The 71286-nt window shown below is 43.2% G+C and overlaps 3 protein-coding genes across 7 annotated transcripts; all 3 read left to right on the forward strand.

Moving 5' to 3' along the window:
* The first annotated feature begins 2845 nt into the window (after positions 1–2845).
* On the forward strand, positions 2846–25876 carry LOC132891480 (phospholipid scramblase 1-like). Of its 3 annotated transcripts, none has more exons than XM_060929099.1 (10): positions 2846–3008; positions 9884–9919; positions 10269–10343; positions 13791–13876; positions 14098–14140; positions 14357–14577; positions 20572–20733; positions 21595–21756; positions 21890–21951; positions 24934–25876. In XM_060929099.1, the coding sequence occupies exons 2-9, from the start codon at positions 9907–9909 to the stop codon at positions 21926–21928; spliced, it is 801 nt and encodes a 266-aa protein (XP_060785082.1). In that variant the 5' UTR covers positions 2846–3008; positions 9884–9906; the 3' UTR covers positions 21929–21951; positions 24934–25876. The 3 variants fall into 3 exon arrangements, with proteins under 3 accessions (XP_060785082.1, XP_060785091.1, XP_060785072.1); XM_060929108.1 differs by lacking the exon at positions 2846–3008 and adding an exon at positions 9481–9737; XM_060929089.1 differs by lacking the exons at positions 2846–3008; positions 9884–9919; positions 10269–10343; ... (1 more) ...; positions 14098–14140; positions 14357–14577 and adding an exon at positions 16737–18751.
* A 102-nt stretch (positions 25877–25978) lies between these two features.
* LOC132891491 (phospholipid scramblase 2-like) lies at positions 25979–36596 on the forward strand. 2 transcript variants are annotated; one of them, XM_060929128.1, is made up of 9 exons: positions 25979–26271; positions 26369–26391; positions 26468–26538; positions 26663–26705; positions 27596–27816; positions 28275–28436; positions 35350–35511; positions 35597–35664; positions 35743–36596. In XM_060929128.1, the coding sequence occupies exons 2-8, from the start codon at positions 26379–26381 to the stop codon at positions 35624–35626; spliced, it is 702 nt and encodes a 233-aa protein (XP_060785111.1). In that variant the 5' UTR covers positions 25979–26271; positions 26369–26378; the 3' UTR covers positions 35627–35664; positions 35743–36596. The 2 variants fall into 2 exon arrangements, with proteins under 2 accessions (XP_060785111.1, XP_060785103.1); XM_060929120.1 differs by having other exon boundaries at positions 25979–26391.
* A 13831-nt stretch (positions 36597–50427) lies between these two features.
* Positions 50428–60406, forward strand: LOC132891500 (phospholipid scramblase 1-like). Of its 2 annotated transcripts, XM_060929151.1 has the most exons (9): positions 50428–50628; positions 50726–50748; positions 50825–50895; positions 51016–51058; positions 51438–51658; positions 52175–52336; positions 59913–60074; positions 60160–60227; positions 60304–60406. In XM_060929151.1, exons 2-8 carry the CDS (start codon positions 50736–50738, stop codon positions 60187–60189), a joined length of 702 nt encoding a protein of 233 aa, XP_060785134.1. In that variant the 5' UTR covers positions 50428–50628; positions 50726–50735; the 3' UTR covers positions 60190–60227; positions 60304–60406. The 2 variants fall into 2 exon arrangements, with proteins under 2 accessions (XP_060785134.1, XP_060785124.1); XM_060929141.1 differs by lacking the exon at positions 50428–50628 and having other exon boundaries at positions 50646–50748.
* Positions 60407–71286: the final 10880 nt, after the last annotated feature.

A 71286-nucleotide genomic window follows, 5' to 3' on the forward strand; every position in this document is an offset into this window, starting at 1 on the left:
GACCCCTAATCGGGAGCAGCCAAAAGAAGAAGAAAAGTAGTAGTGTATGGTCAGAGAAACTAATTTGTTTTTTGCTTTAAAAAAAAAAAGAAAACAAAAAACGGGATTTCATGTTTTTTGAGCGTTCGCCAAAACAAGACTGACATCATTAATGTTAATAAATGTCATGGATCATTATTTATTTCAATCTCAGTGTGGTTGTTGGGTTGTTGTTTTTTTGCCAGCAGCAGCAGTCATTGACACAAAGCAGCATTATAGAAACTGAGTCCAGGCCCCCGACTCAACGGAGCCAAAAGTGACGGTTAATAAATAGTTTAAGAAAAAAAAAATCCCAAAACCAGAAAGGAACATTGGGAGGAACTATAACATGGAATGCAGAACCCATGCCCCTTTGGGTAAATGCCAAAGAGTATGAGTACACAAACTATTAAAAAAAAAATAAAGCATGCTGTCAAACCCATTCATCATTTCATATATTTTGTAATCTGGTAAGCGTGAAAGGGGCCATAGTGTACAATTTGCACCATTTTTTTCCCCCTATTCAGTCAATTCCTGGAAGAAGCCACGCCCATCAAGAACAATAACAGTCAGCCATTATTCAGTGTGGTGTTGCTTTGCACTACTTCTCTCCCAAATCCATCCACATAAACGAAGCAGTCCAGAAGCACAGAGCGGATATGTGGGTGGTGGGTCATTTCGTGTTGGTTTGTGTGTGTTGCGCATACGAGTGTACCATTTGTTTAATGGACGTCCTCTATGACTTCATAGCCACTGATCACATTATACGTCCATTTGGCTGTAATCGTGCTTGAATTACGTTATCTTGTTCCTGTTTGATGCTCCATATTCTCTCTGCCGGACCTTACTATGACATTTCCTCTTGGAGAAGTGAATTTGGCTGTGTGTAATTGAAGGTGCTCTGCGTTACAGGGTGATTCCTGTATGATTAGAAATCGGACTTTATAACACAGCGCAGTACAAGAGCCATTGTGCTTATGGATTAAGAACTCTGTGTGTAGTAACAAAATGATTTGACTTGCAGTGGATACGCAATATAGAAGAATGAATGAAGGACACCTATTACAGCACTTTTATTATGTTTCCTTGTACATGGGAACCTTCGTTAGACCGTCGTTATACGTTACGCCTTTCATGGGGCACCCAAGAGGGCTTTTTTTGCCAAATGCCAGGGATTATGGATTATACACATGTACTGTTATAGTGCACCATATCCTCAAATACTCTAACAAAAGCACCTATGACTTGCTACCTTCCACGCTCCATTCATCTATTATCCGTAACCGCTGATTCTGCGCAGGGCAAGCTGGAGCCTATCCCAGCTGACTATGGGCGAGAGGCAGGGTACACCCCGGACAAGTCACCAGATCATCACAGTGCTATCAGACAGAGACAAACAACCATTCACACCTACGGTCAGTTTAGAGCCACCAATTATAACCTAATTGGCTTCACGGATACAAGAAGCCGAAATGTTTCCTTCGCAGGGTGGCTGGGCGCTCCCTTAGAGATGGGGTGAGAAGCACAGTCATTCGGGAGGAGCTCGGAGTAGAGCCGCTGCTCCTCCACATCAAGAGGAAGCAGCTGAGGTGGCTCGGGCATCTCTTTCGGATGCCTCCTGGACGCCTCCCTGGGGAGGTGTTCCAGGCATGTCCCCCAGGGAGGAGGCCCTGGGGAAGACCCAGGACACACTGGAGGGACTATGTCTCTCGGCTGGCCTGGGAACGCCTCGGTGTTCTTCCCAAGGAGCTGGCCGAGGTGTCTGGGGAAAGGGAAGTTTGGGCTTCCATGCTCAGACTGCTGCCTCCGCGACCTGGCCCCAGATAAGCGGAAGATGCTGAGACGAGACAATTAACCTAATCTGCATGACTGTGGAGGAAACCGGAGCACCCGGAGGAAACCCACGCAGACACGGGGAGAACATGCAAACGCCACACAGAAAGGCCCCTGTCGGCCACTGGGCTCGAAGCCAGAACCTTCTTGCTGTGAGGCGACAGCGCTAACCACTATACCACCGTGCAACCCCAAATTTTACTCTCTCAACTCAAAACGGAGCAAGATTTTTGAGGAAAATACTTTTGACTCTGGAAAAATTGCCCAGTCTGAGTAATAAATTACAGATTATAAATAATATACTGTATATACCTGTGGCCAATTCGGGATCACTTCTTCTCGGTTTGATGAATCTGGAATGGCAGAAAATCGAATGACTCGCCACTTGATCAAGCTCTTAAACGTTCTAACCAATGTGTCAAGGTTAAAGTCCCGGGCTCCGTACGTACTTTTGTAGCTACACACTTTTTAGTTTTGTTTCGTTCATAGTAGAGTGAGTAACTGGGTAATAATTTAACACTTGGCTACACGCGCACTTCGACTATTTCTCCGAGGACCACATCTCCTTAGATTTCCCTCTCCATTGCTAAGGGTCCTAACCCTATCTGCGTCATCACGTGTCATATGATCTCAAACCACTTAATCTCTCTCTCTCACGCATGCTCACCCAGCACGTCTTTCTGAAAAAGAAAAAAAAAAAAAACTAATGTAAGGCATATATGTCCAGAGATTCTGTAGTAATTTATAGTCTATAAATTAGTCTAGCTTGGGAAGCCATGGCCTAAAGGTTAAAGAAGCAGCTTTGAGACCAAAAGGTCACCGGTTCAATTCCCTGGATCAACAGGAATGGCTGAAGTGCCCTTGAACAAGACACCTAACCCTCAACTGCACCTCGGGCTGTGGGTATTTCAGGGTTCTGTTGTGTGTCGCTCTGGATACGAGTGTCTGCTAAATGCCTGGAACACAATGTCTGTCTAAATTTAACATCTCCACCCCTTCCTTGTGGGAGTTGCCCTCCAGTGCCTCAAGTATCAAGATAAATGTCTCTGGAGCAGCTTTTCGGATCACTATAACGACAGAAGAGAGAGAAGCAATGTCGTGAGCATATGGTCGGAATCTACCAGTTTCTACTTCGTTCTCCAAACTGAATCTTAAAGGTGCGTAAATTTTTTACTATAGCTAGTCAAGTGTACATGTAGTGTTTAGGATGGTTTTTATTTAAGACATGGCAAAAATTTGGTGGAAAGCATGAATGATGTTTGTTTATATGGTTTCAGGAATTAAAAATCCAAGCCATGAGTGCATAAGTGTAGTTAAGCTTAGGATATGCATGAGTATCTCTGACTCATTTGGTGCTTTACATAAACCCTTGAGCTCTACTGATTTGTAATCACTTAAAAACTGAGTAAATGTTCTTACCGAAGGCATTAACTATTTATCTTTTAAAGATTTTGTTTGTAATAATATACAGTGTTTTGTTTTTTTTGCCATAAAAATGTTGGTAAAGCTTGGCATAAACAATCTACATCAGTATCTTACTCTCATAATACTACATTGTTCTTAATCCAAACAGTAACACCCAGGATTATGCTGTACTTTAATATTCATGCACTGTAACTCCGGCATTGTAACAGTAACTCATCACCTTCGTCACTGATTGTTTTCCTATAACGGAACATGCCCAAGTTCCCACATTTACCCCTTTAATGTGTGATATCCAGGTCCATGAGTGTAAATCTCTTAGAAATAACATGATTGGTTAAAGTTAGATCACGGGGGCGTGATAACTTCATTATCAGAGTTCTTAGGATTCCTGAAGATCAACAGAACTTTGCCCAGCAGGCCGAGCTGAGGTGACCTTGTCCCGAGGAAAAAAGAAAAAAACAACAACAAACAACACGCACGTACATGCAAACATCAGAACAGTCCTAAAACAATCTCGGGAGTTTGGTTACATCAGGGCTAACCTTGGTTCCCAGGCTTATCTCATCACTCGCCCATTTTTTTTTTTTTTTTGATGGATAAATGGAGGCCGAGTTCACTCGTCAAGGTTAATTTTAATTTATCTGCCATCAAAAACGAACACAGTACAATAAAAACAATTTCACTGAACTAAAAACCTCCCATCTCCTCTCGGCACATTTTAAGAGTTGATGCATCGTTAAAGATGGTGGATTTCGACAGGGCCACCCTGACGGCATCAGAGCCCTAGATTGGGAGATTTTAGTATTGTATATACGCTGCATGAACAAGTTACTGTAGCTAGTTGCTAGCTAGCTAACTGGCAGAACATAGGCTATACTAGTGCATCTCAAACAATTAGAATATCATGAAAAAGTTCTTTTTTTGGTAACGTAATACAAAAAAAGTAAACTTTCATATGTTCTATATTCATTACATGTAAAGGAAAATATATCAGGCTTTTTTGTGTTAATTTTGATGATTATGGCTTAGGGGAGAGCGGGGTAAGATGAGCCAGGGGGTAAGATGAGCCATCCCCTGTTTCTAAGAAACAGTAAACAAATGTGACCATGTGACCACATTCAAAGGGGGGCGGGACCATTTACTTACACTTGTGGAGAGGAGCACCACATGTCAAACTAGGTGAGGGACATATTTATAAAAATGTGTTTTTGTGCTTTCTAAGTCAATTCCATGTTTGTCCACAGTGAAGATGATTTAGAGAAGACAAAAGTAGAATAATATTTAGACACATTAGGGTTAAGTTAGTGGCTTTCTAAGCTATGATATGAATGCTAATAAAAATAATTTTGATTAGCCTAATCCCCTTTATTAGCATTTTTCTACAAAATGGTGGCCATGGGGTAAGATGAGCCATTAGATGTGGGGCAAGTTGAGCCACTGGCTCAACTTACCCCATTGGTGGCTGAGCTTACCCAATATGGATGACACTTAAGTTTTCACATTTACTGGTCATATATGACAACAACACATATATATGACATCAGATGAGGAAGACCAGTTGTTAGATGTGGGGGATTATGTTGTGGCAAAATACACGGGGAAGAAGAAAGTGCATTTCTTCATTGGCCAGATAATCAAATTGGATGTCTTCGAAATAGAGGCAAGATTTCTCAAAAGAAGCCGGTCATGCCATGGCTCTGCAAGAAAGCCAACCTTTGTCTTCAAAGAGAAAGATGAGGCTGTCCTGTCAAGACAGGATATTGTGAAAAAATTGCCCCGCCCCTTTACTGTTGGGGGGACAGCACGGAGGGAGAGGCAAATGGTGTTCCCTTGCCATTTGAATGCTTGGAACATTGAATAATAATGAAATGATTGAATGATTGATGGAATGATTGCTGCATGTTTTAGCAATGTTTTAACCTACTGAAAGAAATAAGATTTTTTTGGCACTGTTCTACTGTTTTAGTAATTTCTATAATATAGTATATCTCTCATTCCCTCTCTAACCATCCCTCTTTCTATCTATCTACGCATCTCTCTCTCTCTATCCATCTATCTATCCCTCCCTATCTATCCCTATCTATCCTTCGTTCTATCACCTCTCTCTTCATCTCCCCTTCTCTATGCAACAGCCCTATCCCCCACTTGATTGACTTGACTTGATTCATTGATTGCATTTCTAATAATAAAAGTTGTTTACTTTGTTAACCTAACATGTTTTGTGTTGGCTCAATTTACCCCACACAGTGGCTCATCTTACCCCGTGCATGGGGTAAGTTGAGCCACTTGACATTTTTTTTTCAAGAGGTAATATCACTCTAACCATAAGAGCTTATCAATTATGTTTTGCTCAGATAGTAACAGTACACTTTGAAATTTGGTATGGTGTGTAGACTGGAAGCAAAAATGGCTTTAACATGTAGTTATGATGAAAAATGTAAAAAGTGGCTCATCTTACCCCACTCTCCCCTATAACTCCTTGAAAATCAGAAATCTAGTATCTCAAATTATTATTGTGTTTTCTGGAAATGTCCAACTTCTGAAAAGTATGTTCATTTATACACTCAATTCTTGGTTCGGGCTTCTTTACCACAAACTACATCAATGGGGCGTGGCATGGAGGCGATCAGCTTGTGTTACTGAAGCCCAGGTTACTTTGATGACGGCCTTCAGTTCGTCTGTATTTTTGGGTTGAGTGTTTCTCATCTTCCTCTTGACGATATTTCGTAGATTCTCTATGAGGTTCAGGTCAGGCAAGTTGACTGGCCAATCGAGCACAGTAATATGGTCAGCAAACAATTTGGTCATAGTTTTGGCACTGTGAACAGGTGCCAAGTCCTGCTGGAAAAGGAATTCAGCATCTCCATAAAGCTTGTCAGCAGATGGAAGTATGAAGTGCTCTAAAATCTCCTGGTATATGCTGTATTGACTCTGGACTTGATAAGACACGGTGGGCCAACACCAGTAGATGACATGGCACCGTAAATCATCACAGACTGCGGAAACTTCACCCTGAACTTCAAACACCTTTTGATTCTGTACCTCTTCACTCTTTAGACTCTAGAACCTTCATTTCCAAATCCATCCATTATCTGTAACTGCTTATCCTGTGCAGGGTTGCAGGCAAGCTGGAGCCTATCCCAGCTGACTATGGGCAAGAGGTGGGGTACACCCTGGACAAGTCACCAGATCATCGCAGGACTGACACATAGAGACAAACAACCATTCACACTCATGTTCACACCTACGGTCAATTTAGAGCCACCAATTAGCCTAACCTGCATGTCTTTGGACTGTGGGGGAAACTGGAGCACCCAGAGGAAACCCACGCAGACACAGGGAGAACATGCAAACTCCACACAGAAAGGCCCCCGTTGGCCACTGGGCTCAAACCCAGAACCACCTTGCTGTGAGGTGACAGTGCTAACCACTACACCACTGTGCTGCCTCTTGATTTCCAAATGACATGCAAAATGTACTTTCATCTGAAAGAGGACTTTGGACCACTGGACAACAGCCCAGTTCTTTCTCTCCTTAGCCCAGGTAAGACTCTTCTGATGATGTCTCTTGTTCAGGAGTGGCTTGGTATTAGGAATGCGACAGTTGTAGCCCCTTTCCTGAAGACGTCTATGCGTGGTGGCTCTTGATGCACTGACATCAGCCTCAGTCCATTCCTTGTGAAGCTCTCCCAAGTTCTTGAATCGACTTTTCTTGAAAATCCTCTCAAGGCTGCGCTTATGCCTGTTGCCTGTGCACCTTTTCCAGCCAGTCTTTTCAGCAGTGACCTCTTGTGGCTTACCCTCCTTGTGGAGGGTGTCGATGATTGTCTTCTGGACAACTGTCCAGTCAGCAGTCTTCCCCATGATTGTGGTTACGTATACTGAACTAGACCGAGAGATGCACAGTATTTGTACTGTTTTTTTACTTAAACTCGAAATGAAATATTCTAATATTTAGATTTTTTTTTTTGCTGTACGCCATACTTATCAAAATTAAAATAGAAAAATGCTTGAAACATTTTAGTTTACGTGTAATGAGTCTAGAATATGACATTTTCGCTTTCTTAAATAACTGATGGAAAATACGAAATGTTCATGATATGAATCATATGATTTTCATGAATTTTTGGATTTACAGTTGTGGTCAGAAGTTTACATACAGTGACATGAATGTCATCTTGGATATGAATGTCATGGCAATATTTGGGCTTTCAGTCATTTCTTTGAACTGTTCTTTTTCTGTGGCAGAATGATTGTACAGCGTACAGCTTTAATTAAAAAAAAACCCACTAGAATTTGGTGCACGAGTTTTAATTTTCTTTGGGTTTTCTGAAATCAACACAGGGTCAAAAATATACATACAGCACACCTAATATTTGGGTAAAATGTCTCTTTGTAAGATTCACCTTGACCAAACATTTTTGTTTCCCATGAACAAGCTTCTGGCAGAATTCTGGTTGGATATAGAATTGGTAGAGTTCAATAATTTTTTTTTCTCTTGGCATGGACTCCACTTATAAGCACGGTCCATATATTTTCAACAGGGTTGAAGTCAGGACTTGTTTTAAACTTAATGTTAGCCTGCTTTATCCTCCACAACCAGCTCTGATGCGTGTTTGGGTTCACTGTCCTGTTGTAACTCCCAAGTCGTGTTCGAGTTTGATGGTTTATGCTGAAGAATTCTGAGGTAGTCCTCCTTCATTATTCCATCCACTTTGTGCAATGAACCAGTTCCACTGGCAGCAAAACAGCCCCAGAGCACGATGATCCTACCACCACCACCAGCTGGTACAGTGGAGGTACATGGCGGTCATTGTGGCCAAACAACTCAATCTCATGTGACCATACAGCTTTCCTCCAGAAGGCTTTTTCTTTGTCCGTGTGATCAGCTTCAAACTTTAAGCTTGAAGGTGTTGATTTTGGAGCAGGGGCTTATTTCCTGGATAGCAGCCTCTTAGTCCATGGTGATGTAAAACTCACTGAAGTGTAGACCATGATCCATCAGCTTCCAGTTCATGGCAGGGCTGTTCCATGGTGGTTCCCAAGTTGTTCCTGACCATCCAAACCAATTTCCTTTCAGCTGAGGGTGACAGTTTGGGTTTTCTTGAAGCAAAGTGGCTTGGCAAAGTGACGACACCTCAGAATAACTTGCATACAATTGTTTGAACTGATCTTGGAATTTGCAGTTGTTTAGAAATGGCTCTAAGAGACATTCCGGAGTTGTGTATATTTGCGATCCTCTTTCTCATATCTGCACTGAGCTCCTTGGACTTTCCCATTTTATTGTGTGTTGGTCAATCCAATGAATGCTGTAAACGAACCCTTTTTATGAAGGCACAGAGAAGCTACCAGCTGTAGTCAATCATGATCAGTAATAGGAAGTTAAGAGACCTCGGCCTTGGCGAGATAAGAGACATTTTGGAAGTTTCAGCACCTCGGAATTAATAATCTAAGTGAGCGTATGTACATTTTTGACCCTGGGTTGATTTCAGAAAACCCAAAGAAAATTAAAACTTGTGCACCCAGTTCAAAGAAATCACTGAAAGCTTAAATATTGCCATGCCATTCAGATCCAAGATGACATTCATGCCAATGTATGTAAACTTCTTCTGACCACAACTGTGTATAGTATTTACTGTACATGTACTGTACATACTGTACTCCTGAGAACCAACCCATAGACTTGTGTCCTCTGTAGCTGACATGTTTTACGTGCACACCCTCTTACTCTTTCAAGCTATTCACTTGAATCCTGGTGTCTTGTAAAGGGTACATCCTGAGCTTTCCAATGATGTATCATGTGACTAAGAGGGTTGCTGGGAAATTCCTAGTAAGGAAATCACAACAAAAGAGAAATTGAGAGAGACGTTTTTTCTTGGTTCCCAGCTAGCTCAGGGTATAGCATCGAACAAGTTTTAATCATGTTCGGATGATTTTCATCGAAGCAAAATTGTTTTTTCTTAATAAAGTCATGCTGAAAAACCCTGCTGTTGAGCCATGCATGAGTTTTTCTCACCCCGACGATCTTAATTAAGGACATTTGATGTGTTGTGAGCTCATTTGTCATGACAAAGTCTTCTGTGCATCATGACATTAACGTTCCCTCCATCGCCCAGCGAAAATGCCAAATCGCTTCAAAGCAGGGTCCCTTCAGGTCTTGGTGCTCATCTACACACCCAACCACATTTTATATTTTTATTTCTGTATATCTTGTTACATTAAGGATGGACTCCCAGGACATCATTTTCAGGTGTGTGTCTTTTTCTCACACGCACACGTTCCACGCCCAGCTTTTCTTTTTTTTTTCTTTCCTCCCCTCAGTTTCCTGGAAAGTCTCGCACTGAAAGACCCCCTTTTGAGCCTCCTTGTTCCTCCTCCTCCCTTCTCAGCACGAAAACATCTGCTTTCTGTGCTCCAAGTTCACATATAAACAGGCTGCGACAAGTCTCACTGGTTGTCAGGGTATGCATCCCTTAACGCTTTGTGTATTTTTGCACTCGGAATTTTTTATAGCGCCACATAATGTAATTTGCTCTCCCTGCTTTCCATCAGCCGTCGGGGTGCAGGAAATGGTGGAGTGACTTGAATTTATGGTTTTGTTTCTACAGGCAGAAACCTGCTGCTGTAAGTCATGGATCCAGGAGGTGAGTAGGACTTCAGTTTCGTGGTGTTTTTATCTATTTTAGATTATATACAGTATAAACATGTGACGTCCCTCCCACCAACCAAAAAAAAAAAGGCAGCGTCATGCAATGGTTCCCCCTCCCAATTTTCAATCATGGATTTAATGTTTAATGCTCTGCATGATGTTCAAAGTTTGGGATTTATTTATTATTATTTTTTTAATAACCACGCCCTGATTTCTCTTTGCCCAGAATATTGTCTCAGACTTGTCTTGCTTGCTTGTTAATCTTCATATTGCTGTTTGTTCTTGAATACACTGGGTTCTCCAATGTTGTTTACATGTGATCCATCAATCATTTCAACCCACAGCCAACTGCATTGATCTCCAACCAGGAAAACCCTTTTCCAATCCCAATTATGGACAAGTGCCTCCTGTCCCACCAGGTATGAGGTAAAACGCCTGAGTCCGCTACCAAGAACCCTTTTACTTCCATCAGTTATGAGGAACTAGTGCAATTTTTTTTTTTCATGGACTGTCATTTTAGGAATCTGAAAATGCATTTATACAGTACCAGCCAAAATTTCGGACACGCCTAATTCAGTGCTTTTTATTTATTTACATGTTATATAGAAACAAGTGTTTTACTGGGTGTCATCCCTGTGATAACCTGGTGACTTGTCCAGGGTGTACCCCGCCCGTCGCCCATAGTCAGCTGGGATAGGCTCCAGCTTGCGTGCGACCCTGTAGAACAGGATAAGTGGCTAGAGATAATGGATGGATGAATGTTTTTCTGGGAAATATGTCACTCGTATTTTTCATCCGAGCTCCATCCGGGACACATAGAACCAAAACCACGACGCACATCTCTGTCACTTGTGAGGAAATCGATGAATTGTTTTGATAAATTTGGGCACTTTTTGTTTGTGTCTACAGTGGTGACACATAAAGCAAGTTTATGCAAGTCCAGTTGCTCTCTTCTACCAACTACAGATATACTTAGTCATTTACTTATTGAAGAAGTATGTGAACCTCTAGGATTAGCAGTTAATTTGAAGGTGAAATTAGAGTCAGGTGTGAGTGGGCACCCTGTTTTATTTAAAGAACAGGGATCTATCGAAGTCTGATCTTCACAACACATGTTTGTGGAAGTGCATCATGGCACTAACAAAGGAGATTTCTGAGGACCTCAGAAAAAGTGTTGTTGATGCTTATCAGCCTGGAAAAAGTTACAAAACCTAAAGAGTTTGGACTCCACCAATCCACAGTCAGACAGATTGTGTACAAATGGAAGAAATTCAAGACCATTGTTACCCTCCCCAGGAGTGGCCGACCAACAACGATCACTCCAAGAGCAAGGCGTGTAATAGTCGGCGAGGTCACAAAGGACCCCAGGGTAACTTCTAAGCAACTGAAGGCCTCTCTCACATTGGCTAATGTTAATGTTCACGAGTCCACCATCAGGAGAACACTGAACGACAATGGTGTGCATGGCAGGGTTGCAAGGAGAAAGCCACTGCTCTCCAAAAAGAACATTGCTGCTCATCTGCAGTTTGCTAAAGATCATGTGGACAAGTCAGAAGGCTACTGGAAAAATGTTTCGTGGACAGATGAGACCAAAATAGAACTTTTTGGTTTAAATGAGAAGCGTTATGTTTGGAGAAAGGAAAACACTGCATTCCAGCACAAGAACCTTATCCCACCTGTGAAACATGGTGGTGGTAGTATCATGGCTTGCGCCTGTTTTGCTGCATCTGGGCCAGGACGGCTTGCCATCATTGATGGAACAATGAATTCTAAATTATACCAGTGAATTCTAAAGGAAAATGTCCGGACATCGGTCCATGAACGGAATCTCAAGAGAAGGTGGGTCATGGAGCAAGACAACGACCCTAAGCACACAAGTCGTTCTACCAAAGAATGGTTAAAGAAGAATAAAGTTAATGTTTTGGAATGGCCAAGTCAAAGTCCTGACCTTAATCCAATGGAAATGTTGTGGAAGGACCTGAAGCGAGCAGTTCATGTGAGGAAACCCACCGACATCCCAGAGTTGAAGCTGTTCTGTACGGAGGAACGGGCTAAAATTCCTCCAAGCCGGTGTGCAGGACTGATCAACAGTTATTGCTGCACAAGGGGGTCACACCAGATACTGAAAGAAAGGTTCACATAATTTTGCCACTCACAGATATGCAATATTGGATCATTTTCCTCAATAAATAAACGACCAAGTATAATATTTTTTGTCTCATTTGTTTAACTGGGTTCTCTTTATCTACTTTTAGGACTTGCGTGAAAATCTGATGATGTTTTAGGTCATATTTATGCAGAAATATAGAAAATTCTAAAGGGTTCACAAACTTTCAAGCACCACTGTATTTCATATAATAAAAAGAAAATCACACATTGGCTCGAAGATATGAAGTTTATCTTCTCGTGTTGAAAAACTTGCATATTTCATATGAAACGCATCGCGGACCTGAGTGATGTATTTAAATAATATTGGCTGGTGTTGAGTGGTATATCCGATATATTCCATTCAGCTAGCATGATACTGAACGAGTCGAAGACAAGTAGCTGAATGGGATATAACTGATATACCACTCAATGCCAGCCATTATTATTATTATTATTATGCATACACATTCCTTTCAGGTGTTCAACGCGTCTTTCTCTTTCAAAATTCTCTCAAAATCTTTGTATTTAACGAAGCAGACCTGGCGGCCATGTTTGTTTGTAAATTGTCAGTCGCTCACTCACTTGCGCGGAAGTTTTACGTCCCCGATGTGTCCATATAATATAAAGAACGTTACACAGTGCCGTGAAGATACGATATGAAGTTTATCTTCTCATGTAGAAAATATTTTCACTCATTCACATCGGTCACTCGTGATGTATACATTCACTACTCAAAGATAAACTTCATATCTTTATGCCACTGTGTAATATCCTCTGTCTTAACCTCTTAATGTAGAAGCGCCCTCTTGTGGGAATTATTATTATTATTATTATTGTTGTTTTTTCTTATGAACCAACAATTAATTATTTGCCGAAGGTGAAGTGAATATTGGTGAATAATAACCGGTTATTATTCACTGAGCCTGAGGCGGATAATTCTTTTCGTATAAATACACAGATGTTTATTTAAAAAATCGTATTAAAAAATTTATTTCAATCTTCAAAAGTGGCATGCAAATGTAATGCACGCCGACTTGCTGCTTATCTATGCCGAGTCACATAAAATACTTTTGTTTTGAAATCGATAAAATAAATCACAATTCCATCTTGCCTTCGAATAGTTTTAGACCAAACTTCGTAGCATCTTTAGTGCTTTTAGGAACAGCATTTTCTTTCATAATCTGTAATTCTGCGATTGGCCGCCGTTTTGCCGAGTTACTCCAGGTGATTATTGAGAAATAATCTGAATTTTTTTCGACCAATCAGCACACACGATCTCCTATAATCACTTGTGTATTTATACTAATAATTATTCACATATTTATGATTTAATTAACAAATAATTTACATTCACAACGATAGTTATATGTGTAATATTAATAATTATATATAATTAATAGTATTATTTTTATTAGTAGTCGGATTAGCAATTGTAGTAATAGTAGACGTTACTAATTGTCATTTCAATATTCTTGTTTTGATATCGGGTATTGGCAAAAGTATCATTCAGAGTGCTAGTTCTCTGAGAAGTGAATACGTAAGGAAAAAAAACACTTGGGGATGTGCTGTTATTAATGAACGACGCATTCTTTTTATACATTTATTGTTTAAAGTTCTTGGTAGTGGATTCAGATGTTTTGACCCTCTGATATATGCAATGTTATTTTTATATGTCTCCTGTAATTTGGATTTTCTAAATAAATGCACCATATTTGCAGGCTACGTGCCTCCTCAGGCTCCGGCGATGATGCCGGCTCCTCAGAGACCAGCCGGGTGTCCACCAGGGCTGGAGTACTTAACACAGGTGAGGTTCTGCGCTATTAACGTTGCCAACACACATCATGGTTGCGATGGAAAATGAGAACCGATTGTATCGGTGATGACTAAGCAGAGCGTCCGCACCAGTTGTAAATCTCACCCAAAACTATTCATGTGTGCAAGCTTCTGGTGTACTTCTGATGTGAATGCTGTGTCACATGACACCATTAAAAAAAACTTGTGTGTGTGTGATTGCTGTCTGACCAGATCGACCAGCTTCTCGTTCACCAGAAAGTAGAGTTGGCTGAAGGTGAGTCATTTTTTTTTATCTGCTTGGAAAACACTTAGTGGCCTAATGTCTTCCAATGAAATCATTAGTGCTCAAGAACATCATCTCTATTACCCCATTTAAAATGCTGTCCTCCATATAAATCACTACAATCTTATCCCTTTCATTTTAATATCACCGATTGCCAAAAAGGCCAGTGTAGCTAATGAAAACACACTTCCTTGCTCCGTAATGCAGTTTTTTTAGGATGGGAGTTCAACAACAAGTATCTGGTGAAGAACACACTCGGGCAGCAGGTCTTCTTCGTGGCCGAGGACAACGACTGCTGTAACCGGAACTTCTGTGGAGCACTTCGCTCCTTCGTCCTCCACATCCAGGATAACATGGGGCAGGAGGTGATCACGCTCACGCGACCGCTACGCTGCGGCAGCTGCTGCTGCCCCTGCTGCCTGCAGGAGGTACTGCACATTCTGAATATTGCTCACCTTCTTAATTAAGGCCCCGGTCACACCGCTCGAACTTTGCTGGAGCGTTCTTGGAGCGGTGAAAAAAATTCATCACCGCTCGTAACCGTTCACCACCATTTAACAAAAGTTGGCCCCCATTAAAGCAACGCCGTATACGCTCGGCCACCGCTGATGTTTCTCGAGGGGCCCTCCTACCGCTCCGAAAGTTTTGAGCTGCACAAAATATTGCGAGCGGTGAGGAGGGGGCAAATTTCTGCCCCGGCAAAGTTCACCCCCGCTCCACCAACGCCCAGTCAAAGTTTGGCACCGCTAGACGCAAGTTCATGGACGCTTGGGTCCGCTAGGCCAACGCAGAAATCTTGAACGGTGGACCACCGCTGCTTCGCCGGCGTTGCCCGGGCGGTGATTAAACGTTGCACAAACTTCGGTGGAGCGGTTGTAAGCGTTTTACGAGCGGACACGGGGTTGCTGGAACGGTGTCGGGCGTTGAAGCAGCTATCCATGGTGGTGATGAACTTTGGTTTGGCGTTGGTATAGAGGTGTCGGAGCGGGACCAGAATTTGGCTATAAATACGGGGAGAAATGGACCAGGAGCTCATTTGGAATCGAGCTGCTGTTGAGTTTAGACCTCATCTATATCGAATTTGCTCAAAGTTACAGTAAAACTGTATCACCATGGATGCTGAGAGACTTGCTATGATTGGTGCTAAACCAACTTTATACCCCCGCCGAGCCAAAGCCCGCATGCGCAGAACGCCGCTATACCAACGCTCGCGTCACCGCTAAACCAACGCTCGCTACCGCTAAACCAACGCTAAAGCAACGCCGGCTTCAGCGGTGCACCGCTAAGCCAACGCCAGTGTTTTCGATTTTTTTCCCATTTTGTGCGCGGTGACGAGCATTGTCGAAATTCGGCCCCCCCTCCCTACCGTTCAAGGAACGCTCCAGCAAAGTTCGGGTGGTGTGACCGGGGCCTAAAGGGTCCCAGGAAGCAAGTCAACATCACGGAGGACTTCTGCTGAGTTTAAATGTGAACAGCATCATTAAAGTTATAAAATACTGGTGAGAGAGCTGAGGTTTTTAGCTGCTATAACGTTAGTGATAAGTTAAACAGCATTAAGTGTAATTACTAACCCCATTTCCAGAAAAATTGGGAATATTTTCAAAAAAAGACAAAAATGTGCTATTTGTTAATTTTCATGAACCTTTATTTAACTGAGAAAAGTACAAAGAAACACTTTTCAATAGTTCTGTCAGGACCACTTTTGTCAAAGAAACTTTATTTACATTTGCAATATTTGCAACAAGTTGTATTTGGCGGGTGGCTCCGTTCTGGGACCTCCCTGCCCTTCCATGTGCATACGTGGAAAGGCTAATAAATCGGGGAGATCAGCAGCGAAACCCCCCAAAACCACCACACCAGGCAGGCCTCCGTGGCCTTCCATGTGCTTTTGTGGAAGAGCCAGCAGGAGGAGCTTGCTGAACTATCAAGTAGGAAGCAAGTTAAACTAAGGTGGGGTTTACATTAGACCGTATCAGCGGATCATCAGATTAACGTTTTTAAAACGATTAGCGTGCACACAGCAATGCCAATACACGATTCGCGTGCACACAGCAACGCCAATACACGGATACGCTCGGCTCCGCAGGCATCCTGCGCTCCAAATCACTCTGCCCTGAACAGCGAGTGCCCTCTGGAGGGTGTGCACTCCGGCCCTGCGCAGCTCACAGAGCGCGCGAGTGAAGTGCACGAGCAGTGATTCGGGACTGAGCCGCTGTGTGTGTGACCCCAGTGCATATCGGGCATGCGCGTCACTTACCACTTGCAAGTGGAAGGATGGCAAGCCTAAAGACAATCATAACTACACAATGGGCAGTATTTGCAGTATTTTCATACTTTTATACTCTTTAATGAAAGGTGATACAAGGCGGAAGTCCGCGCCGTTTTTCAGCAGTCACGTCACATGACCAATGCCAGCGAATCAGGAAGGTGGATGTCACAGTGACGTTGTCCAATGACGATGCCAGCTAGAGCTCAGCACAGCGTATCCACGTATTCTCAGTGTTTACACAGCACCGGACCAGACACGATCTGGATTGAATACGTGGACCCTGGCGGATTCCCGTTTCCCAGCGTTTCCAGGCGTTTTAATGTAAACGGACAGTGCATCCGCGAAGAAAAAGAGACAGATACGGTCTAATGTAAACTTGGCCTAAGATGAAGTACGGTGAGGAGAGTTGAAGCTTCACAGATTGCTAATTGAGGTAACATAGCTAGTACGTTTATACAGAGAGCCTGAGCAGCTATGCAGTAACATTTATAGTTTAATCTAGCGCATTTTGAAATAAACGGGGGCAGGTCAGGCTGGATGGTGCTGCCTCCAGGCACAGATGACGAAATTTCTGAAATTCTAAGCAGGGCAAAGAATCAGCCATTTGTTGTCCAAGCCTGGACTATGGACTATTCAAACGATCAAATTACCCCACGCAGAGGACCTGTGAGGCACATCTTACTTACTTAGACTTGGTTCCTCCTGCTCCCAGTGGTGCATTGGGCAGCAGCAAAAGTCCTCCATTTATCTCGGTTGCTTGCCAGGATCTTTACCTCTGCCCAGCTGATTCCCATCCCCTCCAGGTCCCTCAGTAAAGGCGCATGATGTGAGGCGCATCATGACTCTATTAATAAACAGAACTGAGGAGTGCGCCCTGTTAATGATGTTTACAGCTGCCTTTCTTGACCAGTGTTTACCCCACAAAAGTCAAGCTACATGATTGGGTAGATTCCATTAGAGCAGTGGAAGAAGTGTTAGCTGGCAAGAATGACCATTCTTTTGGCCATGCATCGGCAAACCGCGGATTATTCAAAACCCCCCAACCAATGGAAGGGGCTGCGTCTGTGAACAGCTTCATTGCTAATAGAGATTCCAGATTTTCATTATAAAAGAATGAGATACTGTTCCATTTACCCAACAGAAGGAGACCAGAGCTGGAGTTCAGATTTGCAGCTTGTGTCCAAGCTCACCTTATCATGGAGTTCTCTACAGAGGTCGAGAAGCCTGGATATCGTCCCTGAGGAATAACATGCATTGCATATTTAAGATGCCCAAACAGAGAAACAATTCCCTTTTTGACATTGCCTCCTGCACTTCTCATGACCTCTCTGACGCGATTTGATTTTTCCAAGAGGCGGTGAAGCTTGCATTAGGTTGCTGTCTAAGGTGATGCCTTGAAATTCTATACTCTGGAGAGGGCCTGATTTGTTTTCTCTTCAGATAGAGAAATACCCACTTGTAAATATATGTTGAGCTCTGAGATGCATTAGTCTGGCTTTGAATTGTGTAGTCCACCAGCAAAAGTCATCAAAGAGGTGAAGTACAAAAGCAGTTTACGGTTGTTGAGGAGGGTCCAGCAAAGAGCCTCTGATGAGGTGTCAAATATTTTTGGGCTGCTGCAACAACCGAAGGTGAGCCTGTCTGAGAAATGCATCCTATCTCTCTGTTTAGCCAAATAAATGCCAATGCGAAAGGTACCGTATAAAGGCATGACTTGAGTGAGACTGCTGAGCTGTACCTTCAGGGTTAATGTGAGTCATCAGATTGAGTAGTTGGGTGGTGATGTCATCGTTCTGTGATGCAGGAGCTGACCCTGTGGCTACATGGAGGATGTAAACAAACCCGTTGTTGCTGGTAAATGCGAACTTGTAGAGGAAACCCAACTGGACTCCAGGGCTTGGCTTCCGGAGTTCATGGTGGCAAGTGACGCTGGATGCTGGACAAGTCTGACAAGAAGGAGTTATTCTAATCCGCAGGTGGTAGTTATTCTAATCCGCTGCTGGGCTGAAACTCTTGCTCTCTTGGGCGGCCGGAGCTGGGACTGCGCTGAGGTGCGGGCAGTGTTTTCATTTTCGGCAACTTCCCCCAGAGCAGAGGAGCTGAAAAGATCTGCAGCTGGGGGCTTGATGTGGATGCTCCCCACGACAACACACAGTTCCTTGAGGGAAGCTCCGACTGGAGCCACGATGCTATTTATTAACAAGGTTTCCAGGAGCCTGGGCACAGGTCCTTCATTAATCCTAGGAGCAAAAGACTTTTACTTGCCAAACGAGAGCTCTGGCGAATGGAAATGGTGCTCTCTTGCAAAATGGCTTCCTGAGGAAGTGGCAAAGGTAGGCAAGTTAAAGCAGCTTAAATAAGGCGCCCGATGAGAGATATGCTAATGGAATGCGTAGAAGGGAATCTGCTGAGCTGACAGCTGATGTGGGCTGGCTTGAGATCAGCTGCAGTCAGCTGAAGTACCTGGGACTGAGGGCTGAGCTTGACTTTGTGGCCTGCCAGAACTATGCTATGCTCGATTTTTACTGACCAACTTAATTGTATTTTTTGTAAATATAAATGAAGTTAGAATTTGATGCCTGCAACACAGTCAAAAAAAAAAGTTGGTACAGAGGCCAAATAAGACTGAAAAGTTTATAGGATATTCAAGTAAGACAATTTTAGAAGATTCCACAATAAGCAGGTTAATTGGAAACATGATTGGGTATCAAAGGAACATGAACCAAAGGCTCAGTCTTTGCAAGCAAGGATGGGGCATGGCTCACTCCTTTGTACCAAAATTCATGAGAGAATTGTTAGTCAGTTCAAAAAGAACATTTCTCAATGCAAGATTGCAGAGAATTTCGGTCTTTCAAAAGCTACAATACGTAATATTGTGAAAAGATTCACAGAATTTGGAGACATCTCGGTGCGTAAAGGGTGAGGTCGGAAACCACTGCTGAAGGTGTGAGACCTTCAAGCCCTCACGCAGCACTGCCTGAGAAACTGTCATGTTATTGTGACAAATATGGCCACATGGGCTCTGGAGTACTTCAGAGAACTGTTTTCACTTAACAGTCTGCCACTGCATCCAGAAATGCAACCTTGAAAGTGTATTACGCAAGGAGGAAGCTATTCATCAATTCTGTGCAGAAACGCCACTGATTTCTCTGGGCCTGAACTCATCTCAGATTGACCAAAACGGTGGAAACGTATGCTGTGTTTAGATAAGGCCACATTTCAGCTTGTCTTCAGGAAAACCGGATGTTGAGTTCTCAGTGCCAAAGGTGAACACGACCATCCAGTGTGTTATTAGAGAAAGGTGTAAAAGCCAGCATCTTTGATGGTATGGGGGGGGGCATCAGTGCCCACAGCATGGGCGAGTTGCATGTGTGTGTGAAGGTATCATTGATGCATATTGGGATTTTCAAGAGACACATTCATCAAGGCAACATCTCTTGCCATGAAGTCCATGTTGATTTCGGCAGGACAATGCCAGACCTCATTCTGTCTGGGCTACAGAGTGCATGTGCTTGACTGGCCTACTGCCAGTCCAGATCTGTCTCCTATTGAGAATGTATGATGTATCATGAAGAGGAGAATCGGACAACGGCAACTACGGACTGTTGAGCAGCTGAAGTCTTGTCTTAAGCAAGTGTGGACACAAATTCCAATTGCAAAACTGCAGCAATTATTATCCTCAGATCCCATATGATTCAAATTTGTTATTAAAAGGAACGAAGATGTAATACAATGGCAGGCATCAAACTCTAATTTCTTTTATATTTACAAAATACAATTAAGTTGGTCAGCGAAGCTATTGAAAATCTTTCTTTGTACTTTTGTTAGTTAAATAAAGGTTCATGTCAATTAACAAATCAGATTTTTTTTTCTGAATTATATTGCATTTTGGAAAATATCCCAACTTTTCTGGAAATGGGGTTAGTACCGTATAAACAGAAGAATTGGTTTATATACGAGGAATAAAGCACTATTATAGGACGATTATCATCACAGCATGACAGCCAAAAACAGAATTATAATAATAATGTCCTCTATTTAATTAAATTAAAAATCATTTGTTGTAGTGGATCCAGTCTTCCATGTACGCATGTCACATTTGTGAACTAATACCTAAGGTTCTTCTGGAAAAATTTTTTTCGTCCCTTTTCAGCTTGAGGTGCAGTCTCCACCGGGCACGCCTATCGGGTATGTGATTCAGAACTGGCACGCTTGCTTACCCAAGTATACCGTTCAAAATGAGAAGAAAGAGGACGTTCTGAAGATCGTGGGACCTTGTTGTACCTTCAAATTTTGTTCCGATGTGAATTTTGAGGTATTTTTGGACCCCTCTGGATATGAATAATAAGTACAATAGGACAAGTAAATTTTATAATTATTTGCATCCCATTAAATGGGGGAGTCATGGATTCTGGAGAAAGATTGTTGATATTTGTACTCAACAGCCAAACAGATGCAAACCTCCCTTGGACCACGTTGGCAAGGCAACGTCACCCCCATCTCTCTGTCTGCTCCCCTCCCCCTGTCCTGTGACTGCCCCCTGTTGTTGATTGACTGGAATAGCATTGTGTCCAGAATGGACGTGAGGAAATGTTCACTGAATTTGACCAAAAAAAAAGTGTATTGGATAAGAATCCATGATTGCACCTTTAATGCGATGAACGCCTATTTGAGATTTTGGTGTGGCTGTATCTATGTGGCTGCCATTGTGTACCATGCTTGCCCATAATCCCTTTCTTTTTGTGGCAATACATGTACGTGCGAGTGTGTGCATAACTAGTAGCTTACTTTGCTAATCTGCTAACGAACCCGAGTGCTCATGTGTGCATCAAAACAACAATTTTCACTCTGATTAGCGCATTAATTAGTTTTAGCCTACCCAGGGTGAACCCTGCCTCTCACCTGAAGGATTGGCTCCAGCTTCACCGTGACCCTGACAGATAAGTGATATAGATAATGGATGGATAGATAGTGTTCAAAGCTACTATGTATAACTACCAAGATTTGTCTTCAAAGGTACACGCCATCAAGAGGAAAAAGTATGTGACACAAGGGCCTCGTCACTTGCTAGCATAAATGTAGGATTAGCTAGAAGTCTGGCAAGTCAAATGAGGGGGGCAAAAAAAAAAAACCATGACACATGGTGTACTATGCCGTTTTTACCCTTTTGCTTCAGATTTTGTCGATGGATGAATCGGCGGCTGTGGGCTGCATCAGTAAGCAGTGGACGGGTTTCGTCCGAGAAGCTTTCACAGACGCTGACAATTTTGGGATCAAGTTCCCTCTGGACCTGGATGTGAAGATGAAGGCTGTGCTTCTTGGAGCCTGTTTTCTGATCGTAAGCATTTTATTTGTCCTGTTTATGACGTCAAATTGGTTCGTTATGTTAGGGTTCAGATTGTGCATCTGCTGAATGAATGTAAGAGAATATAATGTGTTTAAACGCAATTTGACTTTCTGACTCTCTGTAGGATTTCATGTTCTTTGAGAATCAACAGAATAGACGCTGAGTGGGAGGAGTATTCTTTCCTGTGTAAGTATTCACATTACATTTAAAAGGTTCAATTTGACATAGTCATAGCTATGACGGTGCATTAGGGCCATTGTAGGTTAAAAAAAAGGTGTTTGGGGAGGGGGTAATATTACGTGGAAAAAGAAAAAAAAAACAACCCCAAAAACTAAACATTTCTAAAATGAAACTCAAAACTTTTCCAGGAAAAAGCGTAGAAATTCCCAGAGATTATAAAGTCATAAATCTGTGAGAACGGAGCTCAGATTCCAAGATTAAGAAGTCACAAATTTTGTAACTGGGACCCAAAAAACAAACAAACTTGGAAATGATCTCAGGCTTCCTGGCTGCAGTGCATTCTGGGAAATGTAGTTGAAAATCTCTTTGCACTTTATTCTGTTATATTGTGGGATTGAGGAGGAAAGACTGAATTTCCTCTGACTCAGCCGTGGCGTCTGTGGTATCACTAGACAAATTAACAGCTTTAAGATTTCCTTAAAGTGTCCTCAAAGTTTACGAAATGCTCAATTTCAGTGTATTTACTTAGTTTTACGAATTCTTATACTATAACTTTAAGTGACTTTCCAGGACTTCGTAAAGATAACGAAATGCTCTGAAAAAAGAACATTTTAAATGTACTTCAAGTCATTACGACTTTTAAGAATACCAGTAAAGGGTCTTAAAGTTACTAGCATGTTTAATGAATTTAAAAGGTTCAGTAAATGTACTGTGTCTTGCAAAGGTATTCATCCCCTTTGGTGTTTGTCCTGTTTTGTCGCATTACAAGCTGGAATTAAAATTGATATCTGGAGGGTTGGGGCGGCACGGTGGTGTAGTGGTTAGCGCTGTCGCCTCACAGCAAGAAGGTCCTGGGTCCGAGCCCCGGGGCTGGCGAGGGCCTTTCTGTGTGGAGTTTGCATGTTCTCCCCGTGTCCGCGTGGGTTTCCTCCGGGTGCTCCGGTTTCCCCCACAGTCCAAAGACATGCAGGTTAGGTTAACTGGTGACTCTAAATTGACCGTAGGTGTGAATGTGAGTGTGAATGGTTGTCTGTGTCTATGTGTCAGCCCTGTGATGACCTGGCGACTTGTCCAGGGTGTACCCCGCCTTTCGCCCGTAGTCAGCTGGGATAGGCTCCAGCTTGCCTGCGACCCTGTAGAAGGATAAAGCGGCTAGAGATAATGAGATGAGATCTGGAGGGTTATCACCATTTGATTTACACAACATGCCTACCACTTTAAAGGTGAAAACTGTTGATTTATTGTGACACAAACAATAATTAAGATGAAAAAACAGAAATTGAGTGTACATAGGTATTCACTCCCTTTTGTATGCAACCCCTAAATAAGTCCAACCAATTCACTTCATAAGTCACATAATTAATTGATTAAAATCCACCTGTGTGCAATCAAAGTGTTACATGATTGGTTGCATGATGTCCGAATAAATCAACCTGTTCTGGAAGGACCCTGACTCTGCAACACTACTAAACAAGCAATATGAAAACCAAGGAGCACTCCAAACAGGTCAGAGACAAAGTTGTGTCTAAATATCCCAGGGAGCACCATTAAATCCATTATAGCAAAATGGAAAGAATATGGCACCACTACAAACCTGACAAGAGAAGGCCGCCCACCAAAACTCTCAGACCGGGCAAGGGCGGCATTAATCAGAGATGCAACAAAGACACCAAAGATCCATAGCGGAGATGGGAGTATCTGTCCACAGGACCACTTTAAGCTGTACACTCCACAGAGTGGGGCTTTATGGAAGAGTGGCCAGAAAAAAAAGCCATTGCTTAAGAAAACACGTTTGGAGTTTGCCCAACAGCATGTGGCAGACTCCCCAAACACATGGAAGAAGATTCTCTGGTCAAATGAGACTAAAATTGATCTTTTTGGCCATCATGGGAAATGCCACGTGTGGTGCAAACCCAACACCCTGAGAACACCATTCCTACAGTGAAGCATGGTGGTGGCAGTATCATGCTGTGGGGATGTTTTTCATCTGCAGGGACAGGAAAGCTGGTCAGGACTGAAGGAAAGATGGATGGCACTAAATACAGAGCAATTCTGGAGGAAAACCTGTTTGAGTCAGCCAGAGGTTTGAGACTGGGATGAAAGTTCACGTTCCAGCAGGACAATGACCCTAAACATACTGCTAAAGCTACACTGGAGTGGTTTAAAGGGAAACATTTAAATCTCTTGGAATGGCCTAATCAAAGCCCAGACCTCAATCCAATTGAGAATCTGTGGCATAACTTGATTGTTGTACACCAACGCAACCCATCTAACTTGAAGGAGTTGGAGCAGTTTTGCCTTGAGGAATGGAGAAAAATCCCAGCGGCTAGATGTGCTAAGCTAATAGAGACATACCCCAAGAGACTTGCAGTTGTAATTGCAGCAACAGAGGTGGCTCTACAAAGTATTGACTTTGGGGGACTGAATACCTATGTACACTCCAGTTTTGTTTTTTCCATTTTAATTATTTTGTGTCACAATAAAACAACAATTTTCACCATTAAAGTGGTCGGCATGTTGTGTAAATCAAATGGTCCTAACCCTCCAAAAATCCATTTTAATTCACCAAAACAGGACAAACACCAAAGGGGATGAATACTTTTCCAAGACGCTGGTCCTAGAGGTAAGTAAAATACATGACTAAATTTAAGGTTCAGATTAAATTCACATTTTCACTTCGTGTGTGGTGTTGATCCAACCTTCCAAAGTGAAGCAATCTGGTTCCTTGACAAACCAAAAAAAAGACATTTTTTTCCAAGTTTGTTTTTTCCTTGCAAATTTATTACCATATCATCGCAAATAGTATCTGATTTTTTTTCTAGTAACTTTCTGACATTAATTTCAGAAATTTTGAGCTTTCTTCTTGGAATATTACCCCGTCCGTCCCTCCCTCTTCAGCTCGTTTTTTTTTTAAACCTACAATGGCCTGCATACACCGTCATACATCGCAGCTTGTCCATTCTGACTCTGTTTTTCTTTCTGTTCCAGTTTCCTCGTCGTCAGCCGTCCTTGCATCACGTCTCTGCTGGACCTTTATCGCTTTCAAAAACCAAATACACATAACAGGAGAATGTGCATCTCTTTTCATACTGCAGATATCCAGTGTACCTTTAATGTGTTATACATTGTTTATGGGACTAATCAATTTTGTGTGTGTGTGTGTGTTATAAGCTCTAGATGGTGGTATAGTATAACATTCCTGAGCAGTACTCCAGCTGTCATTGTGTTGTGGTTTATAATCTGTAAATGCTACAGAACGTCGGTCGTTTAAAGATAAGACCAAGTTCTACAAACAGAAACCTTTTGAAAGCAAAGAATCACCACTAATTGTGCCATTTTGGCAACGACTAGGCCTTAACTGGTGCCCGAGAAAGAAAGCATTACGGTCACCATTACTCAGAGAAATACCAAAGAACAGAGGACAATTTTTTGAGGACCATCTTAACACTGGCGTAACACATTCCTGTCCCTAGGCTGACTTGAATCAAGCATGGGTTTTGTTTTTTTTCCTCCTCTTCTTCTTCTCTGACAGGGCTCAGTACACCAGCCTGCATCCTGCCCTCAGTCCTGGTCGGGGAAACCAACAGGGGCGTGTCTGGTTTGATTAATAATGGACAATCCGTCTGATGAGGCATCTGGAGAGGCAGGCGTCCTCCATGAGAAAGGAACAAATGAAGCATTTTATCTCAATGTTTTCATCGTAGTATTTCAGAATTGAAGAAGTCTTCATGATTTGTCAGAAATGATGAAAGAAGTCAAACATTAAATCATCGCACTAGCCTTGTTGTATGAAGGCACACAAAAGAGAAACAAATTGTAGAATGCATATATTTAAAACACGGTTTATTTTTATTTTAGTACATTTATAGACTCAAATCATGTCTCAGTGTATGTAACAAATAAGTACAATAAAAAAAAAAGCAAGAATCGGTTTTGCTGTCCTGCGTCGTCTTCTCGCCACTTCACATAGACGTACGGTATCACAGTGCTGTTGGATTCTGATTGGTCAGTTTTCAAACCTTCGTTGCTTTTAATAAAGTTTCTTGCTCTTTCCACTCCCTTGCTCATCCTCAAACCTGTGTGAGAGACATGGAAGAATTTTCCATGACACCTGAGATTCCTGAATTCACCCGTGTGTGTGTGTGTGTGTTAGTTACATATTGACCCAAGTGTCATTGTCGTAAAATGCAATACGGCCCATTTTACGATCTTTCTTTTTCAACCAGCCTCGATCCACCCATGTTTTAGTTTCTTCATATTCACAGGACGGAAAGACTTCGTTTCTTCTCTTTATCTTTTGCTCCTTTATCACATTTCATCAGGCAGGTATGAAATATACAGACATCCTATAATTTTCTTTGACTTCAGACTTGAGCATGGAGAAGATGAGTGACTGACTGGTATTTCTGGTTTTATCAAATAGAAAATCGGTCATGGATCCAGTTGGTGAGTGAGTTTAATAGCTCGGTCTATTTTATTTAGATTTATTTGTATATATCTTGGCTGCACACGTTATTTGCAGGCTGTGTGGCTCCTCAAGATCTGGCGATGAGACCGGTCGGGTGTCCACCTGGCCTGGAGTACCTAACGCAGGTGAGACCGGACATTATTACGACGTGTACACAGTGAGTGTACTTTTGACACAAACGCTGTGTCACCTGACACCATTAAATATGGATCTGTGTGTGTGTGTGATTGTTCTGTCTATGGGGATCAGCTCGACCAGCTTCTCATTCACCAGCAAGTGGAACTGCTTGAAGGTGAGGGACAAAGAAAGTTAAAACCACACACGAACAATGCTGCTGTTTTGACTTTGGCCTGGTTGGCATGTTAGAGCAACTTCCCGAGCAACTGTCGCTATCTTGATGTTTGTATTTCCAACATGTCTGGCTAAGGTTGAACTGATCAAAGGTCAAACAGCCTCTATGCAGAGTTATTCAGTTGAATTTGGATTCCCATAAAGCACTGAAGTTTCATCAGAAGTAAGGGACTGAGAGCCAGGTTAGGATGAAAGACGGTTTACTAACTGTATGAAGACGACCCAGGCATTCTATAATCTAGACACGTCTGGCTTTTATACTGATTTAGGAGTGCAAAAGGACACACTCTAGACCATATAGATAACGCCCAAGGCTAAGACGGGGGCAAATTCATATCTCTATACCTTTTTAAATTCTGATACCATTTTCCTCTTTTGAGCGAATGTTTATCTGACCGATAGAAGCCGATTTTCCATTCATTCACTCACTAGATGATGTGCAATCATCAGGCAGTGTGCTCGTTGCCCTATTTAGACATCACACCTAGTGGTCAAAAACAGGAACTGCAACAAGTGCTAATATAAAAAAAAAAAACCCAAAAAACTCTTGGGGCAGGAATCGTGCTGCCCCATGCTTGCTCTTTGAACGTTCAGGTTGAGAGTGGGGGAGGGGAAGCAGTCATGATATATTTGTCTGTGACAATGTTGACGGAAAACACACCTTGTTTGACAGCTCAAAACAAACTTCTAGATTGGACTCAGTTCATAGAAAAAAAATCACTAGATACTTGCTTATAGAATAAATCGGGTGTGACGGTGTCATGATTTTTTTTTTTTTGTCGTTATTAAGGTAGTCAAAATGAAAAGACACTTCCTTGCTCTGTAATGCAGCCATTTTAGGATGGGAGTCCAACAACAAGTATCTGGTGAAGAACACACTTGGGCAGCAGGTCTTCTTCGTGGCCGAGGACAACGACTGCTGTAACCGGAACTTCTGTGGACCGCTTCGCTCTTTCGTCCTCCACATTCTGGACAACATGGGGCAGGAGGTGATGACGCTCACGCGACCGCTACGCTGCGACGGCTGCTGCTGCCCCTGCTGTCTGCAAGAGGTACTGCAGTATTACTGCATTTCGGTGCTGGTTTTAACTCATGATGATGGCCAACCTGATACTCAAACGCTTCGATTTCAAGAATTTTGAGACCAGAATAATTCTTAATCTATCTAATCATCAAACTCAAACAAATTATAGTTAGTGCATTTGTATGCAAAGATAAAAAAATAATAATAATTCAAGAAAATGTATTGAAAGTTCTAACAGTGATGTTTTACTGTGTTTAATGGTTGAAATATGGCACCAAACATTTGTATTTTGGTTACATTTCAAAATAACTGACTTTCTGGTCATATTATTGATGGGGGATGTTTTTGTGTTCGTAAAGTCAGGATGACGTACATAAGGTTTTTTTTTTTTTTAAATATATATATTCAACTGAATGTGCTGAAACAAATTTTCAGGTTTGACATGACCAAAATTTCTGTGACTGAAACCTTGATTTCCACTTCCAGCTCGAGGTGCAGTCTCCACCGGGCATTCCTATTGGGTACGTGATTCAGACGTGGCACCCTTACTTGCCCAAGTTCACCATTCAAAACGAGCAGAAGCAGGATGTTCTGAAGATCGTGGGGCCTTGCTGCTCCTGCAGATGGTGTTCCGATGTGAATTTTGAGGTAGAATTCAGTCACTCTGATTATTTTGCCACATTAACATTTGTGCTCTTCAGGAAAATGAGTGTGATAAGTGACAGTTTAAGATCGAAGAGATTGGGGTGAGCCTCTGGGAGTTGTGCTTATGCATAATCCTTTGGTTGCTATTATAGAATCAATTTTATGATGGATTGTGGAAGGATGCCAATATTTTTGGAGTCTTTATATTTAAAAAATATCCCCCAAATGATTCCACCGACCAATCTGAAGGACCAATCCTTCAGAGCGGTCTGAAGAAACTCTCCATAGGATTGGTCAGTGGAATCATCTGGGGGGATTTAAATTTTTTTTTTTTTAAATATAAAGACTCCAAAAATATTGGCACCTTTCCACAATCCATCAGAAAATGAGTAAATCCGTACTCAGTGGCAAAGTCCTTGAAAAGTGAACAGCTGTACTGCAGCCCATTATCCGACATTACAGTCTCTGGTATCCCATGGCAGCTGAATACATCCTTGAGGGCAGCCACAACCGTGTCAGCAGAAGCTACGTTGAGGTGGGCTACCTCTATGTAGCATGAAAAGTAGTCCACTACGAGAAGGTAGGACTTTTTCTCCCCGAAGAATAAGTCTGAGCCTACGCGTTGCCAGGGTCTCGCTTGCATGGATGTGGTCAGCAAGGGCTCTCTCTGTTCTGCCCTATGCTATGAGCACATGCTGCAGTTTTCCACCAGCTGACTGATATGCACAGACAGTCCTGGCCACCAGACTGACCGGCGGGCCCTTGCTCTGCACTTGACGATACCTTGGTGTCCACTGTGAAGATCATGAAGGATCTCCCGTGTCATGCAGCACAGAATCACGATCCTATGACCTCTGAGAAGTAGCTGTCCAGCCAAGATAAGGTTATTTTTTTCAGGCCAGAAGGGGGCCAGCGCACACCTTTCTGGCCACTCAGTCTCACAGTATCTGATTAGCTTTGCACAGACAGGGTCAGCTTTCAGTTTCTCTTTGATTACCTTTAATTTGGCTTCTGTGGCCAGAAGGCTCTGAGTGACTGCATCCATGAACATTTTGACATCTACCTTGTTCTCCTTTTCCTCCTGTTTGAAAGTGTGCTCCACAGAGACCCTTGATAAAGTGTCTGTGGTTATCAAGCACTTACCAGGCACGTGAATGATGTCAAAAGGGAGCCTCAGCAGCCTCAGCCTGAATCTCAGCACTCTTGGGGGAAGTTTGTTGAGAGCCTTGGTGCTTAGCAATGGCACTAGTGGCTTGTGGTCTGTCTCCAATCTGAATCACGTGCCCATGTAGTTTGCCAAAGCTTCTTTCTCTATCTGTGCATAATGTTTTTCAGTGTCTGACATAGCTCTGGAGATGAACACGGTGGGTTTCCATGTTCCATCTGGTTGCTCTTGGGTCAAGACCCCCCCCCAGTCCAAACAATGAGGCATTGTCAGACAAGAACATTTCAGCTGTTGGTGAATAGTCAGCCAACACTTGTGGGGAGCTCAGTTCTACCTTCAGTCTTTGAAATGCCTCCTTCTGTGGCGCTTCCCAACATGACTCGTTCTTTCCACAGAGCAGGTCTTTGATTGGGCGTGTGTAAGGTGGGGCAAAAACTTAGTGAGGTGGTTGGCCATTCCCATCATTCTCTTCACACCTTCGACATCAGTTGGTTCAGGCATCTCTTGTATCACTCTGATCTTGCCTGGGTCTGGTGTTGCACCGTCTGCGGTGACACGGCGGCCCAGGAATATTATGCTGTCTTTGGTGAACTCACATTTCTATCCATTTAACATCAGTCCCTCTCCCTGAAGTTTCTTTAGGACCTGACGCAGTCTCTCATTGTGCTGGGCCCTGTTCTCAAGTATGTCATCAGCACGACACACAATGCCTGCAATTCCGAATGGCAAGCGATTAAATGCATATCACCCGAACGGGGTGATGAAAGTTGGCAGGAGCTTGCTTTCTTCTAACCACAGGATCTGCCAGAAGCCAGAGGTTGCATCCAGCTTTGTGAAGACTTTTGCCCCAGCAAGCATTGAGTGTATGGTCAACTGCTGGGAGAATGTGTCTCTCTCTCTCTCTCTCTCTCTCTCTCTCAGAATCCGCTCGTTTAGGTGTGTCAAGTCCACGCACAGCCATATCGGTATTTTCCCATGGGGCTTGGGCACTACGACCATGCCAGCACACCATGGTGTGGGTTGTGTCACTTTGGAGATCACACCCATACTGTCCATGCAGTTCAGTTCTGCTCTCACCTTGTCATGCAGAGGGAGAGGCACATGGTGCGGAGATGACGGGACATATAGGACAGCAGCTGGTTCCAACGCGATTGGAGTAGGGCTCCTTTAATTTCCCTAATCCAGAAAATATGGTGCGGAAATGAGCTTTGAAGTCCTCCTGTCGGGCTTCCACCGTATGGACATGCTTCACCAGTTTGAGAGCCATTATTCCCGGGAGACCTAAAAGAGGCTTTGACCATTCTTTAACAACATACACAAATTGTTTAGGTGTTCTCTCTTTGATTGTCAGGTTCCCCTCAAAACATCCAGTGTGAGATATCCTGGTCCATACAACACCTTACAAGGCTGTTTCGGTGCTCCGTGTATTTTACTGGAATAGGTGCTGCCTGGGATTGCAGTAACTGCTGCTCCTGTATCCAGTTTGAACACCGTCTCCTCAACATTCAACTGCAACACTCCAATCCATTCCTCCTCCTCTTGACTCCCCACGTACTCCTGTGTAATATCATGCACACCCTTGGTTGACCTGCATTTATTTTTTTGCGAAATGTCCCTTTTTATGGCATTTCCTACACTCCGCCTCACGGGTGGGACAATCTTTCCAGAGGTGTCTTTCAGTATTGCTACATCCTGCTGACTGGCTATCTGTTTTCTCTTTTATCCCTTGCTGTCCTTTGCTGTGTTTTTTGTATATTGCTTCAACATGCCCTGTTGCTGGCTCTGTCCGACTTTCGTCATTGCTTTTGCTAATGTCAGATCTGGGTCTAGCTGCAAACTTTGACAGCTTAGCGTCTTGTACGCTGACCACTATTCTGTCTCTTATCAATTCTTCTCTCAGGGCTCCAAACTGACAGTGTTCTGCAAGCGTGTACAGCAGTTATGAAAGACTCTCGCCCAGCTCTTGAATCCGACAATTGAAGCATGCTCTTTTGAAGATAATGTTCTACTGGTGTTTCTCGAACGCCTCTGTGACTAACCTGTAAGACTTTTTCTTGGCTGCTGTCAGAGGTAAAACATTGAGGATATCTTGGGCATAGTCACCGACCGCGTACATGAAAGCATTCACTTGAAACTCCTCTGACTGCTTGTCCAGCTGTGATGCTATTCTGTAGTGTTCAAACATCTTCATCCATCTTGCCCAATCATTAGGATTTGAGAAGTCAAACTTGCCTGGGGGGTTTAGCTGCAGAGCTAACTGTGGCTGTAGCACCTGTTGCTGCCATGCTCACTCGTTATCCATTTTTCTTTAGGTGTTGGGTGTAATTCGTCTTAACGTCATTCTTCTGACACTATGTTATCGCTATACTGTGTGTTCACTACAAAGAACAAGATGGAGAGCGGAGTCACGTTCAACATGTTTACTATAGCAGAACCGGAAAACAGTGTCCCATTCAATGGGTCTATGTTACACCATCAGTATAGCTCAACTATATTCTTTACAGAACAGGGTGTCTGCCTCTTGACCGGGCGGTCGGGTCATACCAAAGACCATCATAAAACTAGTACCTACTGCCGTCTGGCAAGACACGCTGCAATACAGACGTGAGGGGAGTCAAACTCTTATAGTTACCAGAGGACTAGCTCCCCCACCGTAACCCTAGCTGTACAGGCGAGAGGCCAAGGGCTAACGAATTGGAGATCAGCGCTGCACCCATGCACCTTAAGGAAGTGGGTAGTACTTGGACAGGAAACTGCCTGGGAAGACCACATCCTGGCACAGAAGGAACTTTGACTTTCGAATTAGCCTAACCTGCATGTCTTTGGACTGTGTGGGAAACCGGAGCACCCAGAGGAAACTCACGCAGACACGGCAAGAACATTCAAGCTCCACCCAAAAAGGCCACTGGGCTCAAACCCAGAACCTTCTTGCTGTGAGGTGACGGTGCAAACCACTACACCGCTGTGCTGCCTCTTGATTTCCAAATGACATGCAAAATTTACTTTCATCTGAAAAGAGGACTTTGGACCACTGGACAACAGCCCAGTTCTTTCTGTCCTTAGCCCAGGTAAGACTCTTCTGATGATGTCTCTGGTTCAGGAGTGGCTTGGTATTAGGATTGCGACAGTTGTAGCCCCTTTCCTGAAGACGTCTGTGCGTGGTGGCTCTTGATGCACTGACATCAGCCTCAGCTCTCTCTCTTGCTGTGAGGTGACAGTGCAAACCACTACACCACTGTGCCGCCATTAATTACCATATATGCCATTCATAATGGACAATGTATTTAAAAATAAACACAATGCAATTTCAAGGTACAGTAACTTACTACTACAAAGGAGAACAGCCATTCAGTAGTCTTGATGATCTAATCTAGAGTAAAAGCAGAAGAGATCATGCACAAAACAGTGCATGTAAAATAGTTGGTGGGCCAGAAGGCCTCACAATGAAAAACTTTTTCTGACGGTCTGGCTCTGCTGAAGATTGATTATTCAAATTTGTCTCAAAACACTGATTAAAATATTAACTTTTCAGGCACAGTGGGTTTTTTTTGGTAATAGCCAAGGGATACATTTAATGGATTAAACAGCTTTCAGGTAAGAACTTAAAGGTCATAGGCAACGGTTTTCAATTTATGCACATTTGAAACTTTATATGTTAAAAAAAAAAACCCTCTGTAATTTTCTTCTGGTCCCAAGAAGTATTGTTAATAAGTAATAATTAAAATAAGTTAGTGCAGATTGCGGCGAATTTCGTGACCGCTCAGCGCGTGACGTCATTCAAGACAAACAAACCGCTTGAGTTGAGTCCACTTCTGTTTACTTACATTGCCGCTCAGCTTGAGTGCAGACATGTGTTTGGGAATTTCCAAAGAAAAACCCCCATGCCTTATTGTGGTGCAGTGAACTGTAACAACGGGACCGGTTCAGGAAGAAGTTTTTATCTTTTTCCGGAAGAGGCGGAGAGAGTGGATTGTGCACGTGAAGCCAGAGGGTTGTTTTTTTTTTCCGGAAGAGGAGACGAGGCGGAGAGAGTGGATTGTGCGTGTGAAACAAAATCAAGCAGTCAAAGAAGAAACGGAGCAGCAACGCTCAAGCAAAAAGGAGAAGATTGGAGGTAAACATTTTTACTTTTGCTTGCAATTGACAAGTCAAGAATCCTGAGGGATCCTGTTCAATTATTGTGGAAATGAGACAAATTTCCTGGCTTAGAGTCGGCTATAAATAGGATAATGCTGCGGCTGGCAGGCTAATGTGGCCTATCGGTGCACTGTCAAATAATCGTTCCCTATATCCACTAGGGAGGGCGGTTTAATTATTCTTCAAAAGGGCTCTTATTTAGTATTACGACGAAAGTAGGAATTTATCATAACTACCAGGATAAATTGTTTGGGCACAAGTCTTGTTGAGGTCCGGCGTCACCGCGATCAGAGTTGGCCGAGTCGCTGTCCGCACGGTCAAACCAGTGAGCCACATTCACCGATTGCTTCGCAACGGCCATAGGTTCATACATATATGGTTTCACCTCTCGATATTCAATTTGGAGAGTTCCTACTTCAAAATTGCTATCAGACATTTTACACAACCTCTCACGACCAAAGTCTGTACACGTGTGCTCAGTTCGCAGGTAAACACAGAGCTGCTCCCGGTCTGTTTGGCTTAAATGACGTCACGACAACGGTCCCCTGGTGGTGAAAGTGCGCATAAGTGAGATGTAAGCAAACCTTTGGAAATTGGGCAAAACAGTATATTTTTATTCAATTTTAGGGTGCAAATTAGACACCAGAAAGATTGAATTCGCTTTTTGGGTCATTCTTCTAGACAATAAAGTTGATATTCTACGTTTCACCTCCGACCCTTGCCTATGACCTTTAATGAATATTTGAGGAGGTAATGGTGGAGATCCTAGCCATCGCTGGCAAACATTTCTAATGTTATGATGAATTGAGTCGGAGTGATGATGTTACAAAAAATAAATAAACGAAAAAATTTTTAACCCACTACTGCTAAAACGGTACCACGAACAATGCCAAACATAGCCATTTGAATATAATTCCCACTGACGGAATTGATCTATATTCTTTTACATCCGTTGAGGATACAAATGATTCCCGATCGCCCATAGCTGAATTGACGACCTTGCCTAAATGAGTAGCCTTAATCAAAACATGTAGTCTGCTATACATCGCAGCAAATTATACAAATTACTGACACTTTGGCAACTACTCTGCGAGATATCACACACTGCAGTAGGCTATGGTTTGTTAGATCTCAACACAGTGTGACAAGCAATGTAGCTTACATATTTAAAGGCTAGATGACCGGGTCATTGAGGCCTACAAGAAAAGTTCACCTATCCAGGGGCGGATGAAGCAATCTGTCAAAGGTAAATGAATGAAGGGCTTTAGTTTAGACAAAGATTCTAGCGCTCCGCTAAAAAGTTGTTCCTCGGCTCCACCAATCAAAATACTGGAAAGGCTCTCACCAGAGGTGCGCTAGAACATCTCTGCTATCAGCCTGAGCCCGTCTTAGCGATCCACAAAACAATACACGAGGCGTCTGCTGAAATCTGGTCAAGGTTAAAAACGGGGACGGCGTGAGTAAGCTACGGTAACCTAGCTAAGCCACGCTGACACGTAGCACACAGCATGCAACTCTGACTAGTCTGCCATCAGAGCTGGAGGAGACTAACAGTAAGTGACTTGTTAGCTGTAAAGCGATTTCATTCGTTTTGTATCATGTTGCCCCCCTCAGGTTATCTCGTTAGATGAAAAGGAGTCCGTGGGCCAGATCAGAAAGCAGTGGACAGGCTTTGTAAAAGAGTTTTTCACCGATACTGACAATTTCGGGGTCACCTTCCCGATGGACCTGGACGTCAAGATGAAGGCTGTGCTTCTCGGAGCCTGTTTTCTCATCGTAAGCATTTCTTTGTCCTGTTACTGTAATTGTTAAAAGATGATCACTTCACATTTCCTCCATCTGACTCTGTTTCATTCATTAGGACTTCATGTTCTATGAGCATAACAAATGAAAAAGAAAAAAAAAATCTGAGCAGGACTTCGTTCCTGGGTAAGTTTTGAAAAAAACTCTCTGATTAAATTTTTTTTTTTAAATTTGGATTTGACATCGTTTGTTTTTCTTTTTCAGTTTCACCAGATGATGTCCATGCTTCAGATCTATAAGAAGCGAAACATACGTACGCTCATCGGCCACTTTAAGAGGAACTTGTTCCTGGCTGCAGGAGTGGAACCCAGTGTGGTGCTGTTGCAGGCAGAGATGCTTTTCTGCTCGCCATGATTGTAAAGAGTGATTATTTACGAGTTACTGAATCCTTCCTGGCAAAAAACAACTCGAACCAATCTGTCCATTTTCCTCAAACCTCTCTTATTTCTGAAATACTCAAATCAATCCCTTGACAGCAGCACAACGTGCCTAATAAAGGTGCCAGTGAGTGGATAGCATACAATACATAAAATAAATCTATCTTCTTAAATGATTCAATGTATCTGGACTAGATCTATATTTGTTTGTGTTTTGAATTATAACCTCTAGATGGCATCACAGCACACTGCTTCAGAGCAACAGTCACTGTGCCATTGTTTGTTTATACCCTGTACACAGTATAATCACCTGATGTGTGTCATTTAACGATAAGTTCTTACTTTTTAAACGTCAGGCTTTAATTTGTGCCCAAGAACAGAGGTTTTGTTTAGCAAATAATCTTAAGACTACTAGCTGGATTAGAATCGAGTGTTTTTGAAGCACCATCCTGTTCTTGACCTGGTTAGGAAAAACAACAGGGGTGTGATTGGGGGATGCGTTTGTTTTGATCAATAATGGAGGATTTGTCTAACGGAGGTGTCGAGAGAGAGACACTCGGCCTCCGTATAAAAGACTTGATTGATGTGACTCACTTGACCCAGATCCAAACCATCTGGAGACCCAAGTTCAAATTCCTGTGACCAATGGCTCTACTAAATAAACAAACATTTATCATGTTACCTCTCTTTCCAGTCTCTGTCTCATCCATGTTGGGAGTCTCTCACCCTGTGCATTGAATGAGAACGGTAACGGACCCAAGATGCAAACTCTCACTCTACCAGTGACCCAGATATACCAAGTCAAGTCAACTTTATTGTCAAATATGCTATACATGCTCGACTTGCAGTACAGATGAAATATCAGTCCTCTCTGACCCACGGTGCAAACTGGCAATGCAATAAATAAAAATAGAATAATTGAAAAAAACCAAACAGTATAAACACTCTAGATAGGAACTAGACATAGACTAAACACTCAAACAATATAAACAGTATAAAGAAACAGTATAAACACTAGATAAGAACAAGACAGACTAAACACTCAGACAATATAAACACTCTAGATATGAACTAGACCAAACACTCATATACATACGTACACACACACACAGGTACAAATAACCAAACAGTCAAGGGCACTTGAGGTATAGCAGGTAAACATGAAATAAGCAGTATAAACAAATTAGCAGCTGTTAAGATGAGGTAGTGCGGAATAGTGCAAATGAACGAGGTAAAGAGATGTGCGGTCCCTGAGTTCAGTGTGTTAATGAACGATGAGATGTACGGTATGTGTGTGTGTTGGGGGGGAAACTGTGAGGATGACATGTCAGATGCTGAAGGGGGGGTGTGCGAGCAGAGTCTGTGGTGGGGGGAGGAGGGGCAGAACAGGGAGGGAGTTGAGCCTCCTGACCGCCTGGTGAAAGAAACTGTTCTTGAGCCTGCTGGTTTTGGCCCGGAGACTCCGCAGTCTCCTCCCCGATGGCAGCAGGCTGAAGAGGCTGTGAGATGGGTGGGTGGGGTCACCTGCAATCCTGATGGCTTTGCGGGTGAGGCGGGAGTTATATATATCCATAAGAGAAGGGAGAGAGACACCAATGATCCTCTTAGCTGCTTTCACGATGCGCTGCAGAGTCTTGCAGCAGGACACGGTGCAGGCGCCGTACCACACGGTGATGCAGCTGGTCAGGATGTTCTCGATGGTGCCTCTGTAGAATGTGTGCATGATGGGGGCTGGGACTCTTGCTCTCCTCAGTTTGCGGAGGAAGTACAGACGCTGTTGGGCTTTTTTGGCCAGTGATGCGGTGGTGTTGTTCCAGGACAGGTCTTCAGAGATGTGCACACCCAGAAACTTGGTGCTGCTCACCCTCTCCACTGCAGCACCGTCGATAGATAGTGGAGCATGCTGGGTGTGCTCTCTCCTGAAGTCCACAACAATCTCCTTCGTCTTCTCCACGTTCAGACGGAGATTGTTGTCCTTGCACCACATGGCCAAGCGGCTCACCTCACTCCTGTAGATTGTCTCATCGCCATTGTTGATGAGACCCACCACAGTCATGTCATCCGCAAACTTAATGAAGAGATTAGAGCTGGATGTTGGTGTGCAGTCGTGGGTCAGCAAAGTGAAGAGGAGGGGGCTTAGCACACATCCTTGGGGGGCCCCCGTGTTTAGTGTGATAGTGCTGGAGGAGTTGCTGCCGACCCATACGGTCTGTGGTCTCCCCGTCAGGAAGTCCAGCAGCCAGTTGCACAGGGAGGTGTTGAGTCCCAGCTGGTCCAGTTTGTGAATGGGCTGCTGAGGAATGATCGTGTTGAATGCTGAGCTAAAATCTATGAACAGCATTCTGACATACGAGTCTTTTGTCTCCAGGTGGGTGAGGGCTGAGTGGAGGGCAGTGGAGATGGCGTCATTGGTCGAACGGTTGGACTGATATGCAAACTGGAAAGGATCCAGGGCAGGGGGGAGGGCAGACTTGATATGCCTCATGACTAGCCGCTCGAAGCGCTTCATGAGGATGGGAGTGAGTGTAACAGGGCGGTAGTCATTGAAGCAGGAGGGAGATGGCTTCTTCAGGACCGGGATGATGGTGGTGGTTTTGAGGCACGTGGGGACAACAGCCTGGCTCAACAAGATGTTGAAGATGTCTGTAAAGACATCTGTGAGCTCCTCGGCACAGTCTCTCAGGACACGACCAGGAATGTTATCAGGACCCGGGGCTTTCCGTGCATTTGTCGTCCTGAGAGCTCTCCTCACGCTGTCTGGGGACAGCGTCAACACCTGGTCGCTGGGAGGTGGTGGGGTCTTCTGTGCCGTGGTGCTGTTGTCTGCCTCAAAGCGAGCGAAGAAGTTGTTCAACTGATTCAGCAGAGACGTGGAGTTGTCACAGGTCTGTGGCGAGGGCTTATAGTCTGTGATGGTCTGAATCCCCCACCACAGGTTCCTGGTGTCTCTGCTGTCGTTGAAATGGTCAGCAATATGCCTGGAATACTGTCTCTTGGCCACCCTGATGCCTCGTGACAAATTGGCCCTAGCTGTCCTCAGGCCCACCTCATCCCCAGCTCTGAAGGCGGCGTTCTGAGCCCACAGGAGCCTATAGACTTCCCCTGTCAGCCATGGCTTCTGATTGGCCCGAATGGAGACAGTTCTGGTGACCGTAACATCGTCCATGCACTTCCTCATGTAGGCAGTGATGGTCTCCGTGTATTCCTGGAGATCTGTGTTGTTGTTGTAGGTGGCCGCCTGTCTGAACATGCTCCAGTCAGTGGTGGAAAAACAGTCCTGGAGTGCCTCTGAGGACCCCTCTGGCCACACACGTATCTGCTTTTTAGCTGGTTTGGTGACTTTAACCAGCGGCCTGTATGCTGGCATTAGCATAACAGTGGAGTGATCTGAGGCCCCAAGGTGGGGGAGGAGTAGGGCTTTGTAGGCATCTTTATGCATGGTGTAAACATTGTCCAGAGTATTGTTACCACATGTGGGAAAGTTGATATGACCATAGTGTTTTGGAAACACGCTTTTGGGGTTTGCATGATTGAAATCCCCAGCCAGGATGAGGAAAGCATCTGGGTGGACTGTCTGCTGCTCACTGATATGCTGATAGAGTTCATTCAGTGCTTCACTCTTGTTATTGGAGCCGGGAGGGATGTATAATGCTACCAGCAATATGGCTGTAAATTCCCCCGGCAGGTAGAATGGCCGGCACTTAAATAATCATAAACTCCACCAGAGGTGAGCAGTGTTTGCAGACCACAACAGCATCATGGCACCAGGCATCACTGATGTAAACACAGAGTCCTCCTCCGCAAGTCTCCCCCCCCCCGACTAGCGCTCTATCTGACCGGTAGCCTGTTAGCTGGGCTAGCTGAATGGCACAGTCCGGGACGCTGTCGTTAAGCCATGTTTCCACAAACACAAGGACACAACACAACACTCACTCACAGACTTAAAAGATGAGCGGAGCAGGCGGACATAATCCAGCTTGTTGTCCAGCAAGCGTACGTTGGCCAGAGTGATGGAAGGGATAGCCGGCCGGTGAGGGCTAGCCGCTAGCCTAGCTCGGACACCTCCACATTTGCCTCTCTTCTGCTTCCGCATGTTCCGCCTGTGGCGCTTCCAAATGTGGAACACCTTGTAGCGTTCACAAACTAACCAGCTCCTTGGTGGGTTGATCCGACTTGGACACGTGCAGTACTGGAAATGAAAGATTACTGGGTTTTATGATCTGAGAAGTAAACCATGCCAAAAGAATAGCATGATTATCTTCCAGCTTGAAAGGAAGTGCCTTGATTTCTGCTAAGCCGATGTTAGATGTCTATTTCAGTTTATTCAATCCACAATCACGTGCTCTGATTGGCTACTCTATACTACTAGAATAGCAGCCAGTGTTGCAGTCCAGTCACTAAACCTCAAGTCCAAGCCATTAAAGAAAATCGAGTCGATTCCGAGAGCAAGACTCCAACCGCACCATTTGACAGTGGCTGTTGCTGCTTTTATGTGAAAGCGTCTCTGCTACTGTGTTGGACTAACGTGACGCATGGTGGTGGCAGCATCATGCTGTGGGGATGTTTTTCATCTGCAGGGACAGGAAAGCTGGTCAGGACTGAAGGATGGCACTAAATACAGAGCAATTCTGGAGGAAAACCTGTTTGAGTCAGCCAGAGGTTTGAGACTGGGATGAAAGTTCATGTTCCAGCAGGACAATGACCCTAAACACACTGCTAAAGCTACACTGGAGTGGTTTAAAGGGAAACATTTAAATGTCTTGGAATGGCCTAATCAAAGTCCAGACCTCAATCCAGTTGAGAATCTGTGGCATAACTTGAAGATTGCTGTACACCAACGCAACCCATCTAACTTGAAGGAGTTGGAGCAGTTTTTCCTTGAGGAATGGAGAAAAATCCCAGCGGCTGGATGTGCTAAGCTAATAGAGACACACCCCAAGAGACTTGCAGCTGTAATTGCAGCAACAGGTGGCTCTACAAAGTATTGACTTTGGGGGACTGAATACCTATGTACACTCCAGTTTTGTTTTTTTCATTTTAATTATTTTGTGTCACAATAAAACAACAATTTTCACCTTTAAAGTGGTCGGCATGTTGTGTAAATCAAATGGTCCTAACCGTCCAAAAATCCATTTTAATTCACCAAAACAGGACAAACACCAAAGGGGATGAATACTTTTCCAAGACGCTGGTCCTAAAGGTAAGTTAAATACACGACTAAATTTAAGGTTCAGATTAAATTCACATTTTCACTTCGTGTGTGGTGTTGATCCAACCTTCCAAAGTGAAGCAATCTGGTTCCTTGACAAACCAAAAAAAAGGACACTTTTTTCCAAGTTTGTTTTTTCCTTGCAAATTTATTACTTTATCATCGCAAATAGTATCTGATTTTTTTTCTAGTAACTTTCTGACATGAATTTCAGAAATTTTGAGCTTTCTTCTTGGAATATTACCCCGTCCGTCCCTCCCTTCCTCTTCAGCTCTGTTTTTTTTTTTTAAACCTACAATGGCCTGCATACACCGTCGTACATCGCAGCTTGTCCATTCTGACTCTGTTTTTCTTTCTGTTCCAGTTTCCTCGTCGTCAGCCGTCCTTGCATCATGTCTTTGCTGGACCTTTATCACTTTCAAAAACCAAATACACATAACAGGAGAATGTGCATCTCTTTTCATACTGCAGATATCCAGTGTACCTTTAATCTGTTATACATATACATTGTTTATGAGACTAATCAATTTTGTGTGTGTGTTATAAGCTCTAGATGGCGGTATAGTATAACATTCCTGAGCAGTACTCCAGCTGTCATTGTGTTGTGGTTTATAATCTGTAAATGCTACAGAACGTCGGTCGTTTAAAGATAAGACCAAGTTCTACAAACAGAAACCTTTTGAAAGCAAAGAATCACCACTAATTGTGCCATTTTGGCAACGACTAGGCCTTAACTGGTGCCCGAGAAAGAAAGCATTATGGTCACCATTACTCAGAGAAATACCAAAGAACAGAGGACGATTTTTTGAGGACCATCTTAACACTGGCGTAACATATTCCTGCCCCTAGGCTGACTCGAATCAAGCTTGGGTTTTGGTTTTTTTCCTCCTCTTCTTCTTCTCTGATAGGGCTCAGTACACCAGCCTGCCCTCAGTCCTGGTCAGGGAAACCAACAGGGGCGTGTCTGGTTTGATTAATAATGGACAATCCATCTGATGAGGCATCTGGAGAGGCAGGCGTCCTCCATGAGAAAGGAACAAATGAAGCATTTTAGCTCAATGTTTTCATCGTAGTATTTCAGAATTGAAGAAGTCAAACATTAAATCATCACACTAGCCTTGTTGTATGAAGGTACACAAAAGAGAAACACAAATTGTAGAATGCATATATTTAAAACACGTTTTATTTTTATTTTAGTACATTTATAGACTCAAATAATGTCTGTGTATGTAACAAATAAGTACAATAAAAAAAAAAAGCAAGAATCGGTTTTGCTGTCCTGCGTCATTTTCTCGCCACTTCACGTAGACGTACGGTATCACAGTGCTGTTGAATTCTTGATTCTGATTGGTCAGTTTTCAAACCTTCGTTGCTTGCAATAAAGTTTCTTGCTCTTTCCACTCCCTTGCTCATCCTCAAACCTGAGACATGGAAGAATTTTCCATGACGCCTGATATTCCTGAATTCACCCGTGTGTGTTAGTTACATATTGACCCAAGTGTCATTGTCAAAATGCAATACGACCCATTTTACGATCTTTCTTTTTCAACCAGCCTCGATCCACCCATGTTTTAATTTCTTCATATTCACAGGCCGGAAAGACTTCGTTTCTTCTCTTTATCTTTTCAAGTCAAGTCATTTGTATAGCGCTTTTAACAATAAACATTGTCGCAAAGCAGCTTTACAGAATTTGAACGACTTAAAACATGAGCTAATTTTGTCCCTAATCTATCCCCAATGAGCAAGCCTGTGGCAAGGAAAAACTCCCTCAGACGACATGAAGAAACCTCGAGAGGAACCAGACTCAAAAGGGAACCCATACTCATTTGGGCAACAACAGACAGCATGACTATAACATTAACAGTTTTAACATGAAGACAGTTTTGTTGATGTTATAAACTCTTCATTGATGGAAACTTGAGTGCAAAACCGTTCATGACAACTGCAGTCCTAAAGTTAGCAAGTCAACTGTAGTCCTCAGCCATAAAAGCATTACTATAAGAGTCCAGAGCATCCTCCAGGTATAACCCTCAACTGTCCTCATGGGGCCGTCCTTCACAGGAGCGATGCGATAAAACTCCGACCAGACACAGGGCACCAGGATGGATCAAGCAGGTCCGAGGGGCAGAAGAGGCCAACATCTCAATCCCAGGACCAACATGTAACTCAGAGGGACAGATTGGGGGGGGGAGAGAAAACACAGGTTGTTAGGTATGCCCTAAAAATGACAAGTATTAAATCTGTGTGGTAGGCTCGCAGAGACGAGAGTCTTGACATCAGGCATAATACACAACAATGGCATGTTAATATGGTTAAAAAACATCATGACCTGCTCTGGCTGGATGCTTGATTGGGTGATGGGAGCACACTCCTCAGCAATGATGGGATGCAGATGGGACCCTTAGGGCTGGCCAAGACAATTCAGTTACATTTCACCAGGTCTGGGACATGCAACAGAATGTCTGACAGCCGATTCCCTGCAGGCTACGATAGCCAGTCGAGGTCTCCACCCTCTCCACCAAAAATTTCCTGTTGACTCCAAGTAACTCAGAGGGACAGATTTTTTTTTGGGGGGGGGGAGGGAAAGAAAACACAGGTGGTTAGGTATGCCCAATGTCACCTGAATAAGTAGGAACAGTATACATATTGCACTGAGTACAAGCAGGGACTCCAGCAACTAGCTACGACAGCATAACTAAAAGGGGAGAGCCAGGAGATAACACAGGCATGAGGGAGCCCCGGGACATAAAGCAGCCAGCCACTACACCGTCAACAAACTTGAGTGAGCAAGCGAGTGGGGACTGACAGCATCCATACATCCCAGTTTACCAAAACACTATGTCTGAGGACCCTCTAGATCTACACCTTTACCTCATAAACACTATTAACAAAAGGCTTGACTAAACAGATATGTTTTCAGCCTAGACTTAAATGCTGAGACTGTGTCTGATTCCCGAACATTACTTGGAAGGCTGTTCCATAACTGTGGGGCTTTGTAAGAAAAGGCTCTGCCCCCGATGTAGCCTTCACTATACAAGGTACCAGCAGATAGCCTGCACCTTTTGATCCAAGTAGGCGTGGTGGGTCATAGAGGAGCAAAAGTTCACTCAGGTACTGTGGTGCGAGACCATTTAGTGCTTTAAAGGTCAATAGTAGTATTTTATAATCAATACGAAATTTGATTGGGAGCCAATGCAGTGTGGATAAGACAGGCATGATGTGGTCATATTTTCTAGTTCTAGTAAGGACTCTTGCTGCTGTATTTTGAACTAACTGGAGCTTGTTTATGCACTTAACATCCAGACCGTAAGGCATTACAATAATCCAACCTGGAGGTAACGAAAGCATGGACTAGTTTTTCCGCGTCGTGTAATGACATTAAATTTCTTATCTTAGCAATATTTCTGAGATGAAAGAAAGCTATCCGGGTGATATTATCAATGTGAGTTTCGAATGAAAGACTGGGGTCAATAATCACCCCGAGGTCTTTTACTGCTGTACGTGAAGAAACAGAAAGGCCATCCAGAGTTACTGTGGAATCAGAAAACTTACTTCTAGCTGTATGTGGTCCTAGTACAAGTACTTCAGTCTTGTCAGAGTTAAGCAGAAGGAAATTAATAAGCATCCAGTGTCTAATGTCCTTAACACATTCCTCCATTCTATAAAGCTGGTGTCTCTCATCAGGTTTTGCAGACATATACAACTGTGTGTCATCAGCATAACAGTGGAAACTAATACAATGTTTACGAATAATATCACCCAGAGGTAACATATATAGAGAAAAAAGCAGTGGACCCAAGACAGAACCTTGTGGAACACCAAACTTTACCTCAGTACGTCTAGAAATATCACCATTTATATCAACATACTGATAACGATCAGTTAAATAAGACCTGAACCAGGAGAGGGCCGTTCCCTTAACTCCCACAACATTTTCTAGTCTATCCAGAAGAATGGAATGATCAATGGTATCAAATGCTGCACTAAGGTCAAGCAACACAAGTAGCGAGACACAGCCCTGATCAGACGCCAACAGTAGGTCGTTTACTACTTTAACCTGTGCTGTCTCTGTGCTATGATGAGGTCTAAATCCTGACTGATACATTTCATGGATGTTATTCCTATGTAAATATGAGCATAACTGCTGTGCCACAGCTTTTTCAAGGATCTTGGAGATAAAGGGGAGGTTTGATATTGGCCGATAATTGGACAGCTGACAGGGATCAAGGTCAGGTTTTTTAATCAGGGGTTTGATAACTGCTCGTTTAAAGGATTTGGGTACATCGCCAATCGTAAGAGAAGAATTTATTATTTTTTAGAAGCGGTTCAATTACTTCAGGTATTATCTGTTTGAATAGACGTGTAGGTAAGCGATCTAGTATGGAAGTTGAAGCTTTTGATGCAGAGATTAAAGAAAGTAATTCAGTTTCTCTAAGGGGAGTAAAACATTCTAACTGATGATCTGATACAGTTATATAGTTAACTACAGGGTCACTTTCATTGTCCGACCTTAAATTAGTAGTTTGAATTTGTCGTCGGATATTCTCAATTTTGTCATTAAAAAATTCATGAAATCGTTGCTACTACATACCGCAGGTGTGCATGTGTCTATAAGTGGACTTATTCCTGGTTAATTTTGCTACAGTATTAAATAGGAATCTAGGATTATTTTTGTTATCTTCTATTAGGGAGGAGAGATATGTTGATCTCGCAGCACTAAGAGCTTTTCTATACTTCAGGAAGCTCTCCTTCCACGCTAATTTGAACACTACCAATTTTGCTTGACGCCATTTACGTTCCAATTTTCGAGTGGTCTGTTTTAATGTGCGAGTGTCATTATACCAGGGTGCTAATTTTTTGTCTCTGACCATTTTCCTTTTTAGAGGAGCTACATTATCTAAAGTATGGCGGAATGTTGACTCTAAGCGTTCAGTTGCCTGATCCAGTTCTGCAGGGACTGACAGTGACCCAATCAAAGTTGATAACTCTGGGAGATCATTTATAAAGCTCTGTGCAGTAGTTGACGTGAATGTACGTTTAATACAGTAGCGTGGTGAGGTGCATATATTATTACTCGGACATAGTTTGAATGAGATGAGATAATGATCTGAGATAACTTCAGACTGTGGAAGTATGACTATATTGTCTACGTTTAACCTGAATGTTAGTATTAGATCAAGGGTGTGACCACCATTATGGGTCGGTCCTATGACATTCTGATTAATCCCTACTGAATCTTAAATGGACACAAACGCTGTTTTTAAAGGGTCTTCTGTGTTATCGAAGTGAATATTAAAATCTCTGACAACTAAAGCTTTGTCTAAGGAAATAACCAGATCTGAGATAAAATCTGCAAATTCAGAAAGAAACTCAGAATATGGCCCCGGGGGCCTGTAAATAATAAGCAATGGAATGAACTGGGTAGACTTATTTTTCGAGGCTACATACATTATAGGAGTATGAAGAAATTCAAATGTATTAAATTTATAACCAGGTTTTTGTGTTACACCTAGATAATCATTATAAATAACTGCAACGCCTCCTCCTCTGCCAGTTAGACGAGGCTGGTGTATATAACTGTATCCAGGAGGACTCGCTTCATTTAATGCTATATATTCATTTGGCTTAATCCATGTTTCAGTTAAACAAAGTACATTAAACTCCTGATCAGTAATGAGTTCATTAACCATTAGCGCTTTAGATGTAAGAGATCTAATATTTAATAGCCCCACCTTTAGATCAAAGGTGCTGGCAGCAGCTGTACAGTCAGTATGATCTAATTTTATATTGATTAGATTACTGGAGCAAACTCTCTGAAAATTTCTACCTTTTTGTTGAGCTCGGGGAACAGACACAGTCTCGATGTAGTGGACCCTGAGTGACGACTCTGTGCAGCTAGCAGACAGTCGGTTTAGCCTGTTCGTCTGCTCCCTGGCCTTGGCTCTGGATTGTCTCTGTTCTGAGACTATGACCTATGCTGCAGGAAATGACAGCAGCACCTACCCGAGTGGGATGGATACCATCCCGCCCTAACAGGCCAGCAGTGCCCTCAAAATTAGCCCAATTATCTATAAAGCCCACACTGTTTTCAGAGCACCACCTGGGCAACCAGCAGTTCAGCGACCATAACCTGCTGTAAGCTACATCGCCACGCCGCATTGGGATGGGGCCAGAGCATACTACAGCATCGGACATCGCCTTCACTAATTTAAACACCTCTACAAAGTTACTCTTAGTAACCTGAGACTGACGAAGGCGTATTATCATTAGCTCCTGCATGGATAACTATCTTTGAGAACCTGTGCTTGCCTAGGACCCGAAGATTACCTGCTATGTCCGGCACCCTGGCTCCCGGTATACACCTGACTAAAGCTGCTGGTGCCCCTAAAGGCTGAGCTAATTTCACGTGCCGTATGATAGAGTCCCCATAACCAGAGCTCTTTCAGGTTTCTCAGTGGGTGCATCACTAAGGAGAGCAAACCTGTTCGACACGTGACGTAGAGAGGAGTGGTGCTCCCGTGGGTGAGCCTCAGCGGTAGCTTTGGCTCTACGCTTATGCCGCCGAGCCGTCACCCATTCACCCCACTGTAAGGGCTCTAATGCCGGTGTTCTGATAAACGGGCCTACATCCGCGAAGCGTCCTACAGTAGGAGGGGATGTCAGACATGTCTGTCGAGCAGTCCTACATTGCAGGAAATCCTACAGTGTGATTCAACTTTAACTTTTAGTCATAGTTCGTGGTTTTTCCCTCTGCAAAGAACATGCTTCTACATTGATACAACGTTCACCAACCCTGTCAGAATTCATATGAATGTAGGACGTTCTGACAATTCAATCGACTCTGTCAGAATATGCTTTTACATTCATATGAATCTAGGACGCTCTGATTCTTCAATTGACCCTGTCAGAATATGTAGAATTAATAGTTTTTTTTTGTCACTATTCACAAGTACCATTTGCTCTATTAAAATGAGTGTAGGACGTTATTACAATTCAAATGATACCGCAGGACATTCTCACAACTCATATGACCCCATCAGAATATGCTTCTACATTAATAAATGAATGTAGGATGTTCTGACAATTCAAAAGACCCCTTCAGAATATGCTTCTACATTAAAATATGAGTGTAGGACGTTCTTACAATTCAAATGACGCCGCAGATATTTCAGATGTATTGCAAGACTCACGCAATGGTTAGAAATCAGCATTATGTTAGATTAAGTAGTAAAGATTGAATGCATGCCGTTAATCTGCACCGTTTATAGCACAGCTGATGTAGGACAAAAATCTGTTCAAATGCCAAGAAATGACGTTTTGTGCTCTGCACATGTGCAGTGGGGCTTTGTAGCAAGGAAGTAACTTTGATTTTGACATTGGTGGGGACACAAAAGTGATCCAAGGCAGAGCTTCCGAAAGGTGTTTTTCCATTAGCAATCATAATTTCATGTCATGCAGATCTTATAGGTTAATGAGGGCAGCCGTGGCCTAATGGTTAGGGAGTTGGTCTTTGGATCCCAGGGTTGCAGGTTCAAATCCCACCCTTACCTCTCCCTACATCTCCATCCATGGCTGAAGTGCCCTTGAGCAAGGCACCTAACCCAGGGACTGTAATTTTGGTACAGGGTAACCAATACCCTGTACCAAAATAGTAACAGTAAGTCACTTTGGATAAAAGCGTCAGCTAAATGTAATGTAATGAAAGTCAAGGAGGCAACTTCAGAGTTCTCAGCTTTACTCATGCAGGACGTTAAGGGCTGCAAAAGTGCAACACACTGCCAATTAACGTACATCAAGAACATTGAAACACATAACTACAACATGTAAGTACACATAAATGAAATGTAAATGTGTTGGTTACTGATACTCAAACACAAGCAAATTAGTTTACACTGGTTGCTCCTATTTGAAAGAACCAAACATGCTGCAGTTACCAATATTCGTCTGTAGGTGGCAGTAAAGGACCATGGATTTGTTGTGCCTAGCCTAGTAGTAGTAGAAAGAGGTCTCTGTAAAACGGTGAACGCAGCAGAATCAGCGGCTGTCACGCTGTTGATTCTGAAATGCAAGTCGCACATCTGCATGGCCATGCAGTAGCCTACATCTGACTACTTACATTCTGTAAAACCATTAGGTCTATAAATTTAACATTCATTCATCAAGGATATTATCTAACACCAAGTTACATTGCTCCAGCATTCCTTTTCTCTGCAGCTATGCAGTAGCCTAGCTCTGATGCGTCCTGTCACGTTGCTAAACCTGTTTAAGGAGCCGCAGCAATACTTTTATGAAGGGTTTCCATACATCAAAAGGATTTTGTTGAGTTTTTAAAGCTCGACGGAAACCCTGCACTTACATTCTAGACTTTGAAGAAAAATGAACGAATGTCTCGTTTCTTGGGAGGGGGGCTGTCGTCCATGATACTCAAGTCAGCATGCAAGTCATAGGGCAAGCATGCATGGACATCGAAGTCCAGCTCAATTTGTAGGCTGACAGAGAGTGGGGGGTGCGTGGGGTAGGTCAGGTGTGTACATGTAAGATACGGGGGGTTGATGGGCGGGTAGTCACGGCTGCTGTGGGAAGTGTGCTGCTTTTACAGCAGATGGAGTGACAGCTGGGATAGCCAACCATGTAAGTTAGCGAGAAACAGGTAGCTAATCAGAGAATGTATATCTATGTTAGAGGGGGGATTATTAGCAGTGTCATACATTTAACCCTTTGTGTGCCATATAATCATTGCTCAGGTTAGGACATCGGTTTTATTGATCGTGATTACACAGTAGCGGCGGAATATTGGTAGGGACACGTCCCTAGTGTCCCTACCCAAAATTGCACCCTAGCTTTGTAGGATGCATTGACGTGTAGGACAGTTTATCAGAACACCAGAGTTGGGGGATTACTAACTCCACCTAGGGCATCCAGACTTTCCCCTACAGAAACTACACTGTTCTCATGCTCACTGACCTTCTCTAAAGCCTGGACACATGCTTCTAGCACTGTAATCTTCTCCATCAGAGAGCTAACTAATCTGCACTTATCACAAATAAAGCTAATAAAGGTATCGCTAGTGACGGAGGAAGAATGACTAAACATCCTGCACTCAGCACACTGAACAGGCGGAAGGTGTGCCATGATGAAAAGATTCACGTACCTTAATCAAAGATCTGTTGATATTAAAGCACATCTGATGTGGATGGCCTCCACTTGTGGTCTTTACACAGGAAGAGAGAAAAAGAAAGCTTCCGGTCTCAGCGTTCTTCTGAAAAAAAAAGAGAGAGAGAAAGAAAAAAAACTGGCAAAAGGAAAGCGAAAGCTGGTTAGACTTCCTGGTTCCTGAGTTGTTTGCGCTGAGTCCTTTTTTCCCTGCGAGTGCTGGCATTAATTACTAATCCTTTTAAAACTTTTTTCTACAAATAATTTTCCAGTATCCTCTTCATTTTTATTGTACTGTCGCTTTCCTTTTTGTACTTTCCACTTTCACTTTTATCACATTTCATCAGGCAGGTATGAAATATACAGACATCCCATAATTTGCTTTGACTTCAGACTTGAGCATGGAGAAGATGAGTGACTGACTGGTATTTCTGGTTTTATCAAATAGAAAATCAGTCATGGATCCAGCTGGTGAGTGAGTTTAATAGCTCAGTCTGTTTTATTTAGATTTATTTTTATATATCTTGGCTGCACACATTATTTGCAGGCTGTGTGGCTCCTCAAGATCTGGCGATGAGACCGGTCAGGTGTCCACCTGGCCTGGAGTACCTAACGCAGGTGAGACCGGACATTATTACGACGTGTACACAGTGAGTGTACTTTTGACACAAACGCTGTGTCACCTGACACCATTAAATATGGATGTGTGTGTGTGATTGTTCTGTCTATGGGGATCAGGTCGACCAGCTTCTCATTCACCAGCAAGTGGAACTGCTTGAAGGTGAGGGACAAAGAAAGTTAAAACCACACACGAACAATGCTGCTGTTTTGCCTTTGGCCTGGTTGGCAGGTTAGAGCAACTTCCCGAGCAACTGTCGCTATCTTGATGTTTGTATTTCCAACATGTCTGGCTAAGGTTGACCTGATCAAAGGAGGGGAAGCAGTCATGATATATTTGTCTGTGACAATGTTGACAGAAAACACACCTTGTTTGACAGCTCAAAACAAACTTCTAGATTGGACTCAGTTCATTAAAAAAAAAAAATCACTAGATACTTGCTTATAGAATAAATCGGGTGTGACGGTGTCTCGATTTTTTTTTTGTTTGTCGTTATTAAGGTAGTCATAATGAAAAGACACTTCCTTGCTCTGTAATGCAGTCATTTTAGGATGGGAGTCCAACAACAAGTATCTGGTGAAGAACACACTCGGGCAGCAGGTCTTCTTCGTGGCCGAGGACAACGACTGCTGTAACCGGAACTTCTGCGGATCGCTTCGCTCCTTCGTCCTCCACATTCTGGACAACATGGGGCAGGAGGTGATGACGCTCACGCGACCGCTACGCTGCGACGGCTGCTGCTGCCCCTGCTGTCTGCAAGAGGTACTGCAGTATTACTGCATTTCGGTGCTGGTTTTAACTCATGATGATGGCCAACCTGATACTCACACGCTTCGATTTCAAGAATTTTGAGACCAGAATAATTCTTAATCTATCTAATCATCAAACTCAAACAAATTATAGAGTTAGTGCATTTGTATGCAAAGATAAAAAAATAATAATAATTCAAGAAAATGTATTGAAAGTTCTAACAGTGATGTTTTACTTTTACCATGTTTAATGGTTGAAATATGGCACCAAATATTTGTACTTTGGTTACATTTCAAAATAACTGACTTTCTGGTCATATTATCGACAGGGGATGTTTTTGTGTTCGCAAAGTCAGGATGACATACATAAGGTGGTTTTTTTTTAAAATATATATATATATATATATATATATATATATATATATATATATTTTTTTTTTTTTTTTTTTCAACTGAATGTGCTGAAACAAATTTTCAGGTTCGACATGACCAAAATTTCTGTGACTGAAAACTTGATTTCCACTTCCAGCTCGAGGTGCAGTCTCCACCGGGCATTCCTATTGGGTACGTGATTCAGACGTGGCACCCTTACCTGCCCAAGTTCACCATTCAAAACGAGCAGAAGCAGGATGTTCTGAAGATCGTGGGGCCTTGCTGCTCCTGCAGATGCTGTTCCGATGTGAATTTTGAGGTAGAATTCATTTTCAGTCACTCTGATTATTTTGCCACATTAACATTTGCGCTCTTCAGGAAAATGAGTGTGATAAGTGACAGTTTAAGATCGAAGAGATTGGGGTGAGCCTCTGGGAGTTGTGCTTACGCATAATCCTTTGGTTGCTATTATAGAATCAATTTTATGATGGATTGTGGAAGGATGCCAATATTTTTGGGAGTCTTTATATTTAAAAAATATCCCCCAAATGATTCCACCGACCAATCTGAAGGACCAATCCTTCAGAGCGGTCTGAAGAAACTCTCCATAGGATTGGTCAGTGGAATCATCTGGGGGGATTTTTAAATTTTTTTTTTTAATATAAAGACTCCAAAAATATTGGCACCTTTCCACAATCCATCAGAAAATGAGTAAATCCGTACTCGGTGGCAAAGTCCTTGAAAAGTGAACAGCTGTACTGCGGCCCATTATCCGACATTACAGTCTCTGGTATCCCGTGGCAGCTGAATACATCCTTGAGGGCAGCCACAACCGTGTCAGCAGAAGCTACGTTGAGGTGGGCTACCTCTATGTAGCATGAAAAGTAGTCCACTACGAGAAGGTAGGACTTTTTCTCCCAGAAGAATAAGTCTGAGCCGATGCATTGCCAGGGTCTCTCTTGCATGGGTGTGGTCAGCAAGGGCGCTCTCTGTTCTGCCCTATGCTGTGAGCACATGCTGCAGTTTTCCACCAGCTGACTGATATGCACAGACAGTCCTGGCCACCAGACTGACCGGCGGGCCCTTGCTCTGCACTTGATGATACCTTGGTGTCTACTGTGAAGATCATGAAGGATCTCCCGTGTCATGCAGCACAGAATCACGATCCTATGACCTCTGAGAAGTAGCTGTCCAGCCAAGATAAGGTTATTTTTTTCAGGCCAGAAGGGGGCCAGCTCAGGGGGGGGGGAGCGCACGCCTTTCTGGCCACTCAGTCTCACAGTATCTGATTAGCTTTGCACAGACGGGGTCAGCTTTCAGTTTCTCTTTGATTACCTTTAATTTGGCTTCTGTGACCGGAAGGCTCTGAGTGACTGCATCCATGAACATTTTGACATCTACCTCGTTTTCCTTTTCCTCCTGTTTGAAAGTGTGCTCCACAGGGGCCCTTGATAAAGTGTCTGTGGTTATCAAGCACTTACCAGGCACGTGAATGATGTCAAAAGGGAGCCTCAGCAGCCTCAGCCTGAATCTCAGCACTCTTGGGGGAAGTTCGTTGAGAGCCTTGGTGCTTAGCAATGGCACTAGTGGCTTGTGGTCTGTCTCCAATCTGAACCACGTGCCCATGTAGCTGCCAAAGCTTCTTTCTCTATCTGTGCATAATGTTTTTCAGTGTCTGACATAGCTCTGGAGATGAACACGGTGGGTTTCCATGTTTCATCTGGTTGCTCTTGGGTCAAGACCCCCCCCCAGTCCAAACAATGAGGCATCAGCAGACAAGAACGTTTCAGCTGTTGGTGAATAGTCAGCCAACACTTGTGGGGAGCTCAGTTCTACCTTCAGTCTTTGAAATGCCTCCTTCTGTGGCACTTCCCAACATGACTCGTTCTTTCCACAGAGCAGGTCTTTGATTGGGCGTGTGTAAGGTGGGGCAAAAACTTAGTGAGATGGTTGGCCATTCCCATCATTCTCTTCACACCTTCGACATCAGTAGGTTCAGGCATCTCTTGTATCACTCTGATCTTGCCTGGGTCTGGTGTTGCACCGTCTGCGGTGACACAGCGGCCCAGGAATATTATGCTTTCTTTGGCAAAATCACATTTCTCTCCATTTATCATCAGTCCCTCTCCCTGAAGTTTCTTTAGGACCTGACGCAGTCTCTCATTGTGCTGGGCCCTGTTCTCAAGTATGTCATCAGCACGACACACAATGCCTGCAATTCCGAATGGCAAGCGATTAAATGCACATCACCCGAACGGGGTGATGAAAGTTGGCAGGAGCTTGCTTTCTTCTGACCACAGGATCTGCCAGAAGCCAGAGGTTGCATCCAGCTTTGTGAAGACTTTTGCCCCAGCAAGCATTCAGAGTGTATGGTCAACTGCTGGGAGAATGTCTCTCTCTCAGAATCCACTCGTTTAGGTGTGTCAAGTCCACGCACAGCCGTATCGGTATTTTCCCACGAGGCTTGGGCACTACAACCATGCCAGCACACCATGGTGTGGGTTGTGTCATTTTGGAGATCACACCCATACTGTCCATGCAGTTCAGTTCTGCTCTCACCTTGTCATGCAGAGGGAGAGGCACATGGTGCGGAGATGACGGGACATATAGGACAGCAGCTGGTTCCAAAGTGATTGGAGTAGGGCTCCTTTAATTTCCCTAATCCAGAAAATATGGTGGGGAACTGAGCTTTGAAGTCCTCCTGTCGGGCTTCCACCGTATGGACACGCTTCACCAGTTTGAGAGCCATTATTGCCGGGAGACCTAAAAGAGGCTTTGACAGTTCTTTAACAACATACACAAATTGTTTAGGTGTTCTCTCTTTGATTGTCAGGTTCCCCTCAAAACATCCAGTGTGAGATATCCTGCTCCATACAACACCTTACAAGGCTGTTTCGGTGCTCCATGTATTTTACTGGAATAGGTGCTGCCTGGGATTGCAGTAACTGCTGCTCCTGTATCCAATTTGAACACCGTCTCCTCACCATTCAACTGCAACACTCCAATCCATTCCTCCTCCTCTTGACTCCCCACGTACTCCTGTGTAATATCATGCACACCCTTGGTTGACCTGCATTTATTTTTTTGCGAAATGTCCCTTTTTATGGCATTTCCTACACTCCGCCTCATGGATGGGACAGTCTTTCCAGAGGTGTCTCTCGGTATTGCCACATCCTGCTGATTGGCTATCTGTTTTCTCTTTTATCCCTTGCTGTCCTCTGCTGTGTTTTTTGTATGTTGCTTCAACATGCCCTGTTGCTGGCTCTGTCCCTCTCAGCACTGGCTGTTTTTTCACTGCTGCACTTTGTATGACTTTCGTCATTGCTTTTGCTAATGTCAGCTCTGGGTCTAGCTGCAAACTTTGACAGCTTAGCGTCTTGTACACTGACCACTATTCTGTCTCTCATCAATTCTTCTCTCAGGGCTCCAAACTGACAGTGTTCTGCAAGCGTGTACAGCAGTTATGAAAGACTCTCGCCCAGCTCTTGAATCCGACAATTGAAGCATGCTCTTTTGAAGATAATGTTCTACTTGTGTTTCTCGAACGCCTCTGTGACTGGCTTGTAAGACTTTTTCTTGGCTGCTGTCAGAGGTAAAACATTGAGGATATCTTGGGCATCATCACTGACCGCGTACATGAAAGCATTCACTTGAAACTCCTCTGACTGCTTGTCCAGCCCTGACGCTATTCTGTAGTGTTCAAACATCTTCATCCATCTTGCCCAATCATTAGGATTTGAGAAGTCAAACTTGCCTGGCGGGTTTAGCTGCAGAGCTAACTGTGGCTGTAGCACCTGTTGCTGCCAGGCTCACTCATTATCCATATTCCTTCAGTCATCTTTTTTCTTTTGTTGTTAGGTGTAATTCGTCTTAACGTCATTCTTCTGACACCATGTTATCGCTATACTGTGTGTTAACTATAAAGAACAAGATGGAGAGTGGAGTCACGTTCAACATGTTTACTATAGCAGAACCGGAAAACAGTGTCCCATTAAATGGGTCTTTGTTACACCATCAGTATAGCTCAACTGTATTCTTTACAGAACAGGGTGTCTGCCTCTCGACCGGGCGGTTGGGTCATACTAAAGACCATCATAAAACTGGTACCTACTGCCATCTGGCAAGACACGCTGCAATACAGACATGAGGGGGTCAAACTCTCATAGTTACCAGAGGACTAGCCCCCCACCGTAACCCTAGCTGTATAGGTGAGAGGCCAAGGGCTAACAAATTGGAGATCGGCGCTGCACCCATGCACCTTAAGGAAGTGGGTAGTACTGGGACAGGAAACTGCCTGGGAAGACCACATCCTGGCACAGAAGGAACTTTGACTTTTGAATTAGCCTAACCTGCATGTCTTTGGACTGTGAGGGAAACCGGAGCACCCGGAGGAAACTCATGCAGACACATGCAAGCTCCACCCAAAAAGGCCACTTTGCTCAAACCCAGAACCTTCTTGCTGTGAGGTGACCGTGCAAACCACTACACCGCTGTGTTGCCTCTTGATTTCCAAATGACATGCAAAATTTACTTTCATCTGAAAAGAGGACTTTGGACCACTGGACAACAGCCCAGTTCTTTCTGTCCTTAGCCCAGGTAAGACTCTTCTGATGATGTCTCTGGTTCAGGAGTGGCTTGGTATTAGGAATGCGACAGTTGTAGCCCCTTTCCTGAAGACGTCTGTGCGTGGTGGCTCTTGATGCACTGACATCAGCCTCAGTCCATTCCTTGTGAAGCTCTCGCTCTTGCTGTGAGGTGACAGTGCAAACCACTACACCACTGTGCCGCCATTAATTACCATATATGCGACTCGTAATGGACAATGTATTTAAAAATAAACACACAATGCAATTTCAAGGTACAGTAACTTACTACTACAAAGGAGAACAGCCATTCAGTAGTCTTGATGATTTAATCTAGAGTAAAAGCAGAAGAGATCATGCGCAAAATAGTGCATGCAAAATAGGTGGTGGGCCAGAAGGCCTCACAATGAAAAACTTTTTCTGACAGTCTGGTTCTGCTGAAGATTGATTATTCAAATTTGTCTCAAAACACTGATTAAAATATTAACTTTTCAGACACAGTGGGGTTTTTTTGGTAATAGGCAAGGGATACATCTAATGGATTAAACGGCTTTCAGGTAAGAACTTAAAGGTCATAGGCAACGGTTTTCAATTTACGCACATTTGAAACTTTATCTCATCTCATTATCTCTAGCCGCTTTATCCTTCTACAGGGTCGCAGGCAAGCTGGAGCCTATCCCAGCTGACTATGGGCGAAAGGCGGGGTACACACTGGACAAGTCGCCAGGTCATCACAGGGCTGACACATAGACACAGACAACCATTCACACTCACATTCACACCTACGGTCAATTTAGTCTCACCAGTTAACCTGCATGTCTTTGGACTGTGGGGGAAACCGGAGCACCCGGAGGCCCCGGGGCTTGAACCCAGGACCTTCTTGCTGTGAGGCGACAGTGCTAACCACTACACCACCGTGCCGCCCCATTTAAAACTTTATATGTTAAAAAAAACCCTCTGTAATTTTCTTCTGGTCCCAAGAAGTATTGTTAATAAGTAAGAATTAAAATAAGTTAGTGCGGATCGCGGCAAATTTCGTGACCACTTGGCGCGTGACATCATTCAAGACAAAACACTGATTAAAATATTAACTTTTCAGGCACAGTGGGGGTTTTCTCTTCTGCCCCTCAGACCTGCTTGATCCATCCTGGTGCCCTGTGTCTGGTCGGAGTTTTATCGCATCGCCCCTGTGAAGGACGGCCCCATGAGGACAGTTGAGGGTTACACCTGGAGGATGCTCTGGACTCTTACAGTAATGCTTTTATGGCTGAGGACTACAGTTGACTTGCTAACTTTAGGACTGCAGTTGTCATGAACAGTTTTGCACTCAAGTTTCCATCAATGAAGAGTTACAACATCAACGAAACTGACTTCATGTTAAAACTGTTAATGTTATAGTCATGCTGTCTGTTGTTGCACAAATGAGGATGGGTTCCCTTTTGAGTCTGGTTCCTCTCGAGGTTTCTTCCTCATGTCGTCTGAGGGAGTTTTTCCTTGCTGCCGTCGCCACAGGCTTCATCATTGGGGATAGATTAGGGACAAAATTAGCTCATGTTTTAAGTCGTTCAAATTCTGTAAAGCTGCTTTGCGACAATTTTTATTGTTAAAAGCGCTATACAAATAAACTTGACAAACAAACCGCTTGAGTCGAGTCCACTTCCGTTTACTTACATTGCCGTTCAGCTTGAATGCAGACGTGCGTTTGGGAATTTCCAAAGAAAAACCATGCCTTATTGTGGTGCAGTGAACTGTAACAACGGGACCGGGTCAGGAAGAAGTTTTTACCTTTTTCCGGAAGAGCCAGAGAGAGTGGATTGTGTGCGTGAAACAAAATCAAGCAGTCAAAGAAGAAACGGAGCAGCAATGCTCAAGCAAAAAGGAGAAGATTGGAGGTAAACATTTTTACTTTTGCTTGCAATTGACAAGTCAAGAATCCTGAGGGATCCTGTTCAATTATTGTGGAAATGAGACAAAGGGATATTTCCTGGCTTAGAGTCGGCTATAAATAGTATAATGCTGCGGATGGCAGGCTAATGTGGCCTACCGGCGCACTGTCAAGTAATCGTTACCTATATCCACTAGGGAGGGCGGTTTAATTATTCTTCATAAGGGCTCTTATTTAGTATTACGACAAAAGTAGGAATTTATCACAACTACCAGGATAAATCGTTTGGGCACGAGTCTTGTTGAGGTCCGGCGTCACCGCAATCAGAGTCGGCTGAGTCGCTGTCCGCACGGTCAAACCAGTGAGCCACAATCACCGATTGCTTCGCAACGGCCATAGGTTCATACATATATGGTTTCACCTCTTGATATTCAATTTGGAGAGTTCCTACTTCAAAATTGCTATCAGACATTTTACACAACCTCTCACGACCAAAGTGTGCTCGGTTCGCAGGTAAACACAGAGCTGCTCCCAGTCTGTTTGGCTTAAATGACGTCACGACAATGGTCCCCTGGTGGTGAAAGTGCGCATAAGTGAGATGTAAGCAAACCTTTGGAAATTGGGCAAAACAGTATATTTTAACCGTTTCATTCAATTTTAGGGTGCAAATTAGACACCAGAAAGATTGAATTCGCTTTTTGGGTCGTTCTAGACAATAAAGTTGATATTCTATGTTTCACCTCCAACCCTTGCCTATGACCTTTAATGAATATTTGAGGAGGTAATGGTGGAGATCCTAGCCATCGCTGGCAAACATTTCTAATGTTATGATGAATTGAGTCGGAGCGATGATGTTACAAAAAATAAATAAACGAAAAAATCTTTAACCCACTACTGCTAAAACGGTACCACGAACAATGCCAAACATAGCCATTTGAATATAATTCCCACTGACGGAATTGATCTATATTCTTTTACATCCGTTGAGGATACAAATGATTCCCGATCGCCCATAGCTGAATTGACGACCTTGCCTAAATGAGTAGCCTTAATCAAAACATGTAGTCTGCTATACATCGCAGCAAATTATACAAATTACTGACACTTTGGTAACTACTCTGAGATATCACACACTGCAGTAGGCTATGGTTTGTTAGATCTCAACACAGAACATCTAGAACATATCTGCTATCGGCCTGAGCCTGTCTTAGCAAGCCACAAAACAATACATGAGGCGTCTGCTGAAATCTGGCCAAGGTTAAAAACGGGGACGGCGTGAGTAAGCTAACCTAGCTAAGCCACGCTGACACGTAGCACACAGCATACAATTCTGACTAGTCTGCCATCAGAGCTGGAGGAGACTAACAGTAAGTGACTTGTTAGCTGTAAAGCGATTTCATTCGTTTTGTATCATGTTGCCCCCTCAGGTTATCTCATTAGATGAAAAGGAGTCCGTGGGCCAGATCAGAAAGCAGTGGACAGGCTTCGTAAAAGAGCTTTTCACCAATGCTGACAATTTCGGGGTCACCTTCCCGATGGACCTGGACGTCAAGATGAAGGCTGTGCTTCTCGGAGCCTGTTTTCTCATCGTAAGCATTTCTTTGTCCTGTTACTGTAATTGTTAAAAGATGATCACTTCACATTTCCTCCATCTGACTCTGTTTCATTCATTAGGACTTCATGTTCTATGAGCATAGCGATTGAAAAAGAAAAAAAAAATCTGAGCAGGACTTCATTCCTGGGTAAGTTTTGAAAAAAAAAATCTGATTAAATTTATTTTTTAATTTGGATTTGACATTGTTTGTTTTTCTTTTTCAGTTTCACCAGATGATGTCCATGCTTCAGATCTATAAGAAGCGAAACATACAGTGGTGCTTGAAAGTTTGTGAACCCTTTAGAATTTTCTATATTTCTGCATAAATATGACCTAAAACATCATCAGATTTTCACACAAGTCCTAAAAATAGATAAAGAGAACCCAGTTAAACAAATGAGACAAAAATATTATACTTGGTAATTTATTTATTGAGGAAAATAATCCAATATTACATATCTGTGAGTGGCAAAAGTATGTGAACCTCTAGGATTAGCAGTTAATTTGAAGGTGAAATTAGAGTCAGGTGGGAGTGGGCACCCTGTTTTATTTAAAGAGCAGGGATCTATCAAAGTCTGATCTTCACAACGTGTGTTTGTGGAAGTGTATCATGGCATGAACAAAGGAGATTTCTGAGGACCTCAGAAAAAGCGTTGTTGATGCTCATCAGGCTGGAAAAGGTTACAAAACCATCTCTAAAAAGAGTTTGGACTCCACCAATCCACAGTCAGATTGTGTACAAATGGAGGAAATTCAAGACCATTGTTACCCTCCCCAGGAGTGGTCGACCAAAAAAGATCACTCCAAGAGCAAGGCGTGTAATAGTCCGCGAGGTCACAAAAGACCCCAGAGTAACTTCTAAGCAACTGAAGGCCTCTCTCACATTGGCTAATGTTAATGTTCATGAGTCCACCATCAGGAGAACACTGAACACAATGGTGTGCATGGCAGGGTTGCAAGGAGAAAGCCACTGCTCTCCAAAAAGAACATTGCTGCTTGTCTGCAGTTTGCTAAAGATCATGTGGACAAGCCAGAAGGCTATTGGAAAAATGTTTTGTGGACAGATGAGACCAAAATAGACCTTTTTGGTTTAAATGAGAAGCATTATGTTTGGAGAAAGGAAAACACTGCATTCCAGCATAAGAACCTTATCCCATCTGTGAAACATGGTGGTGGTAGTATCATGGTTTGGGCCTGTTTTGCTGCATCTGGGCCAGGATGGCTTGCCATCATTGATGGACCAATGAATTCTGAATTATACCAGCGAATTCTAAAGGAAAATGTCAGGACATCTGTCCATGAACTGAATCTCAAGAGAAGGTGGGTCATGCAGCAAGACAACGGCCCTAAGCACACAAGTCGTTCTACCAAAGAATGGTTCGAGAAGAATAAAGTTAATGTTTTAAGGAATGGCCAAGTCAAAGTCCTGACCTTAATCCAATGAAAATGTTGTGGAAGGACCTGAAGCGAGCAGTTCATGTGAGGAAACCCACCAACATCCCAGAGTTGAAGCTGTTCTGTACGGAGGAACGGGCTAAAATTCCCCCAAGCCGGTGTGCAGGACTGATCAACAGTTACCGCAAACGTTTAGTTGCAGTTATTGCTGCACAAGGGGGTCACACCAGATACTGAAAGCAAAGGTTCACATACTTTTGCCACTCAGATATGTAATATTGGATCATTTTCCTCAATAAATAAATGACCAAGTAGAATATTTTTCTCTCATTTGTTTAACTGGGTTCTTTTTATCTACTTTTAGGACTTGTGTGAAAATCTGATGATGTTTTAGGTCATATTTATGCAAAAATATCGAAAATTCTAAAGTGTTCACAAACTTTCAAGCACCACTGCATGTACGCTCACCGGCCACTTTAAGAGGAACTTGTTCCTGGCTGCAGGAGTGGAACCCAGTGTGGTGCTGTTGCAGGCAGAGATGCTTTTCTGCTCGCCATGATTGTAAAGAGTGATTGTATACGAGTTACTGAATCCTTCCTGGCAAAAAACAACTCAAACCAATCTGTCCATTTTCCTCAAACCTCTCTTATCCGCAGTTTCTGAAATACTCAAACCAATCCCTTGACAGCAGCACAACGTGCCTAATAAAGGTGCCAGTGAGTGGATAGCATACAATACATAAAATAAATCTATCTTCTTAAATGATTCAATGTATCTGGACTAGATCTATATTTGTTTGTGTTTTGAATTATAACCTCTAGATGGCATCACAGCACACTGCTTCAGAGCAACAGTCACTGTGCCATTGTTTGTTTATACCCTGTACACAGTATAATCACCTGATGTGTCATTTAACGATAAGTTCTTACTTTTTAAGCATCAGGCTTTAATTTGTGCCCAAGAACAGAGGTTTTGTTCAGCAAATAATCTTAAGACTACGAGCTGGATTAGAATCGAGTGTTTTTGAAGCACCATCCTGTTCTTGACCTGGTTAGGAAAAACAACAGGGGTGTGATTGGGGGATGCGTTTGTTTTGATCAATAATGGAGGATTCATCTAACGGAGGTGTCGAGAGAGAGAGAGAGAGAGAGAGGCACTCGGCCTCCGTATAAAAGACTTGATTGATGTGGCTCACTTGACCCAGATCCAAACCATCTGGAGACCCAAGTTCAAATTCCTGTGACCAATGGCTCTACTAAATAAACCAACATTTATCATGTTACCTCTCTTTCCAGTCTCTCAGTCTCATCCATGCTGGGAGTTTCTCACCCTGTGCATTGGATGAGAACGGTAACGGACCCGAGATGCAAACTCTCACTCTACCAGTGGCCCAGATATACCAATGTGGAACACCTTGTAGCATTCACAAACTAACCAGCTCCTTGGTGGGTTGATCCGATTTGGACATGTGCAGTACTGGAAATGAAAGATCACTGGGTTTTATGATCTGGGAAGTAAACCATGATTATCTTCCAGCTTGAAAGGAAGTGCCTTGATTTCTGTTAAGCCGATGTTAGATGAGTCTATTTCAGTTTATTCAATCCACAATCACGTGCTCTGATTGATTGGCTACTCTATACTACTAGAATAGCAGCCAGTGTTGCAGTCCAGTCACTAAACCTCAAGTCCAAGCCATGAAAGAAAATCGAGTCGATTCCAAGAGCAAGACTCCAACCGCACCATTTGACGGTGGCTGTTGCTGCTTTTATGTGAAAGCATCTCTGCTACTGTGTTGGACTAACGTTACTGCTCTACTGCCCCGTTTTAGTTTATAGGCTACAGATAAAAAGCTTGGTTCAGCAAGCCCTGCCCACTATCAACATGAGAGAGGGTTAACACTAACTAGTTCATCGCTCAACAAGCAAACCCCGCTATCAACAAAGCATGTCACTTCCTTCTCTGGGTGGAGTCTCGCCAAATGACTATTGAAGTTCGAGGTTGTCCCCGTCGTCTCCTCGATAGTTCTACATATGGAAAACACAGCAGTGCATTTTTTTCCCCCCCACTGCATGAGAAGTCTGGATAATCCTAGGGACGTTCTCTCCATGCATTTTAGCATCATTAATATTAGTTTGTTCCTGAACATGACATGTGACTGTGGATTCTCTTGCACAAAATTAGTATAGATATACCTTATGCTAAATTACAAAAAAAATACAAGTCCTCGACTCGAGTACTACAAGCCTGCTATCAACTCGTATCCTGTGAGTGTGTTGCTGAACCAACAGAGGATGAAATAAAAACTCTACTCGAAAACAACCCCCCCCAAACTGTCAAGTATTTAAGAGAATATAGTTTTTTTTTTCCTTCCGTTCCACACTCCAGCCCAGTTGGTGGCGGTAATACACCTTTAAAGTTGGTTTGCCAACTGCCAAAAAAAAAATTGAATAAAAAATATTTAATGTTAAGAACATAAAGTTATCATTTAACGAATTAGCAAAAAATAAAAATGCTGTTTCTCAAAATCCAGGGAATGTGGATAGAATAAAAGTTATTCCACTCAATCTCATCGTACATGGATTATAGTCGATGAGACGCATAGCACCGAGTTGGCTATCGGCTCATGTACGACTCGATTTCGTGGAATAACTTAAATAAATGCGCCGTGTACACACACACATATATATATTCGTCTGATCTATGGCTTTGTTGAACCTACAGATACGCTGTCGGATTTAATTTCACGTTAACGCGCTCAAAACATTTACTAATGTGAAGGAGGCGGAGCATCAGAGGGTTCAGACCCCTTAAGTCAATCGTTCCTGATTAACTCATCAAAAAAAAAAAAAAAAAGCCAAACATTAATCAATCAGATCGTCCCCAGCCTGGCTGTATGAAGTCGTCTTGTTGCAGACGGATAACAAAAGCTACCTTGCCACATGTAGTGATTCTTTTGTCGAGTCTTTCTTTGCTTAATAATTAATTGAGATCACACATAAATTTTTGATCCTGGTTACAGTCAAGCTTCAGCATTGCACCACGCCAGAGGTGCTTAAAAGATACACAGAGAAAATGAACACAAAAAAAAAAAGATACAGAATTCTTTCACTAAAAAATTTATTTATCAGATTTATGGCATATGAGGTTTTTTTTTTTTTTTTTTTTCTTGGTGCTTGGTATTATAAGGAGAGCTGTGGGTGTCATAACAGCTCTAATAATTGCTAGTGTCAGGATATGAGATGACGAGGCATGTCACAGGCGTTCCGAAGCAAGAAAAGAGAGAGACAGGTGAGTGTATAACTAAAGTTACTTAAATACTGGAACACACTAGACCATGTCATGTTCATGGATGCGGTTTGAGACGACTTTGCATTGTGGTGCGTTATCATGCTGGATGTTGTGATTGTACCACGCAGGCTTGTAGTACTCAAGTCCAGCTCGTGTCCTAATTTTAAGGACTCGTGACTTGACTTGGAGACGAGGACTCAGATTTTTTCATTTATTTTTTGTAACATGCCATAATAATTTGGCACAAGATATTTACATCTACGCCTCTAGGATTGTCCGCTTTTCTTATACAGACTTCTCGTGCAGTGGGAAAAAGCGCACTGCTGTATGTATGTTCCATATGTAGAAGAACTATCGAGGAGACGACCTCGAACTTCAATCGTCATTTGGCAAGACTCCGCCCAGAGAAGGAAGTGACACGCTCTGTTGATAGCGGGGCTTGCTTGCTGGGCGATGAACTAGCTAGTGTTAACCCTCTCTCATGCTATTTACCCTGTTGATATTGGGCGGGGCTTGTGTCAGACTGAACTCTAGGTTTAGTGACTCGACTACAACGCTGGTATTACGGCACCCCAAGAAAACGTTCACCACCATCACCCTGAGATGTTGACACAAGATAGTTTAGGTTTGGTTCGTTTCATTTCCTGGATTCTTGCTATTGACGCCAAATTGTGACCCTGGAGGAATCCAGATTCATCAGTTTTTGTTCAGGTTCAGATTCCTGCTCAAACCATTCTCCTCTGGCTCTGCTATGTGGACAACAATCCACCATTTCATGAGGAGGAAAAAAAAAATTGTGTAAAAACCGCACAAACAAACGCCTGCCTATTACAAGGTACCGAGTGTTATCCTGGCACACTGCTGATTTAAGAAAAAAAAAAAAAACTAAAAAGAAAGATTAGTCAATACAATGCATACCCCAAACGGCCTCATTTGCTCAATTTTCAGCTCGCTGCATTCCTCTCCAGAGCAAGCTCTGCGGAGGAGAGAAAGTTGTCTGCCTTTTATTTATTAATCACATTCCGTTAATCCAGAGTACCTGGCCCCGTTGTACTCGAGCTACAGCGTGGATCCAATCCACATCAAATATGCATCACCGTTCAAAGCTGGACCTGCTCTGCCAAACCCTTGGACAGACTCCAGGCCCTCATTTCACCCTACATGCTGCTGTCAATCAAATCAGCCGGGCTCGTCAAAATCAATATCTGGAAGAAGGCAAGACTAACAAGGTGCAGGTGCGATTCTTTCGACTCCGCAGTACAGATCCAGTACCCAAGCAATACCCTTCGGAACTACTGTGTGAAAATGTACAGATTACTGACCGACGTGACTTCTCCAAGAATAGGTCTCGGTGGCAACCATTTCTGTGACACTTTGTGTCCAGCTCAACATCTCGTCTAGGAAACTTCAAGGCCATCGAAAGTGACCACTTGTTGGCATGATGAATTCTATACGGACATGTCAGCCGCTTTCGATGGCCCGTGAACACTTTCTGCCTTCCACTTCGCCATGTGTAATTGACAAGCAACTCTGCAAGCTAGGAAGCACCTGCTTGAGTTCCATGAAAACTAGCGCCTTGATTTCGAGCACAACCATCTGTGTTTTTAAGAGCACATCTTTTAATCACTTTAAAGTACCTGTGAACAGGCAACGTGCTGAGAGGTGCTTCTGTTCACGTTATAAACTTCAACAAGCTCTCACTTTTTGGCTGAAAAAATAGCTGAAATAACTGCTGTCCTCTGCTACATAGCAACCTTTTCAGCACCATCTTTCGCTCCAAGGTGCTTGAGATGATTAAGCAAACAACTCAATCCTGATGTCGAAATACCCAAGAAATAGGAATGTTACAGAAATTCTAGCCAACAGTACATTTTTCAGTAGATCCTCATGCCAGATAATTCTTAAAAATTCAATGCTAACTAAGCTGAATTCTAGTTTGGGATGCACTTGAAGACTTGCAGAGACGGCTTTAACGATACCCCTGATACATCATTTGCGTATTTTTTGTAGTCAGCCAACAAGATAATTAGCGAAGTCTCTTTACAGGCCGTCAGAAGCAGAATATTCCGGCACAGTGGGAGGAAAGACCCAGCATAGCGGGATCTTTTTCGGCCTCTTACATAAAGTCACCAAATGCCCTCGTTTTTGATCCCCGGCTGAGGCCGATGAATGAGGAAGGCATCAGAGGGAGCGTTGATGGTTGAACGGATTAATTACATGCCACTAACTGAGGAAGACTGCATTAAATCTAGATGAAGAGACATGCATGTCCTTGATGCTATAGAAACTTCTGTGTAATTTGCTCCGTGTACTACAGATAATGATGTTTCACAATCAAGAACTGGATTTATCAAGGCTGCAAATCATCTCCATCATTTTGACCCCAAACCAAAATGTATGTCAAGCAGGCTTGTAGTGCTCGAGTCCAGGACTCGTGACTTGAGCACTGATTTCTACTGCTGTTGGAGTTTCGAGATGTTGTGCTGCTGCACACACCGTGCATCCTGTGTGGAAACGTTTTACAGAGGTAAAAAGCGTCCCGCGTTTTATGATTCTGGAGATCGCCGAAGCAAGTCGGCGTGGGCGAACACAGCAGACTCCACTGTCCCACCAGCAGAAAAGAAAAGGAAACCTGCCTAGTGAGCACGACTGCAAGGTTAGATGACGTGTCATTTTTCTGGACAGACAACTAAATCATTCTAGCTAGCGCTTAGCTATCTTAGCCTTAGAATGCATGGGCTCGACTCCACGGTAGCGATATGGTATGGAGTGTTCTACACCTAATGTTTTGATCTTACAGAGAAAGAAACGCGAACACAAAAGCTGTAACAGAGAAAAGATATATTCGTCTAGATATTTGTTTCACGGATCTATTCGCGAACGTCAACCACAAATTACGTCCCTGCGACTCAAAACTCTCCAAGTTCGATCCAGAGTCACAATGTTATCCCACACGTCACCATCTTGGTGCGACAATTCCATAGTTATGGTAATTAGTTCAAGCACCTCATGTTCGGCTGCTTCCCGTTTACCTCAAGAGGTAGGAAAATGGTCCCAAAACAGAACAGCGGTTCTCAGGACCTCAGAATGATCACATCTTGTCCGCATGATATTGTTCTTGAAGGACACAGGAAAATACTATGCACAATAAAAAACATTTTCATTTCAGATGACTTTGCAGTCAGTACCTTTAAAAAGTCATCCATTCCAATGGGCCAGTGTTGGGCCACGTTTAAATCCACCTTGCCAGTGTTGGCCAACGTCAGCCATTCCAATGGGCCTAATGCCAGACATTCCACTGGGCCAATGTTGAGCCACTAGGGTCAACAGGATTTGTAGCCATCACTGGACCAACATCAGCTGTTCCATTGGGCCAAGGCCAGACATTCTCTATTGTGCCAACATCAGCCATTCCACTGGGCCTAAAGCCAGACATTTTTTTGGACCAATGTTGAGCCACTAGGATCAACAGGATTTCAGAGGCTTAACCAGCACTGAAGCAAAATCATTCAGTCAGTGCTGGCTCAATGCACTTTTCTCTGTTGAGCCAACATCAGCCATTCCAGTGATTCAATGCGAGTCAATCTGTTGGGCCAACGTCAGACATTCCGCTGGCTCAATGCCAGCTCAATGCAATTTTGTTCATTGGGGCAACATTAGCATTCTATTTGGCCAATGTCTGTTTGGCCAATGGATTTTAAGCTCCATTTAAATCCACCTTGCCAACACTGACCCAACATTGGTCATGTTGGCATCCATATATATCCAAAATAGATGCTGAGCCAATGCCAGTTTGCAAACTCAAACACAGCTACAAGTGACTAGCAGGTTAGCAAGTTAGTAATGTATTCTAGATCATAAATATATGTTAGTTATTAGCAATACCATGCAGTCTCACCTAGCCATTTTAATTAATTCAAACACATACGAGGATGTTAGGAAATAAGCAATGTTTACGTCTGGGTAATGTTATCTTGCTAGCAGTTCGCCAGTTTGTCTGCGGTTTTATTGCGAACAAAAAAAAAAAAACAACCCTTATTATTAGTCATGCCGGAGCTGAAATTATAGTTCTCCTCAAATGGCACCGAGGTTTTAAAACAAAACAATTGTATGCTAATTAAGTTTTATTCCCATGACATTTCTTCCAAACACCGTATTGAGATGATGATGCATAATAAAATGGCACTTCTATAAATCTGCTTTAGGAAGAAAGAATAAACAATGGCAACAAGTAGTCAGCTGTCTCTGTTTTACCATTTTCAGAAAAAGTCCTCTGTGACTTTAATTACCAGCACAAGCTTTTGTGTTTATATCTTGTGGTCTGTGTGCTTTCAAAGGCAAATCATTTCAGCTGGTCTGATGCACAGCGGTAATTTCCGACGCACAGACTCAAAACCATACACTGGAGTGCATCTGTCCCCATCTGGAATGGCTCGTTCGGGAAATCAGTCATGAGTTGCAGGAGACAGGGACATGTCAATATCTAATAGACAATAAAAGACAAGAATAGTACAGAGCCATTTGGGCAGCATGGTGGTGTAGTGGTTACGTAGCACTGTCACCCCACAGCAAGAAGGTTCCGGGTTTGAGCCCAGTGGCCGACGGGGGCCTTTCTGTGTGGAGTTTGCATGTTCTCCCTGTGTCTGCGTGGGTTTCCTCCGGGTGCTCTGGTTTCCTCCACATACAATTAGGCTAACTGGCTACTCTAAATTGTCCATACGCGTGAATGGTTGTTTCCCAAGCCCGGAAACAGGAGGTTTGCATCAGGAAGGGCATCCGGCATAATATGACTTGTGGATCAATAGGGTCTCACATTGGCAGTGACCCCACACTCATAAGTGGGACAAGCTGGAAGAAGCAAGTGAGTAGAGAGCCATTTGACAAAAAGGAGGAGGAAAAAAAAAACAAACCTGAGCAGTGCCTGTGGTCCATCATTTTCAACCACGACGCCACCATCTGATCCATCCATTATCCATAACCGTTTATCCTGTGCAGTGTCGTGGACAAGCTGGCATCTATCCCAGCTGACTATGGGCGAGAGGCGGGGTACACCCTGGACAAGTCGCCAGGTCATCGCAGGGCTGACACAAACAGCCATTCACACCTACGGTCAATTTGGAGCCACCAATTATCCTAACCTGCATGTCTTTGGACTGTGGGGGAAACCGGAACACCCGGAGGAATCCCACGCAGACACGGGGAGAACATGCAAACTCCGCACAGAAAGGCCCCTGTCGGCTACTGGACTCGAACCCAGAACCTTCATGCTGTGAGGTGACGGTGCTAACCACTGCACCACCATCTGATCAAGAAGGACAAACATCCTGAAGTGTTTCATTGTTGTCCTTGGCTGTACAACAGCCAACAACTTCATTTTTATTGATTAAAGAATGACACTATGTCCTTTCTCTCTGTTAATAGTTACATTTCCTTTGTCTTGTTACCGAGAAACTGAAGACTTTCCGACGGTGGAAAACCTACCATTCCGAAGCACTGACACTGGAGACTCCTTCCATAAATGTTATGCTTTATACAAGACTTTATGGAAGCGTCATCCTGTTTAAAAGCTGTATCGAACAGATGCCGTTGAGTGCAAAAGTTTGTGCACCCTCAAAGTGCACAGAAGTCAAAGACGACATATTTATAACAAAGACGTGTCCAAAAAAAACCCCCAAACAAACAATGAAAATTTGCATTTAACCTCCTGACAGCAATATTCTTTCACTTTTATGTTCACCCTTGGCTTTTATAACTGCATTTAGCCTTGTTCTTGTTCTCTGGAACACCTTTTAGATCCTTACAGTTGCAACATCTTTTATCTCATGCACTCTGACACACCATCAGTGATATTTAGCCTCGGGTCATTGGGTGTTTCAGTTCTTTCAACATCACACACCCTTACCCTGGCTTGTGTCCCTTTGGCGCACACGTACTCCATGCCTCCTTGCTCTTTCACACTCTCCTCCATCCTGTCTTCCCAGGGGGACAATGAGCTCCAACATGATCATCTGCTTGCTGTATTTGTGCAGATGCATTACAAAAAAAAACGTGAGCTACTGCTCACTTGCGTATCCCCCCCCACACTCTCGCTTACATCAGAATGCAAGCAATCGAAAGAATAGGACACTTTGACAAATAATTAACCCTTAAACACGTAAGTAAAGAGCAGTGTTCTCCCCAGGGATTTCAAACAGCATCCTGGTAAACTGTCATTTTGAAATGGTGTCACCTGAAAACGGTATAGAACCCCAAGCTGAAGTTTGGTACCAAGTGGCTATGATTTGTGGTTGTTGAGAAAAAGGGTGTTTCAGATGGACAGAGGTAAACCAATATACCCTCCCCCTCCTCCTTTGGAGTGGGGGTATAATAAAGTACCTTTTAGTTTTCCCTGTTCCAAAACCATGGGAACGCCAAATTTTCCACCTGAATGTCAACATTACAATTAAATTCTTATATTCTGTTGGTGTGCGAGTCATCTTAGAGCCAAAATTAACACCTTGTTCAATGAAAAATGGCAAAAACGC

This window comes from Neoarius graeffei, chromosome 1 (genome assembly GCF_027579695.1).
Source record: "Neoarius graeffei isolate fNeoGra1 chromosome 1, fNeoGra1.pri, whole genome shotgun sequence".
In the NCBI taxonomy this organism is placed as follows: Eukaryota; Metazoa; Chordata; class Actinopteri; order Siluriformes; family Ariidae; genus Neoarius; species Neoarius graeffei.

Coding starts and splice junctions, on each gene's coding strand:
- LOC132891480 (XM_060929089.1), top strand. CDS start 18,242: ATGGAGGATGTAAACAAACCCGTTGTTGCTGGTAAATGCGAACTTGTA. Junction 18,752..20,571: donor TTCCTGAGGAAGTGGCAAAG/GTAGGCAAGTTA, acceptor GTCCCTTTTCAG/CTTGAGGTGCAGTCTCCACC. Junction 20,734..21,594: donor GTTCCGATGTGAATTTTGAG/GTATTTTTGGAC, acceptor CTTTTGCTTCAG/ATTTTGTCGATGGATGAATC.
- LOC132891491 (XM_060929120.1), top strand. Junction 26,706..27,595: donor GCAAGTGGAACTGCTTGAAG/GTGAGGGACAAA, acceptor TCTGTAATGCAG/CCATTTTAGGATGGGAGTCC. Junction 35,512..35,596: donor TCGGAGCCTGTTTTCTCATC/GTAAGCATTTCT, acceptor TTCATTCATTAG/GACTTCATGTTCTATGAGCA.
- LOC132891500 (XM_060929151.1), top strand. Junction 50,896..51,015: donor GCCTGGAGTACCTAACGCAG/GTGAGACCGGAC, acceptor TATGGGGATCAG/GTCGACCAGCTTCTCATTCA. Junction 60,075..60,159: donor TCGGAGCCTGTTTTCTCATC/GTAAGCATTTCT, acceptor TTCATTCATTAG/GACTTCATGTTCTATGAGCA.